The sequence below is a fragment of the Lotus japonicus genome, chromosome 3 (genome assembly GCF_012489685.1).
Source record: "Lotus japonicus ecotype B-129 chromosome 3, LjGifu_v1.2".
Taxonomy (NCBI): Eukaryota; Viridiplantae; Streptophyta; class Magnoliopsida; order Fabales; family Fabaceae; genus Lotus; species Lotus japonicus.
In genome coordinates this window covers 39,683,770-39,755,858 of record NC_080043.1, presented here as the reverse complement: position 1 = coordinate 39,755,858, position 72,089 = coordinate 39,683,770, and the positions used below count along the sequence as shown (strand labels likewise).

The window sequence follows — 72,089 nt, the reverse complement described above, 5'->3', positions numbered from 1 at the left end:
AAGGCTTGTCGACAAAATCACCCCGGGTGGGAGGCGAAAAAACTGGAGGCACCTCTATGGGTCTGCCAGGTTGGTTCGACTTGGGTGTCTCCTCTGACTCATAAAACGTTACAGAGATAACGGGAGTTCGTTCCCCAGAGGACGACGCAGCAGCCACAGAGTGCGGTCTCTTTGGGGAAGGGCAAGGAGCCTCCTCGCTGAGAGGCCTTTTTCCACTTACTTTTGACAAGGACGTTTTGTCGCCCTTCAAATTAATCTCTAGGGGGGGGAAACGAGACGTTCCCTGTCTTCTATAAGGCGGCCAGGAGGCCCTCATTGACCTGGCGTACTTTTCCTGAAACAAAGAGTGGCGAGGGTAAGCTAGAAGAAGACGGGACGGGCGAAGTAAATAAAAAAGGGGGTTTACCGATTACACGTGTGTAGTCTAAAACCGGGAGTCTGGCCAGGAAGCCGATAACAGCTTTGTCCTCAGGGGTTAAGGAATCCTCAGGTGGGTCAATTACTTGAAGCACCTCTTGGGTCCGGTTGAAGGGAAATCGGGCGGTGCCGTCCCTATGGGTGAAAAGCTCGGGATACTCATGAGACACCACGACCCTGAAAAACTTCCGCGCCAAATCAACGGAAATGTTAGACCAAAAAGGGTTGAAGCGCAGACGCCCTGGTCTAGCTTCCAGGGAAACCCAGTTACGTGGCGGAGATGGCTGGGTGGACACGCGATAGAAATAGAAGAAGTGGGAAGGTTCAGGCTCTTGCTGAATCATGTCGCAAAGGATTTCAAAGCATCGTAGGAAAGCCCAACTGTTCGGGTGAAGTTGGCTGGGTGCGACATTGATGCTATGAAGCACGGAGCAGATAAAGGGAGAAAAGGGAAACCTAATTCCCAAACTGGTGAACATGTATCCATACACATAGAAGAAGTGTGGAACGCCCACGTGGTTGTCTTGAGGATGAAGCCAAGGGCGCTCGGTGGTCGCGCACACGCCATAGTACGTAAGAGTGTCAAGGGGTTTCTCATGGCAAAACCTGCCAGTTTCCGTAGAAATTGCACAGATGGATGACCACTGGTCCAAGCTAGATATTTGGTTGGGCATCGTCCCGGCGAGCAGAGCCCTAGCGGCAGGAGCCAACAAGGATTCTCAGGTCCTCGTTTGGAAGGCAACGATGTATTTTTCTTCAAGCGGAGCTCCCTCGGGGGAAGGTAGATCAGCAGGAGGAACGCACTGTAGGGGGTGGCGACGGTGACGTTACGATTGGAGTTTCTAGTACGGCGTTTCGGCGACATCACGAAATGGGTATAAGAAGTAAGGGTTGCTTTAACGTTGTGGAGGTCCGCCAGAAGGAAGGACAGCGCGTGGGAAGTTATGAAAACGAAGACAGTGGTTTGCAGAGGGAGATACGCGCGTCGTAAAAGGATTAAGAGGTAGGGAAACATCTTTATAAGCAAAGGGTAATGGTTAAGGGCAGTTGTTGGGAAAGTGTGGAGGAAAGGTGGGAGATCGTGCCCCATAACAACGGGGAAATGATTGCAGATGCGGGTTTTCGGGATGTGGAAATGACTCAGTAAGTGGAAATTGCGAACGGTTAAAGATAATTGGCCCAGTATCTAAAACTGACAGGCTTTCGAGGATTCGAGGGGACGTTTCAGAGGAGCGGTTGAGATTTTGCAGACCTAGGCTGCCACATGCCATAGGCCCTGAGCGCATCAAGGTCTCGAGGTATGGGACACGTGCGTAGGCCACGACGGGGCGAGCAAATCAAACATCATCGCTACAAGCTTGCTTGTGGACTCAAGCCGCCAAGAGAGCGCGACAGGGCGCTCAAAATTTTAAATTTGTAGACTTTAAAAATTACCAAGCCATGTTTGCAATTTGTGAGACCCAAGTTTTTAAGCTTAGAATAAATTGGTAAAATTCCTATTCACTATTAAGTTTGATGTAACGTGAAGAAAGAAAACTGAACAAGAGTTCATCAAATGGAATAAATTTATGAAGGTGATAGTTCAGGAAAAGGTTAAGGATAATATTAGAATCGATGTAACTTATGACGCAAGAATCATTCGCTTATACCTAGGACAAGAGCATCAGTAAACGACTAATTTACCCTTAAAAGCGCGATAGAAACTAATTCCAAAAATCTTCAGAGGAATGTTAGAACTTCTCTTATTCCTTTCCATGACAAGAGTTTCGATACGAAACCCTGGGATATACGAACGTCCAATTCCAATTCTCGGAGGTTTGCCGAAACTATATCCCTAATAGCTCAAAAACCTTGAAATAAACCAACGATGAAGAATTTTTCTATTCGGAGTTTCTTGCCTGATCGTCGCACTGACAGTTGCTACGCGTAGACCTCGAGGTACATATGCTATTCCTTACTTCTGATCGTCAATTCAGTCGCTTTTCTCTATGTCTTTCTGTGCTCAAAGTTTTGAGCTTTTTGTAAAAGTGTTCAAATAACTTGATTTCAATATCTAAACTTATTGCCTACATGCCCAAGAGCATGAATATCCGGTTTTTTTCTGCTAAATCTCGCCGAATCATCGCAAAGCTTTAATTCTGTGAAAATTCCCATTTTCTGACCAAAACTTCGTTCTTTGGACCAAAAACTCTCAACTGAGCTTAGTGCCAATAGGATTAGTTGTCATAAACGTCGTTAGGGACACACTCATCAAATTTATTTTTCAAAATTCCGACTTTGAGTTTTCGGGCTAAAAACACTGACCAAAATACCCATGTGTTAGTTTTCGACCCGATAATTTTTCTAAGAGTTTCCCAGGCCTAGATATCGCCTAAGAATACCTAGGAATTAAATTAGATCGAAGAAAAAGTTCGGGAAATCCTATTTTGAGAGTGGCCGAAACCTATTTGGTATGGTACCGTGTCCAAAAATAATTTTTGGGTTTGTATGACCTGAGTTGTAGCGTAGCTCTCTCCGTTGTCGAAATTTTGGCTTTGGTTTCGTGTCATTCCGAGTTCCGTAGCTCGAGTTATGCACGTTTTAGCGAATAAAATGTTTTTGTACAAAACTTGAATCGTGTCAAAACTCATCCATTCGGGGAAAGCCCTTCCATTCGTGCCTAGATGTTGTACTCTGAAGCTTCTTAAACTTTGTCTAACATTAGTTAATATTGTTTTGATTGTACCGACTTATTTTGATTGATTTTTGCCTTGTTTGCTCTTAGGTTCGATTGTGGAAACCTTGGGCTTGACTGAGCAAGCTTGTGAGCGTGACTTACACCGTGATTCTGGAGGAACTAGAGTTGAGGGCAACTTACCTTGCTAGCTAATGTTTTAGGCGTCGATCAATTCGACTTAATTTATTGTTTATGCACTTGATTGTTGATTGTCTGGGAAATGTTTTCTGGAGGCTTCGGCCGAGTGAACTAATTGAGACGTGTGTCTCCATTTTCTGAGGCTTTGGCTGACATTGTCGATTGGGATTTACTTATCGTTTTGATTGTTGTTTATTTATTCACATGCTATGTGCTATATGGTTAATCATAGGATGTGTTGATATATGTGTTTATGATTTGACTGTTGTTATGTTTGAATATTGAACTGGGCTATATGCCATTATTTCTGTTGAGTTTACGATGTCTTGCATATGATCTATTGAATTGTACTGACTTGAGATAGTACATGATTATATGATTGCGGAGTGTGGGAAAACGTGATATTATGTATTGCTAATGACGAGGTTTGGGAAATGTTAGGCAGGCTTTAACCTGAGGTCTAAGCCATTGCCATTTTAGGATCGAGACCTTCTCGGGAATTATTTGGGTTTATTGGGATCTTTCGACTTATAGAGTTTTGAAACAAACGAAACCATGACTTGATTTGTAAATGAAATTCATAATACACTAATCAAAGATAGAACACTTTTAAATAATGATGATAACCTCTTGGAAAACACTTAGGATGTGAAAATGGTTTGGAAAACGGGAAGGGTCGACAATCTAAGTGTGAGGAAAACCTTGAGTGCGATAACACATTTTGCTCCTTTAGAATTTTACCTAGCCATCCAAAAGATGAGCCAGGGACGATTGGAAAGTCCCCAAGTGCGAGTGCACCATCCTTGTTCGTTGAACAGTCCATTTGGCCATCGAGCTGGTGAGCCAAAGTAACTTGAAAAGTCACTGAGTGCCAGATGCATTCTTTTGCTCGTTGAGCAGTTTGGTTGGCCATCGAGGCGGTGAGCCAAAGTGACTAGGAAAGTTACCAAGTGCGACTAGCACTCCTTTGCTAACTTTAGGGTATTGTAGAGACAATGTACTCTAGCTAGACCCGCGTACCTTGGTGAGGACGTTTCTTTGTTTGGCTAACCATATTGCATCAATGCATACATTTCTTGGAAAGTGTGCTGCTTTCCGAAGGACGATCTCAGATCGGACTTCACAGAAGTGTGCTGCTTCATAGGAGCGTGCTGCTTCACAGGAGCGTGCTGCTTCATAAAAGCGAGGTGCTTTAGCGGAGCTAGATGCTTGGCTTGTCTCATCCATCGAGATTGTGACATTTTATCCGGATCATCTTTTGAGCATGACATTGCATTGGCACGCCATGCACTTAACTATATTTGTTGATGTGTTGAACATCTTTGTGTTATTTGTTGATTAGCTGAGATGTTGAATATTGTGTTGTTATTACAAATTCGTTAACATGCCATGTATATACCTTAGGGTAGGCAACACAGAACATACATGTATATACACAACATATATATATATATACCCCCTTATTCTTCACATGTTGCTTGTATTATTTATCATATTCTGTGAGTTGACCCTCGCGCCTTGGCTTTGTGTGTATGTTCGTGTTTGGGCGGTCGGCCTGCTGCCAGACGCTCAACAGCTGTTTCGTGATGCTTCGTCGTTCGGGGAGAACCCGGAGCGAAATGACTACTACTGAGCCTTCGACGTGGACCCAGGCTTCATGCAGGATCGGATGAGGGTCGATGTTAGGGGTGTAGTTTATCGGGTGTCGTTGTCATAGCTCTGTTTGTCATTTCTTATTTTGGGTTAGGGTAGGTCCCCGACTATTAGCTTTTTGTGTGATTCCCTTCCATGAGGATCACAGGGAGTTTGTCGGACGTAGGAAGTCTTTTGGAGGCCGTTTTGGGCTGACTTACTTTCTTGGAGGACTGTATTTATAGAACTTATGACTCTACCTATGGGTCGCACTTATTTGGCTGCGGGCACTACTTTCAGTTACTTGGTGTTACTTTCCGTCACTTGAGGACACTCGTGACGATGTTTTTAGTTACAGCGAGGACTGTACTTATATTGTATATTAGTCGTTGTTAATCGCGATTGGGTTGAGTCTTTATTTCGACAAGTCATTTTATTTAAACAAAACGAAGAAAAAAAAACCTGCTTTTCTGCTTTATTTTATTTTTGAGTTACTAAAGTGACGCCACCGAAATCGGGGTGTTACATTGTGGTATCAGAGCTTGTCGAATCTTTCGGGAGTGTTTGGGGAATAGGTCTTCTATGCTAGGTCGTGTGACTCTGCAAAGAGTGAAAATTGGTTGTCTGCCGAGCGATTTTTCGCTTGAAATTGATTGAAGTTACTGCTTAATCATGTTGTATGGCTATGCTAGATGCTATCTTATGATGAGTACTAACTGTTTGTTTGACTTAACAGAACATGGTGAATTCTAACCAACTAGCTGAGATGATGATCACTATGGCCCAAGCTGTGACTGCACAGGCTAATGATAATGCTATGAGACGTGCGGCTGAGGAAGCACATGACCAACATCAGCGTCAGAGAGAAGTAACTCTGGACCAGAACAAGGGACTGAATGACTTTAGGAGAGAGGATCCTCCTAAGTTCACTGGTGGAACTGACCCTGATAAAGCAGACCTTTGGATCCAAGAGATTGAGAAGATTTTCGGTGTGCTGCAGACTGTTGAAGGTGCCAAGGTAGGCATGACAACTTATCTGCTGCTTGGTGATGCTGAGTACTGGTGGCGAGGCACCAGGGGAATTATGAAAGCCAATAACGAGGAGATCAACTGGAACTCCTTTCGAACTGCATTCCTGGAAAAGTATTTTCCAACTAGTGCTCGGGACGAGTTTGTTGGAACATGTTGCCTTGCATTTTGTCAAAACAACTGATTGTCGAAGCAGATGTCGTGCCATCTGACCTCGTGAGGCTAGGACATCAGTCCTCAGCTTGTGTTTCTGTTATGGGCCTTCTGAAGATTTGTTGAAGATATGTTTTGAGTTACTTGAGGAGCAAGTAACTATCTCAGAAGGGTTTTAGTTGTTGGGTTGTTATTTGTTGAAACAATCTTTGTTAAAAGATTGATTTCTATCTTTACTTGTGCAGTAAGAAACCGAATCTATCAAGATTGCGTTTTCAAATTGCTGTTATTGGAATCTGTTTCTTCAGCCCGTGCTAACCCTAAAGCCCATGCTACCGCTGCTGAAGTCTATAAAAGGATGAAGACCGATAACGTGAAGTGAACCGAAGCTGATAGAGAGAGATCGTGTGTTTTAGGATTTGTTAGTGTGCTTCGTTCTTTGTTATTTGTGAATCCTCTTTGCTCACTGATTCTATAAAGCAAAGAAGGGTTCTGTGTTGTTTGATTACATTCAAACTCTGATTGTTCATTGTGTTTACCAATCACTGTGGCAGTGATTGAGAGAAAGTGAGAGGGGCTCTCATACTTAGGTTGAGATTCTAAGTAGAAATACACTGGGTAGATTAGGAAGTGAACTATGAACTGAGGTGTTCATGAGTGTCTGTAATTCCTGAATCTTGAGATAGTGGATTTCCTTTCTTTGGGTGCAAACCCTCCAGACGTAGGTGAAAGTTTTCACTGAACTGGGTTAACAACTTCTGAGTGTTATTGTTTTGTTGTTAAGTTTTGTTTATTGTTAAGCGATTGTCGAACCTCTTGTCCCAGCATCGTGTAGGACAATCGTATCAGAGGGAACCTGAATTACAATTGGCATCAGAGCAGGCACCCTGTTCTGGTTGGGTGAGCTCCAGGGAGTTTATTCAAGTTCTCATGGATAACAAGGAGGGAGGATCAGTCAATAGGCCACCCATTCTGGATGGTACTAACTATGACTACTGGAAGGTTCGCATGACAGCCTTTCTCAAATCGATTGACAACAAGACTTGGAAAGCTATTGTCAAGGGTTGGAAGCACCCCACTAAGGCTGAGGTTGAAGGCACCTCTACTACTGTTGTTGAAAAACCTGAAGAAGGATGGACCAGTGTTGAAGATGAAGCTGCACTTGGAAATTCAAAGGCTCTGAATGCTATTTTTAATGGAGTTGACAAGAATATGTTTAGGCTGATCAATACGTGTACTGTGGCAAAGGATGCTTGGGAAATTCTGAAAACTGCACATGAAGGAACTACTCGAGTGAGGATGTCAAGGCTTCAGATGCTTACTACTCAATTTGAAAATCTGATGATGACTGAAGAAGAGACTATTTCAGAATTCCACATGCGTGTCCGTGACTTGTCTAATGCTTCATTTGCTTTGGGAGAACCTATGTCAGATGAGAAGCTTGTAAGGAAGATCCTGAGATCTCTTCCTCAGAAGTTTGCTATGAAAGTCACTGCAATTGAGGAGGCTCAAGACATTGAGAACATGAAGGTTGATGAACTTATTGGCTCTTTGCAGACATTTGAGTTGAAACTGAGTGGAAAATCTGAGAAGAAGAATAAGAGTATTGCTTTTGTGTCAAACACTGATGAAGGTGATGATGAAGATTGTGAGGGTGAAAATCTGACTGAGGCTCTGGCCATGCTAGCAAGAAAATTCAACAGAGCATTGAGAAAGATTGATAAAAGAACCAGGCCTAATGTCCAGGACATGAAGTTCGATAACAAACCCAAATTTACTAATTCACAGAGGAAGACCAAAGAAGACGAAAAATCTGGTCAGAATAAAGGAGTGCAGTGTCATGAATGTGAAGGATATGGTCACATCAGATCTGAATGCGCCACTTATCTAAAGAAGCAGAAGAAAGGTATGATGGTAACTTGGTCAGATGAAGACACTGAAGATGAGGAGGAGATATCTGCAAACAAAGTCAATGCTTTCTCTGGAACTGTCTATGAGTCTGATACAAGTGATGAGGACATTACAGATGAGGAACTGGCTGAGACTTACAAGCTGCTACACATCAAGTGGGAAGAAGCATGTAAACTTGTGAGAGAAAAGCAAAGTGAGATAGAACAACTTGTCTCTCAGAATGAAAGGCTGAAAGAGCTCAGCACAAAGCTGAAGGAAGATCTGGAGGAATGGCCAAGTAAGTTTAATAATGCTGATGTTATGGAAAAGGCTAATCTAGTGTTGATTAATGCAGGACTTCAAGAGGAAGTGGCAACTCTGACAAGAAAGCTTGAAGCTACTCACAAATCTGTTAGAATGTTGAACAGTGGTTCTGATATGCTTGATGAAATTCTGAAGGAAACTAGCAAGCAAGGAGGGAGTTTGAAGGGAATTGGCTTTGACTATAGAACTGCAAACAAAGAAAATCAGAAAGGTTCAAAGAAATTTGTGTCTGCTGCGAAACAAACTGAATTCAAGAAGCCTAGAAATTATCAGTTGTCAGATTCATTGCTCAGACATGTACCTCAACATGTGAAATCCCAGCTCAAGCTTGAGAAGATTGTACCTTGGAAGTGTCACTACTGTGGTAAGAATGGTCACATAAAGCCCTACTGTTACAGGTTATATGGTTATCCTCAGATGCACGATAAAAAACCTGTTCAGATGAGGAAGGAATGGAAGCCCAAGGGTGAAGTCAGATGTCAGGTAGCTTACACGTCCTTCAGAGCATCATCAAAGGAAGATTGGTATTTTGATAGTGGCTGCTCAAAGCACATGACAGGAAACAAGAGCTTCTTGCAAGATATCAGAAGTCACTCCACCAACTATGTCACTTTTGGAGATGGAGCTAAAGGAAAGATCAAGGGAGTAGGAAAGCTTGTTAGCACAGAATCTCCTAACTTGAACAATGTGTTACTTGTAAATGGCTTAACTGCCAACCTAATCAGCATAAGTCAACTGTGTGATCAAGGGTATGATGTGAAGTTCAATAAGATAGAATGTGTTGTGACCACTGACGATGAGAGAGTTGTGATGAGAGGAGTCAGATCAAAGGACAACTGTTACATGTGGACATCAGAAGAAAAAGCTCATGTTTCCAGATGTTTGTTAACTAAAGAAGATGAGGTGAATGTATGGCATCAAAGACTAGGACATCTCAACTACAGGAGCATGCAAAAGATCATTGCTGATGAAGCAATAAGGGGATTGCCCAATTTGAGCTTGGGAGAAGGAAAGCTATGTGGAGAATGTCAGATTGGTAAGCAATCCAAGGTGCCACACAAGATGCTCCAGCATCAGACCACGACGAAGGTTCTGGAATTGCTTCACATGGATCTCATGGGTCCCATGCAGGTTGAAAGCTTGGGAGGAAAAAGGTACGTGTTTGTCTGTGTAGATGATTTTTCAAGGTATACATGGGTTGAATTTATGAGAGAAAAATCAGAGACTTTTGAAATATGCAAGAATTTATGTTTGAGACTTCAGAATGAGAAGGACTGTGTGATTGTAAGAATCAGAAGTGATCATGGAAGAGAGTTTGAGAATTCAAAATTCTTGGAGTTCTGTGGAACTGAAGGTATTAGTCATGAATTTTCTGCCCCCATCACTCCACAGCAGAATGGAATTGTTGAAAGGAAAAATAGAACTCTCCAGGAATCAGCTAGAGTAATGTTACATGCTAAGAAGATTCCACACCAATTCTGGGCTGAAGCCATGAGTACTGCTTGTTACATACATAATAGAGTCACCATCAGGGCAGGGACATCCTCTACACAATATGAGCTATGGAAAGGTAGAAAGCCGTCTGTAAAATACTTTCACATATTTGGAAGTAAATGTTATACTCTTGCAGATCGTGATCCTAAGAGGAAGCTTGATCCTAGAAGTGATGAAGGAATTTTCATGGGGTATTCTATGAACAGCAAAGCTTATAGAGTTTTTAACTCTCGCACAAGGACCATGATGGAATCTGTGAATGTGACTGTGGATGATGAACCAAGCAAGAAGGAAGAAGCAGTTCTGAATGAAGATGATGATGGTACTGATGTTCCAGCTAATGCTCCAGCAACCGCCCTCGACAATGAGTCAGAAACAAGTGCTGATGAAAAGGAAGACAAAGATATCACAACAAACAAAGCTCCATCAATCAGGGTTCAGAAGAATCATCCTCAAGAAAACATTATTGGTAATCTTCAAGAAGGGGTGACTACCAGATCCAGAAGTATAATTGCTCACAGTTGTTTCATCTCTAAGATAGAACCCAAGAATGTTAATGAAGCTCTCACTGATGAATACTGGATAAATGCTATGCAAGAAGAGCTAGAGCAGTTCAGAAGAAATGAAGTGTGGGAGTTAGTGCCTAGACCTGAAGAAGTAAACATCATTGGCACTAAGTGGATCTTCAAGAACAAATCAGATGAAGCTGGAACAGTCACAAGGAATAAAGCAAGGCTTGTTGCTCAAGGATATACTCAGATAGAAGGAGTTGATTTTGATGAGACCTTTGCTCCAGTAGCTAGACTGGAATCTATAAGACTCTTGTTAGGTGTTGCTTGTCTTTTGAAGTTCAGACTTTATCAGATGGATGTGAAGAGTGCTTTTCTGAATGGTTATTTGAATGAAGAAGTCTATGTTGAACAACCTAAAGGATTTACAGATCCGCATCATCCAGATCATGTGTACAAGTTGAGGAAGGCCTTGTATGGTTTGAAGCAAGCACCTAGGGCTTGGTATGAAAGGTTAACTGAATTTCTTGTAAGCAATGGGTACAACAAGGGTGGAATTGATAAAACTCTGTTTGTGAAGAATGACAGAGGTAAGCTCATGATAGCACAGATTTATGTGGATGACATTGTCTTTGGAGGAATGTCAAACTCAATGGTGGAGCATTTCGTCCGACAAATGAAATCTGAATTTGAGATGAGCCTAGTTGGTGAATTGAACTATTTTCTAGGACTACAAGTCAAACAAATGGAGGATTTTATGTTCATATCTCAGAGTAAGTATGCTAAAGGCCTAGTCAAGAAATTTGGTCTTGAAAAGGCTGGTCACAAGAGAACTCCTGCTGCTACACACATCAAGATGTCCAAAGATGAGCAAGGAGAAGATGTTGATCAAAGTCTCTATAGAAGCATGATTGGAAGCTTGTTGTATCTCACTGCTAGCAGACCAGATATCACCTTTGCAGTTGGTGTATGTGCAAGATTTCAAGCAGCTCCTAAGGCTAGTCATCTGCTACAAGTCAAGAGAATTATCAAGTACATCAATGGTACGAGTGACTATGGTATTCTCTATACTCATGATACAAATTCTTCTTTAGTTGGTTTCTGTGATGCAGATTGGGCCGGTAGTGCAGATGATAGAAAGAGCACATCTGGTGGATGTTTCTTCCTAGGGAATAATTTGATTTCATGGTTTAGCAAGAAGCAGAACTGTGTCTCATTGTCTACAGCTGAAGCAGAGTATATTGCAGCCGGAAGTAGTTGTACTCAACTCATGTGGATGAAGCAAATGTTGAAAGAGTATGATGTTGAACAGGATGTCATGACATTGTACTGCGACAATCTCAGTGCAATCAATATTTCCAAGAATCCCATACAGCATAGCAGGACCAAGCATATTGATATTAGACATCATTTCATTAGAGACTTGGTGGAGGATAAAATTGTCAACTTGGAGCATGTGACAACTGACAAGCAGTTGGCTGATATTTTCACAAAACCCCTTGATGCTATCACTTTTGAAAAATTAAGAGGAAGTCTAGGGATTTGTCTTTCTGATGCATAGCAATTAGCGTGCCCTAGTGTGTCAACGGCTAGTTTATTCTTGGTCATCATTAACAGCCGTTGTGACATCAGCAGAGAGAAAGTTACTTCATGGTTCACATTTCCTATAACTACCTCCAACGGGCAAATTGTGTTCTCTCAACCGCTTGTGCATCTATCTTCTTCAAGACTCATCAACTCTGATTTGCAAATCTGTTTCATTGTTCTGTACTTTGCTTGTATTTCCTCTCGATTCGTCATGTCTCAAAGTTCAGGAAAGAAGGAATCTGTCAAGGCCAAGATTGAAAGAACTGCTAAAGGAGTCAAGTGTATGGGTTTGAAGAGTGATCCTTCTCAACCGTCTTCTGTGTCCAAGAAAGCCTCCAAGAAGATGCGATCAAGAAACCCAACGTGTAAGGTCTACAAATCACAGGTCAAGAATAGCAAAGCTCCGAATGTTCCTATCCTTGAGGATGTTCCTGACGAAAAAGAAATCAATGATGAAGATTCTCCAGTGAAATCGCCTCCTGATGTTGTGCCTGATGTTGTGGCTGATGTTGAGACAACTGGGTCTAAGGGAAGTTCTGCTCAAGAAACTCCTGGAAAGGATTCCACTTCTCATGAAAATTCAGGCGATGCTACCACGCCTAATATCTCTGTTTCATCCTCGTCGAAGGATGCTAATCCAGCCTCTGTTCAGAACATCTCTGATGATGCTTCTGATGATGTTCCTCTGACTGAGACTTTTGCAGATAGTGTTGCTGCGAGAATGAAGAAGAAAAGAAGGATTTCTTCTCCTGAGATCACACCTACTCCATCAAAGAAATCCAGACAGGCCAGTGTGAAGAGTAAGGGGAAGCAAAAGGAAGCAAAGGCTCCCACTGCGAAGAAGCAGAGGAAGATTTCAGTTGAAGTTGAAGACTCTGAGTCAGATGTTGAAGTCGGTGTTCAGGACATTCGATCTTCTGATAAAAAGAAGTTTTCTGGTAAGCGTGTTCCTCAGAATGTTCCTTCTGTCCCTATTGATAGAGTGTCCTTCCACTTAGAAGAGAATGTTCAGAAGTGGAAGTTTGTTTGCAAGAGAAGAATGGCCAAGGAAAGGGATGTTGGTTCTGATGTTCTTGAATGCAGAGATGTTATTGCACTTATTGAGAAAGCAGGTCTGATGAAGACTGTTCAGAATGTTGGAAGGTGCTATGAGAAGCTTGTGAGAGAGTTCCTGGTGAATCTCTCTGTTGATGTGGGACTTCCTGATAGTGCAGATTTCAGAAAAGTCTATGTACGGGCTGAATGTGTATTGTTTTCACCTGCTGTGATCAATCAAGCACTTGGAAGAAGTGCTATTGAATTTGTTGATGAAGAAGTGTCCATGGATGATGTTGCCAAGGAGCTTACTGCAGGTTATGTAAAGAAGTGGCCCAGCAAGAAGTTGTTGTCTACTGGAAATCTGAGTGTGAAGTATGCTATTCTGAACAGGATTGGTGCTGTGAACTGGGTTCCTACTCAACATACTTCTGGTGTTTCTGCCACGCTTGCCAAATTGATCTATAGGATTGGCAAGTCTATGGTTTTTGACTTTGGAACTTTTGTGTTTGAGCAGACATTGAAGCATGCTGATACTTGTGCTGTGAAGCTGCCTGTTTCATTTCCTTCGCTTCTGACTGAGATCATTCTGAAGCAACATCCTCAGATTCTCAGGGCTGATGATGTGGCTATGTCTTGTGGCGTTCCAATCACTTTGGATCAACGTTTGTTTATGGAGCCACATGTTCTAGACATTGCCTTACCAACTAGCATAACATCTGCTTCTCCTGTGACTGAATCTGGCACTCAGGCCATAATTGCTGAATTACAGGAAGTTTCCAAGGCTTTGCAGGAGACAATCAGGGTGAGCACTGCCAGGAAGCTCAAAGTTGATGCGTTGCTACTCAAGTTACAAGAAGAAGAACGTCGAGAAGGTGACCAAAGTGCTGCTGCTCCGAATGTGTGTAATGAAGAGGAGGAAGGATCTGAAGAGTGTGCAGAGGCAAGTGCAGAAGGATCGAGAAAGGACTGCAGTTCTGAAGGCTAGTTCGTTTTATTTTTGATGTATTCGTGCACCCTTTGCAAATTTGTGCTAAAAAGGGGGAGTAGTATGTGTTTTCAGTAGTAAGAGTTTAAGTGAAGATTTATGTTCAGATGTTCGGATAAGTTTGTGAACAGTGTTTTCAGATTGAAGTTTCAGAAGTTTGTGAACAGTGTTTTCAGATTGAAGTTTCAGATGTTTGTGAACAGTGTTTTTCTGATGTTTTGAAGTTTCAGAAGTTGTTTATGTTCAGAAGCTTGTGTTTCAGAAGTTGTTTATGTTCAGAAGCTTGTGTTTCAGAAGTTGTTTATGTTCAGAAGCTTGTGTTTCAGAAGTTGTTTATGTTCAGAAGTTAGTGGTTCAGAAGTTGGTTCTGTTCAGATGTTCGCAGATCAGAAGTTTGTTTTGGTTCAGATGTTTATGTTCTCAGAAGTTAGGTGAAGTTGCTTCTGTTTCTACTGTGCTATGTGTGTTCTGATAGTGTTAGCTCTGGTCTGAAGACAAGTTTCAAGACGATGGCTGTGTTTGTTTTCTGAAATGTTACTTCTGATGAGCAGTATTTTCTTCTGATGAGCAGTATTTCTGATGGTGCTTCTGATGAGCAGTATTTCTGTTAGTTGTTCTTCTGGGTATGTGCTTCCAGCTTCTGATGGTAGTATTTCTGATACGATGATGTTCAAGCTAATCTATTTTGGTGTCATCATGTGCTAAGGCTGATTGTACCTTTGGTTTTGTGTTTGTGCTGCTAAGTGGTTGTTCCGACTATGTCTTCTGAAGTATGGTAGTTGGTTGTGTAGATGCATCAGTTTGAGGGGGAGCTCTGACTAAGGGGGAGAATTGTCTCTCTAGTTTTTTATCCTCTCTGATTGTGAGTTGTTTTAGACAAAATTTGACAAAGGGGGAGATTGTTGGAACATGTTGCCTTGCATTTTGTCAAAACAACTGATTGTCGAAGCAGATGTCGTGGCATCTGACCTCGTGAGGCTAGGACATCAGTCCTCAGCTTGTGTTTCTGTTATGGGCCTTCTGAAGATTTGTTGAAGATATGTTTTGAGTTACTTGAGGAGCAAGTAACTATCTCAGAAGGGTTTTAGTTGTTGGGTTGTTATTTGTTGAAACAATCTTTGTTAAAAGATTGATTTCTATCTTTACTTGTGCAGTAAGAAACCGAATCTATCAAGATTGCGTTTTCAAATTGCTGTTATTGGAATCTGTTTCTTCAGCCCGTGCTAACCCTAAAGCCCATGCTACCGCTGCTGAAGTCTATAAAAGGATGAAGACCGATAACGTGAAGTGAACCGAAGCTGATAGAGAGAGATCGTGTGTTTTAGGATTTGTTAGTGTGCTTCGTTCTTTGTTATTTGTGAATCCTCTTTGCTCACTGATTCTATAAAGCAAAGAAGGGTTCTGTGTTGTTTGATTACATTCAAACTCTGATTGTTCATTGTGTTTACCAATCACTGTGGCAGTGATTGAGAGAAAGTGAGAGGGGCTCTCATACTTAGGTTGAGATTCTAAGTAGAAATACACTGGGTAGATTAGGAAGTGAACTATGAACTGAGGTGTTCATGAGTGTCTGTAATTCCTGAATCTTGAGATAGTGGATTTCCTTTCTTTGGGTGCAAACCCTCCAGACGTAGGTGAAAGTTTTCACTGAACTGGGTTAACAACTTCTGAGTGTTATTGTTTTGTTGTTAAGTTTTGTTTATTGTTAAGCGATTGTCGAACCTCTTGTCCCAGCATCGTGTAGGACAATCGTATCAGAGGGAACCTGAATTACAGAGTTGGAGGCACAGTTTCTGACACTCCGTCAAGGGGGTATGTCTGTACCTGAATTTGCTCCTAAGTTGGAGTCTCTGGCGAAACACTTCCAATTTTTCACCGACCATGTCGATGAGCGCTGCATGTGTAAGTGTTTCGTCAATGGACTAAGGCCAGATATCGAGGACTCTGTGAGGCCATTGGGAATTATGTGTTTCCAATCATTGGTTGAGAAGGCCATAGAGATTGAGCTGATGAAGAACAAGAGGTTGAATCGTGCTGGAACTGGAGGACCAGTAAGGTCAGGTCCTCAGAACTACCAAGAAAGAGGTAAATTCCAACATAGGAGGCCGTATCAGCATCCGGAGGGGAGAAGTTTTACCCCAAGATCTTATAAGCCTTCGACTACTACCACTCCAGGGGCAGGAAGCCAATCAGCACACCCAGAGGTGACATGTTTCAAGTGTGGAAAGAATGGACACTATGCTAATGCATGTCTGAACCAAGGGTCTCGATGTTTCAATTGCAACCAGCCAGGGCATTTGGCCGTCGATTGTAGAGCACCCAAGGTGGAGCCAACTATTAATGTTGTGAAAGGAAAGCGCTCAGCTACAAGGGGGAGAGTTTATGTCATGAAGGGCGAGGAAGCTGATGGGGATGATGGACTGATCGGGGGAGAGTACGAGATCGATGGTAACCTTATAACTATACCTTCTGATTTCTAGTATAACATACTTTATTACTCTCGTAGTGTGTGCAACGCACCTAACTTGCCTTTACCGTCGAGCTTTGACTTTATAGTTATTACACCTATTAGGACTTTACCTGACTGTTGCTCGTGTTTTAACTATAGAAGTTACACGAGGGTTAGAATAACACGCTAAGCTTAGTGAGTTGTTTTATACCGATGCGTTTAAGTGGAAGCTAGAACTAAAGAGTGAATCTTGTATAGATTCCTTATGGGTAATATATGGGTTATGCCGAGGGCGTGTAGTTCCGTAGCGGAATCTTTAAGGACTTAATATCAGGATATTTGTGACTACTGGACGATAGGAACACATTGACTGTTCCAGTGGGTTTTTCTAAATTTCCATCTTCGATGTATTAGGCCTGATCAACTTAATATTGAGGGGGTGATATTCGGAATCACAACTGGCTATGGACTTTGATAGAGGATTGGTAAGATTAACTTGATTGGATCAAGGATTAGTCGAGTTGGAAGGAAAAGATCGCGTTAAGTATTAGTTTTCTTGCGAAGGAGTTATAGTTTTAAGAAATGGATATTCATTTAAGAAGTATTGAAGAATTAAAGGACATTAGAGGTCCAAACTTGGTGAAAGTTTAGGTTTTAAGTCGATAAATTCTTATCTTAAGTGTGTAGGACTCAAAGTTTGTCAGGTTCTGATCGAGAGACTAAGTATTGGATCGAATGAAGGATGATCTAGTTACAGAAATAAAGTGTTAGTATTAAGATGAATACTTGAGGTTGTTATATGTGGACAAATTTCTTAGAGTTTAAGAGTGAATGAACCTTTAATATGGATTTCGGTAAAACGTGCTAAGGTGAGCAAGTGAATTTTACTAAGTTGAATGAGAATCCTAGGGTTAAGATTGACCTTGTGCGTTAAAAATCAGGTACGAATAAGAGATTTAGTGGTGTTACCGGTTACTATAGCAGTTAAATCTCAGAAGGTTAAAGGATCGGATGATAAAATGACTAGTTAAGTCCCTTGAGGTATAGTTATGATTTGATCTTCTAGGGGATGAGTCCTGATTTGTGTGAAGTGTTAAGGATTTCAGTAAGTGTAAATTGGTTTGAGTAAGGAAAGTTTTAAGGAAGGAAATGACAATGAAGGATTGTTAGATATTAAGATGATGATTAGCTTATCAGTTGTTTGTGAATTGATGTTAAAGGGAATAAGTCTAGAGATGAACAACGTGTTAAGACTCAAGTCAAGTTTTAGCGAAATTTTGGCTTTGGTTTCGTGTCATTCCGAGTTCTGTAGCTCGAGTTATGCACGTTTTAGCGAATAAAGTGTTTTTGTACAAAACTTGAATCGTGTCAAAACTCATCCATTTGGGGAAAGCCCTTCCATTCGTGCGTAGATGTTTTACTCTGAAGCTTCTTGAACTTTGTCTAACGTTAGTTAGTATTGTTTTGATTGTACCGACTTATTTTGATTGATTTTTGCCTTGTTTGCTCTAAGGTTCGGTTGTGGAAACCTTGGGCTTGACGGAGCAAGCTTGTGAGCGTGACTTACACCGTGATTCTGGAGGAACTAGAGGTGAGGGCAACTTACCTTGCTAGCTAATGTTTTAGGCGTCGATCAATTCGACTTAATTTATTGTTTATGCACTTGATTGTTGATTGTCTAGGAAATGTTTTATGGAGGCTTCGGCCGAGTGAACTAATTGAGACGTGTGTCTCCGTTTTCTGAGGCTTTGGCTGACATTGTCGATTGAGATTTACTTATCGTTTTGATTGTTGTTTATTGATTCACATGCTATGTTCTATATGTTTAATCATAGGATGTGTTGATATATGTGTTTATGATTTGACTGTTGTTATGTTTGAATATTGAACTGGGCTATATGCCATTATTTATGTTGAGTTTACGATGTCTTGCATATGATCTATTGAATTGTACTGACTTGAGATAGGACATGATTATATGATTGCGGAGTGTGGGAAAACGTGATGTTATGTATTGCTAATGACGAGGTTTGGGAAATGTTAGGCAGGCTCTAACCTGAGGTCTAAGCCATTGCCATTTTAGGATCGAGACCTTCTCGGGAATTATTTGGGTTTATTGGGATCTTTCGACTTATAGAGTTTTGAAACAAACGAAACCATAACTTGATTTGTAAATGAAATTCATAATACACTAATCAAAGATAGAACACTTTTAAATAATGATGATAACCTCTTGGAAAAGACTTAGGATGTGAAAATGGTTTGGAAAACGGGAAGGGTCGACAATCTAAGTGTGAGGAAAACCTTGAGTGCGATAACACATTTTGCTCCTTTAGCGATTTACCTAGCCATCCAAAAGATGAGCCAGTGACGATTGGAAAGTCCCCAAGTGCGAGTGCACCATCCTTGTTCGTTGAACAATCCATTTGGCCATCGAGCTGGTGAGCCAAAGTAACTTAAAAAGTCACTGAGTGCCAGATGCATTCTTTTGCTCATTGAGCAGTTTGGTTGGCCATCGAGGCGGTGAGCCAAAGTGACTAGAAAAGTTACCAAGAGCGACTAACACTCCTTTGCTAACTGTTTCGTGATGCTTCGTCATTCGGGGAGAACCCGGAGCGAAATGACTACTACTGAGCCTTCGACGTGGACCCGGGCTTTATTCTCACGCCTTATGTTCGGCACTAGCTAGTTTCTTACGTTCATCGCCTTGTTTCTTCTGTTTAAAAGACACACTCAGCTCTCATGCTTCGAGCTCGGTGTCTTGTGGACTTGTGGACTGGGCGAGACCCCAGGGTCCCTCGCCCAGGAGCACTGACCTAGGGCGATGAGCGAACCAGGGGCTTGGGCCTTCATCCTAGAGGCCCAACTGGCCCATTAGGATGATTTAGAGGCGCTAAGCCCAGCTCCCCCAACTATAAATAGGGGAGGGATACCAATTGTAAGGGACTCTTGGCTTATTTGAGAAACAACAAGCTTGAAATTCAGTTACTTTCTCTCTCTAAGAGGTTACGCTCTCACTCTCTCTAGGAATCTCACATCACGTTCCTTGCACCTTAGGTACTATACCTCATCTCAATGTTAATGATGGAACAATTATCGTGTCGCCACTACCTCCCATTATCGTGAATTCACAAAGTTGATAATTGTTGTGACTATTGTGGATTTATAAAGTTAACACCAAGTATTTTAAAAATCAAAACCACATAAAATAAGAACGGTATTTATGAAACTGAAAACTAGTTTTAGTTTTTAAAAATTTCAAAACATAAAACCGAAAACAACCCCGAACGGGGCCTAAGTTTTTAATTAACTTGACAAATTTTAATTGGTGAGCGATGAAATTAAGCTATTATAAGAACAAAAGATTGTGATCCTATTAGGACATCGCTCATATTATAAATGGACCGAAATATAGCACGGGGTTCCTACAAAACTTTGAGCAGAGTTCAGGTAGCAACATTATATATGGAGTTCCATACCGAAGACCACACTACAAATTCCTGCTTAATGCGATCAAACCCACGTAATTAACTCAGACAACCCTTAGTTCAGGTTAACCCTCATCGCCCCCCTAAGAATTTTGAAAATTTGACCGACTATAGGTATTTTTCCGAGTTAGAAAAAGAGAATATGTTGTTCCAACTGAGACATTACCATTCACATGTTTCCCGAGATCCTCATTTAGGAAAAATTTTCAGTTTATCCGAGTTTTACAATAAGTTAGTTGAAACTGGACAAACAATAATATTTCCACTTGTTTATAGATTGATACGTCTTGTTTTGACACTCCTTGTTTCAAAAGGATCAACAGAGTGATATTTTTCTGCAATGAAGTTGTTAGGACTCTACTTCGCAACAAAATTGAAGATGATCTTCTCATAAATTTAATAGTTGTATAAATCGAGAGAGAAATTGCTGAAAAAATCTTTGTTGATACAATAATAAATAAATTTAGTACTATGAAAGAACGAATTGTTGTATTTAAATAATTTTTAATTATTTAAAGTTTATATAATATTCAATGAAGATTATATTAGTCTTATATTTCAGCCCCAAATAAGAAAATCCTGAATACGCCCTTGTATGACAACTATCCTAAGAATCCTCCTTTCCTGATTCGTCTTATGATATTGCTGGCAGCTTAATTTCGATCATACAATCTTCCTTTCCTGATGGGATCACTTGACAAACCAGGTACTTGTTGTTGGCCTGAAATTTTATAGAGACGAAAAGCTAAAAGAAAGGTGAGCGTAGAGAAATAGCTATATCAATAGCTCAAGAAAAGCCAGGAAAGTGTTAAGGTTGTCAACAAGCACATGTCGACTGACATAGAAACCATTTCGACCACTAGAGGCGGCTTTTACGACAGGCTCAATTAGAAGAGAGAATTCGACCTACGGTTATCTGCATATCTTGCTCAACAAGAATTGATGGTATCGACAACTAGCTCCATGGGGAACGTGGGTAGTTGCGGAGTGAGCGGAAAATTCAAATTAGATCGTGTGTGGCTTCTAGAAGGCAAGCAGTTGAAGGAAAAGGGCCTATAAATAGAAGATCATACCTAGAAGAGGGTGTTCGCAATTTCCACACTCAAAACGATCTCATGTCCGAATCAAAGAGACTCAACGAGCCATTAGAGTTTGCCATTGAGTACGTGATTGTTTGAACCAGCTATGTTTTCGAATTTAGTTTCATCGCTTGTATTCAATGCTTTGTACTATTTACTTGAATCAATGAAGTTTCTTTCTCAGTTATTAACTTTCGTGTTCTTGCACTTTTGTTTGCAACGTTTTATTTAAGCAATTTTGTCCCTTAAATCTTGTTTTTCGTCTTTACTTTTACTTCTGATAGTATTTTCACAAAAAAAAAATCACAATCGCTTCTATTTTATTTGTTTACCAAAATCAACAGTAAACACTTGTATTATATTTGTTGCATCATTGTTGTTTAAGTTCTGGCCTTCTAAACAACGTAAATTATATCAGACTATATTTGGGCATGACTTTAAACTAGTGATAGAATTTGGTGGAATGTTTCATGCCGTGATTTTTAAAAAAGGGGTTGTTCGGTGTATTTCATTGAATGACATGGGATGTGCTATGATTGGCAGACCACTTAATTTGAAATAGACTAAAAAGCAATTTCTAGCTGCTTTAGTAGCCAAAAGTTGTCATTTTATTTATAAAAACAATTTGTGGCGGTTTCTAACATCACAAATTGTTTCATACATCGAGTAAATAGTGTCAGTCTTACCGACGCTAAAGTTGATAAATTAGCGTCGGTCGCACTACCGTTAAAAAAGGATACATTAGAATCGTCTTCCTTGTGAATTAAATAGCAGCGGACTAGCGTCAACTTCACTAACGCTAATTTTAGCATCGACACAGTAGCCCATGCGAGCAATTAGCTTCAACCCTTTGACGTCGACACCGGTGCGTGCTCGGGTGAAAGAAATTGAACACCCAATCATTCTGGATGCGCCAAATAGCCCAAAAAGATGTCGTAAAGAACCTGAGCCAGTCCACATCCAAAGCAGCCTCTGGTGCTCTAATGTATTCTCTCTAACCATTCTTGCCAATCCTTCTAGAAGAACGTCGGCGAGACCTCGTTCCCCACGAATGACTTTCAGGACGGAGAGACAAAACTGCAATCCCTGAAGAGATAAGGTAATCTTTCTGATAAGCAGCACAGAAAGGACACTCTGCAGATTCACTATATGTCGTTGTTGATGTTGGAAATTCGTCACGACTCCTTAGTCCAGACGCTGCCACAAGAACATCTGCACGCTTTGAGGACCCTTGATGAGCCAAACCGGCCTCCTTCCAGAGACTTCTCCCAATGCCAGTATTCGTGCGCTCCACTACAAGCCGAGAAGCTGACTTCGAGGAAAAGCTTGCAGAGGCTTCACCCGTGCGCCCAAAAACTTGATAATTTTGATACATTCAATTTTGTAGAGAAAGATTAATAGTGTTTTTAGTGTGCTTCTTTAGTTGCTGCAGTGTTCAATATCAAGGTATTTAGGAGGAAAACAACTAGACCAAAGTCGTTTCTTTTATTTTGTTTCTACTGCCTAAGATGTGGCAAAAATTAGAGATTGAGAAATTAAGTAGCATATAGAAATGGTTATAGGAGGAAAAACTGTTTTGAATGATCACAATTACTTCACTCCTCCACGCACCAAGTCTACCATGATTGACTGATATCTACAGAAGTTTGCTGGGGATATTTTTTAATACTTTCTCATTTTCATACCTTTCCTAGCTTCACTTTAAAAACCATATAACTTCTACAGAAGTTTTTTAGTTTTTGATTTTAATAAATAAAAGCCTGTGCTTCTCGAAGTAGCATGAGTTTGGTTTTTCAACTATATCATTTCCACTATATATTTTTCCCTTTTAATCACCCACTTCTACTTCTATTTATCATATTTCACATTTTATCTTTTTTTCCTTATATATATTTCTTAATGTGAGCTAAGTGTGAGGAAAATTTTATTATATTAGCATTACACATCCCTCCGATCCTATGTCCCTTAAAAGATTGGTCAGTGCACCCCAAATGATAACAGTCCCTGCCACTCATAGAAATGCAATGAGAGACCCACCAACGTAACAGCAAGGCCATTGATAATGCCTCACTTTGTTTGGCCAGTAACCTTTAACATCAAAGCTGGATAATCCACTCTGCATAATTAAATTTGCAACAAGCATGCTATCAAAAGTGCTTTTTAGCCTAGAAAAAATGAATTCTAATTTTATTTTGGAGAAGAAATATTAAGAGAAAACTTATACAATATTATCGATATATAAGATTATAAGCCATAAAAAAACTAACAGTTATAATACAAATTAATTTTTGAATTTTAGGAATGTAGGAATAAAAAATATTTTATTTGTTATTTTTTTAAAAATGTAACTTTATTAATACAAAGTACTATTACTAATAAGCAATAATTGTCAAAGTTCCACTTCCATAGTATCATGCTCCTTGTTAATTCTAAAATCCTTTTGAGAAATGTTAGTGCACCTTTATTTAAAACCTCTACAGTATTTTAGAAATAAAAAAATATTACTTTGGCAATATATGTGTCCCTGCAGCTTGTCTGCAATCATTCCACCTAATAACACCACAATGAAAAGATGAATCACACTTTCTTTTACTAAACCATATTTAGTCTTTTGATAAACGTGATTGTGATGGCATGCCCTAAACCAAAAAGATTCAGGTTACCACTTTTTTTTGGTGTAAACACGTACGTTTTTTTTTTGGCTAAGCGAAGTATATATATAAATGAATAAAAGGCACAAGAAGTGTTATAGTACAGATAGATAGCAATCCACAGAGGGATAAAGAAAAAGAAAACTAAGTGTAAACACGTACGTACCTAATAAATATAAGACAAGAAGGGAGAAAAGTAATATATGTAATGTGATGTAAAAAAAAAGAGATAGAGAAAAAAAGGATATACAAATTAAATGTTATTATTCTTATTATAATGTACATGATTGGAGATTGCATTATAAATTGACGCAAGTAAGGTCATGTTTCTACCAGAAAATTGAGCTAGTAGCATAGGTAGCAAAATTATGGAATTCTGTGGTGATGTTAATGCTACTAAACTATTTCAAGCTCAATCCCACGTATTCAATCACATTTTCAGTTTCATAAACTCTCTGTCCCTTAAATGTGCAATTGACTTGTGCATACCAGATATCATCCATAACTATGCTCAACCCATGCCACTTTCTAAACTCATTGCTTCTCTACCAATCCACCCCTCCAAAACCAACAGCATCCATCGCTTGATGCGAATTTTGACCCATTCTGGATTCTTCACTCAGCAGAATGTCACTGAAAATGAGCTTGAAGTGAGGTATGAGCTAACCGATGCATCTAGACTACTAATTAAGCAAAACCACCCCTTTAATATGACCTCTTACATGAATATTGTACTTGATCCAATTTTAGTTGAGCCATGGTATCAACTCTCTGCTTGGTTCAAAAATGAAGATCCTACACCTTTTTACACAAAACATGGGATGTCATTATGGGAATATGCTGTCCATAACCCCAAACTCGGTCACAGATTCAACGATGCCATGGCTAGTGAAACTGGATTGACTTCCAGTGCGATCATGGAGAAGTGTAAGGGGGTGTTCAAGGGATTGGAGTCATTGGTTGATGTTGGTGGAGGCATAGGGACTATGGCTAAGGCTATTGCCAAATCATTCCCACAACTTCAATGCATTGTATTTGATCTTCCACATGTTGTTGCTGACTTGCAAGGAAGTGAAAACATAAAATATGTTGGAGGGGACATGTTTGAGGCAATTCCTCCAACCGATTCCATTTTATTGAAGGTAAAACGTTGTTAATGGAACTTGATTTCTGTTTTGTGGTTTTCTGCATTTAAAAATAATTTTTAAAATTACTTATTACAAAAAATATATGTTTGAATGAGATATTTTACAATGCTAAAAAACTGTAATTTAAAATTTAAAAACAGAAAAAGAAAATTTCTCAGATGATCTGTGATTGTAGTTTCAAAATCCAAAATTAAGAATAGTTTTTAAAACGGTCTTTGAAAAATGGTAACCACAATGAAGTTTTTAAATTTTGAAGTTTTTAAAACATAAATCAATTTTTAAAAACTGTAAACAAATGAGATCTTAGAATCTGTTTGTTTTATCATTAGAAACTATAAAATCGAGAAAATAAAGACATCCTAATACATATGATGATAGTAACCAAACTTTGCTTCTTTGACGAAAAGTGCATTAGAAATGAGTTATTATTTGTTTTCATACTTCCTAACTATAAATCAAACATGCTCTTAATTATATATATCTTCTAAATTACCACCCTTATGTTCCCGAGCGTTACCTCAAGCGGTAAGAACTGGGGTACATAAGTGTTTGGGAGAATGAAGGGTGAAGGAATCAGGGTAATTCAAACCCTATAAATGAATTAATTTACTAACATTACTTACAACTAATATTTATCTATAAAAACATTACCCCTCAGTTAGCATAATTAATCATGCTTAGCAAAGATGACCTTGTTTTATAAAAAATGAAAGATGCTTAACAAAGATGACGTTAATGATTGTTCAAAAAGATTTGTGGACCACGCTACAATGATGGGACACAACGACAACTACCACGTACAAAACATGTTTTTCTTAAGTTTTCACTTTTTGGCGGGCTAAAGCTGTCACAAAATGAGTGTCTGGACACTAAAGTGTGGTCAATCAATCAGCGCTAAAGATGGTTTTATGATACAAAAAATTGCTAGTATTATTATTATTGACACTTCCCTTTCTCTTTCATCTAATTTGCACTCGCTTTTTCTACTTTTTCTATCACCTCACAAACATAACTCTTTTTTCTTCTTGATTCTATCTTGGGTTAGTTTGATTTGGAGTGTGAATAAAAATTAATTTATAATCTCCTTTTCCTTTGAACTGCATGAAGGGTGTATTACATGATTGGAACGATGAAGAATGCTTGAAAATACTGAAGAAATGCAAGGAGGCAATCTCAAGAAAAGGTAAAAAAGGAAAGGTGATCATCATCGATGTAGTGATCAGGAATGAGAAGGAAGATAGCGAGTCTTTTGAAACAAAGCTCTTCTATGATTTGGCAATGATGACATTAGTCGATGGGAAAGAGAGAAATGAGAAAGAATGGGCCAAACTTTTTTTCTCAGTAGGCTTCAGTGACTACAAGATAAGTCCAGCATTAGGCTTCAAATCTCTCATTGAGGTTTATCCGTAAGTATATATTCCGTGTTGACAAAGTGATGACAAGGGGCCACATTATCATTAAAATATCAATTAATGTGATTTGATAAAATCAATGGAGAAAGACACAAAGAAAAATACGGTCAAAATAAATTGTAAGAAAAGTGAAATGTGAAGATATCATCCCTCTAAAAAAATGGATCATAATGGGAGTGGTTAGCAACTAATATTTTCACGTTATTAATTATCTAAATTTTGCTTCAATTGATTTGCTTTGTGAGTTACTTATAAAGTAAAGGAGTTGTTTAACTGTTGTTAATTTTTTTTGAGTTAAATTATCGTAGTTTTAGATAGATCAATAATATTTAAGATTTAAGATTAGAAATTTCATTTATCTTAAATATATTAGTCTACCTAGGATTATGGTGATTTAATCTAGTTTTTTTAATCATTTAGACATGTCACTGTCAACTCACTCCCACTCCCACACCCAACCATAATCACATTACTTTGTGTTCTTTGAAGCTTTTCTTTTTGGGGTCTAATCTTAAGGCTAAATTTTTCTCTTTGGGTCTCTTCACACTTTTAGTGCCCCAAAAGTCCATTTTTTATTTGTTCTTTCTTCCAAAGCTTGCAAATGTATCAATTATATATGTGATTTGATCAACAGAAAAAAGGGTCCCATTAGACAATTATCTACTTTAATTTGCTCCAATTATTAAGGCAACACCTAGTGTTCATTGTGTAGTGGAAAGAATTATATAGTCAATCACAATCATCATTAAGAGGCTTAAGAAAAAAGAAGACTAAAAATTCAGTTGTTGGAGTTATACTGTGGCAGCTCCTTTTCTCTACAGTTGTACAGTTTAAATGGCATGATGTTTTGTTTTCTTGTTTTAGTTTTGCTTACAATTATCAAATGCAATCTCAATTTTCTTGCCGGCAACCAATTAGAATTGAGGACAGTGATATAATTCGTATTATAAAGATGGAAAACGGATGCGTTTGGGGGTTACTTACTTAGGCGGCTCATAACGCAGAAGAAAGTCAATATAATAATACAAGGCTGCTAAATAATTGCAATTACAAATTGTGAAGTTATTTACATAAGCAAATTACAATACTGGAAAATGGATTAACTTCTGAAATTCACATATTGTGACTTGCGGTACGTGCTATATTTTCAAGTAATCCTCATATATAACATTTTGTAGAAATGGTATGTGTGTCTACTGAGTCATTTACGTTAGTCCCTGTCAAAGTACTTCTCAAGTCCAATATGCGAAATGCTTAAGGGTTTGGGGTTATGTTACAAGACGTAAAGTAAAATGCTCAATAAAGTAAATAAAACGCAATTCATTGAAATATGATAATGTGGAATGATGGAATATGAATGAAGCGAATAACGAAATAAATTTATAGAAGGAATGTTGTAAAATCAATAGAAAAATATAAAATGACAACAATATATATCCTAAACCAAAAGTTACAATAGATTCACAATAATCTAAGACGACAACGAGACATTGTTTTCAAGGATATATTTTAATTAGTTAGGGTATGTTTGGTTTGCCTATTTTTTATTTTTATTTTTAAAGAAAATAGAAAATATAGCTGAAAAGACGTTTGGTTGATATTTAAAAAATGTTTTAATGAAAATATTTTTTATGACCAAAACAAAAAATTTGGTTTTCATTTTCACTACTACCACCACAATTAACCTTCATTGTTACCAGATTGTCTTTGTCGTCACCACCGTCGGTTCTGCCACACCACCACCACCATCACAATCACCTGACCACCACCATCATCGCCGACACCATCACCATAACCACCACCGTCATCGCCACCATTGCCACCAACGAGAATATTGTCATTTCCACCACCACCATCACTGTCATCGCGACCACCACCACCATCGAGGCCACGACCACTACCAGTGTCAACGCCACCACTATTCTACCACCATTGTCATTACTGTTGCCATTCTCGCCGGTAGACACTGCCACAACCGTTGCAACTAGCACCGTCGTCGCCACCACCACCGCCGCTGACTCCACCACCGCCACAACCAACTAGTGAGATAAAAAATGGTGATGGTGGAGGTTGGTTGTGGTTGCAATGTTTGTGGTAGTGGTGGTGACAATGGCAATGGAGGTGGAGGAGGTGGTGGGTGGGGAGGAGGTGAAGGTTGTTTTGGTGGTGGCGACGATGAAGTTGGTGCTGGTAGCAGCGATCAGTGGCAGGACTTGGAGGAAAAATTTTAAGGAGCCGAAATAAAATTCTAATACATAAATTAAAATATTTTTATCAATAATACATGTATATATGAAAACAAAGATTAATATTTAAAATTTATTAAAGGTTATGTTAATAATTTTAAAAGTTTACTTCACATTTTGAAAATTCTACACATTAACCTGTGAAACAGAAGAATAAAAATCGAAATATTGAAGGTCAGGGATTCGAACCGTGTATCTCAAAAAGTAATAAATGCTGTCTTTACACTAGGCCAGCGTGAAGTTTGTGTAGTATCCTACACATTATATTATATATAATAACTTAAGCAAAAAATTTATCATGAACATTATCTAAGATTTTTTAAAGAATTTTGGAGGAGCCATGGCTCCCTTGTGTCCACTCCAAGTTCCGCCCCTGGCAGCGATGGTGGTGGCCAGAGGCGGATGTACCGCCTGGCCACCTTGGGCCTGTGCCTGGGCTCTGGCCAATTTTTTTTTTCTTTAGCCCAAATTATATTTTGGGTCCCAAAAAAAAAGGGCAAATGTAAAGGTAAGGGAAAATTCAGGGACTACTTCATAAAAACAAAATTCTGAAACCCTAGTCTTCACCACTTCCTTCACGCACAGACGCACGACTTCACCTCGAGCGCTGGATATTCCACCCCAGGCATTAGAAATGCCACCCCACTTAAAAGTGAGAAAATACCATAATGTCCCTCCGTGTTTATTTTCGGAACAACCATATCCGAAGGTCTTCGGATTCCAGTATTCCTAAATGCTTCGGAAGAAACAGTTCCGAAGGCTGTTAGTATTAAAACAAAACACGGGTTCAGTTCCACTTCATTCTGAAACCCTTCTTGGACTCTCATTTCCGAAGCTGAGCGATTTCCCCCTCCAAACCTTTAGAGCATTCATCATCTTCGTCAACTGGAACGGTAGAGGTAAGAGCATTCATCTTCTTCATCATCTTGTTGTATTCATTTCAATTCGTATATTAGGGTTTCAAATTCAAAGAGTTGGGTGCGGTTTGGGGATGGGGTTGTTATTTGGGGTTTTAGGGATTTGGGGATTGTGGGGTGCGGTTTGGTTTGGTCTGCTGAGATACCATTCCATCTTAACTCTTGGGGATTGTGGGGTGCGATGAGCACTGTTATGATGAGGAAGAAATTTTGTGGATTGTGGTGTGCGATGAGCAATCTTGGGGATTGAGGGGGGATTGTGGGGTGCAATGAGCACTGCTATGATGATGGGGTGCGATGAGCACTGACTTTGTGGCTTTAGGAGGGGTTTAGGCATATATGATGAGGAAGAAATTTTGAGGAGAGCCATTATATCATAAGTTTGTTGTTTCTTTAATTAAAAAAAAAAGATGAGTTAATTCTTTAGTTAGGCTTTCATATTTGAGATTATCCAAGTAGCATATGTGAAATGTTGATCTTTAGCAAATTCATATGTGATATGTTCCATGCTGATGAAGGTTTTTATAATTTGTCATTGCATATCAAGATAGGTGCACTGTGATGTGGGATTAAGATCATGTTTGGATGCAAACTAAGAGTACTTATTGTATGTAGCATTGTAGCTTATTTAGTGTATGTAGCATTGTATAATCTGGTTTGGGATTGTTATGTGGGTGTTCCCCTCTCGTCTATAATTTGTATGGGTCCTGTGCCTGTATTAACAATTATTAGTACTGTAGCCATGTTTCAAACTGTTCCCTCAAGTTCAAATATCAGTTCAAACCTGTGCCTTTATGGTATTACACTAGAGGACATATATCACTCATTGACTTTGTTCTCCATGATAACTTTGTTGTTTATAGATTGGCCTTAAGAGTAATACTTACAGGGCAGTTTTTTTTTAAAATATGCCAGACATGCTTATATTCAGTTTATAATCTGTCTTGGTACATATCTCTTGTTGATTGCATGAATATCCAGTTATAAAGCTCATATCAATTAGACAATTATAGAGCATGATGATGTAGAGTTCAATTTGAACCCATTTTTGTTTATATCTTTTCTAGTTCTCTTTCAATTGACACTTTTGCAATTATTTGATGAGTATTATTTTTTAATAGATGGCTAAGAGGAAGAACCAAGGGCGCAGGAAATCCCATGTTGCCTGGAGCTCCCATGATGCCCCAGAGGATGTTGATGATCGCCACACAGCCCCGGAGGATGTTGAGGATCGCCACTCACGCCTGCATGCTTCTAATTGTAATCATAGAGTCAAAGGCAAATTTGGTGAGGACCAGGATATTGGTGGGACGTCAGATGAGGATGATCGCCACACTCGTGAGATGACTCCTGAGCCTTCTCGTCAGACGACCCCTGAGTCTTCTCGTCAGGTGACTCTTGAGATTCCTCAGAGTTTGGCAGAGAGTGAGCATGTGTAGGACCATCCCTTCCAGGGTGTAGGAGAGCCTGAGGTTGATGTGGAGCTTGAAGGTGATGTGGAGCTTGAGGATGATGTGGAGCATGAGGGTGATGTGGAGCTTGAGGTTGATGTGGAGCTTGAGGGACCACGACGGGATGAGGTGCCGGTCTAGACAGAGGCACTATTTCCCAGGGGACCTGATGATCTGTCACTTTCGGTCCATTACCCACATCACGTTGTGCCGTGTCTGTGGCATCATATTATAGGCACCGACGTGCATTACCCCGATTGACGTTAGTTGAAGTTTGCCAGCGCTGGGACGAAGCTGGCAAAGATGTCATGTGAGGGCGAGGAAGACAATATGCGCGTTGTTCGTCAGCTTGTGGAGGGGACCGGACTCTATCCGCTCTTCAAGTGCACCTATTCGGAGATAGACACACTCATTCTATCTACCCTTGTCGAGAAATGGCATGAGGAGACCAACAGCTTCCACATGTCGTTCAGGGAGATGACTATCACCCTGGATGACGTGTCAGCCCTCCTTTATCTGCCGATGAGTGATAGGTTTTATACTTCCGCACAAGCCAGCAGAGAACAGGCAGCGAGACCTGTGTTTCGTGTCATTCCGAGTTCTGTAGCTCGAGTTATGCACGTTTTAGCGAATAAAGTGTTTTTGTACAAAACTTGAATCGTGTCAAAACTCATCCATTTGGGGAAAGCCCTTCCATTCGTGCGTAGATGTTGTACTCTGAAGCTTCTTGAACTTTGTCTAACGTTAGTTAGTATTGTTTTGATTGTACCGACTTATTTTGATTGATTTTTGCCTTGTTTGCTCTAAGGTTCGGTTGTGGAAACCTTGGGCTTGACGGAGCAAGCTTGTGAGCGTGACTTACACCGTGATTCTGGAGGAACTAGAGGTGAGGGCAACTTACCTTGCTAGCTAATGTTTTAGGCGTCGATCAATTCGACTTAATTTATTCTTTATGCACTTGATTGTTGATTGTCTAGGAAATGTTTTATGGAGGCTTCGGCCGAGTGAACTAATTGAGACGTGTGTCTCCGTTTTCTGAGGCTTTGGCTGACATTGTCGATTGAGATTTACTTATCGTTTTGATTGTTGTTTATTGATTCACATGCTATGTTCTATATGTTTAATCATAGGATGTGTTGATATATGTGTTTATGATTTGACTGTTGTTATGTTTGAATATTGAACTGGGCTATATGCCATTATTTCTGTTGAGTTTACGATGTCTTGCATATGATCTATTGAATTGTACTGACTTGAGATAGGACATGATTATATGATTGCGGAGTGTGGGAAAATGTGATGTTATGTATTGCTAATGACGAGGTTTGGGAAATGTTAGGCAGGCTCTAACCTGAGGTCTAAGCCATTGCCATTTTAGGATCGAGACCTTCTCGGGAATTATTTGGGTTTATTGGGATCTTTTGACTTATAGAGTTTTGAAACAAACGAAACCATAACTTGATTTGTAAATGAAATTCATAATACACTAATCAAAGATAGAACACTTTTAAATAATGATGATATCCTCTTGGAAAAGACTTAGGATGTGAAAATGGTTTGGAAAACGGGAAGGGTCGACAATCTAAGTGTGAGGAAAACCTTGAGTGCGATAACACATTTTGCTCCTTTAGAGATTTACCTAGCCATCCAAAAGATGAGCCAGTGACGATTGGAAAGTCCCCAAGTGCGAGTGCACCATCCTTGTTCGTTGAACAATCCATTTGGCCATCGAGCTGGTGAGCCAAAGTAACTTGAAAAGTCACTGAGTGCCAGATGCATTCTTTTTCTCATTGAGCAGTTTGGTTGGCCATCGAGGCGGTGAGCCAAAGTGACTAGAAAAGTTACCAAGAGCGACTAATACTCCTTTGCTAACTGTTTCGTGATGCTTCGTCGTTCGGGGAGAACCCGGAGCGAAATGACTACTACTGAGCCTTCGACGTGGACCCGGGCTTTATTCTCACGCCTTATGTTCGGCACTAGCTAGTTTCTTACGTTCATCGCCTTGTTTCTTCTGTTTAAAAGACACACTCAGCTCTCATGCTTCGAGCTCGGTGTCTTGTGGACTTGTGGACTGGGCGAGACCCCAGGGTCCCTCGCCCAGGAGCACTGACCTAGGGCGATGAGCGAACCAGGGGCTTGGGCCTTCATCCTAGAGGCCCAACTGGCCCATTAGGATGATTTAGAGGCGCTAAGCCCAGTTCCCCCAACTATAAATAGGGGAGGGATACCAATTGTAAGGGACTCTTGGCTTATTTGAGAAACAACAAGCTTGAAATTCAGTTACTTTCTCTCTCTAAGAGGTTACGCTCTCACTCTCTCTAGGAATCTCACATCACGTTCCTTGCACCTTAGGTACTATACCTCATCTCAATGTTAATGATGGAACAATTATCGTGTCGCCACTACCTCCCATTATCGTGAATTCACAAAGTTGATAATTGTTGTGACTATTGTGGATTTATAAAGTTAACACCAAGTATTTTAAAAATCAAAACCACATAAAATAAGAACGGTATTTATGAAACTGAAAACTAGTTTTAGTTTTTAAAAATTTCAAAACATAAAACCGAAAACAACCCCGAACGGGGCCTAAGTTTTTAATTAACTTGACAAATTTTAATTGGTGAGCGATGAAATTAAGCTATTATAAGAACAAAAGATTGTGATCCTATTAGGACATCGCTCATATTATAAATGGACCGAAATATAGCACGGGGTTCCTACAAAACTTTGAGCAGAGTTCAGGTAGCAACATTATATATGGAGTTCCATACCGAAGACCACACTACAAATTCCTGCTTAATGCGATCAAACCCACGTAATTAACTCAGACAACCCTTAGTTCAGGTTAACCCTCATCGCCCCCCTAAGAATTTTGAAAATTTGACCGACTATAGGTATTTTTCCGAGTTAGAAAAAGAGAATATGTTGTTCCAACTGAGACATTACCATTCACATGTTTCCCGAGATCCTCATTTAGGAAAAGTTTTCAGTTTATCCGAGTTTTACAATAAGTTAGTTGAAACTGGACAAACAATAATATTTCCACTTGTTTATAGATTGATACGTCTTGTTTTGACACTCCTTGTTTCAAAAGGATCAACAGAGTGATATTTTTCTGCAATGAAGTTGTTAGGACTCTACTTCGCAACAAAATTGAAGATGATCTTCTCATAAATTTAATAGTTGTATAAATCGAGAGAGAAATTGCTGAAAAAATCTTTGTTGATACAATAATAAATAAATTTAGTACTATGAAAGAACGAATTGTTGTATTTAAATAATTTTTAATTATTTAAAGTTTATATAATATTCAATGAAGATTATATTAGTCTTATATTTCACCCCCAAATAAGAAAATCCTGAATACGCCCTTGTATGACAACTATCCTAAGAATACTCCTTTCCTGATTCGTCTTATGATATTGCTGGCAGCTTAATTTCGATCATACAATCTTCCTTTCCTGATGGGATCACTTGACAAACCAGGTACTTGTTGTTGGCCTGAAATTTTATAGAGACGAAAAGCTAAAAGAAAGGTGAGCGTAGAGAAATAGCTATATCAATAGCTCAAGAAAAGCCAGGAAAGTGTTAAGGTTGTCAACAAGCACATGTCGACTGACATAGAAACCATTTCGACCACTAGAGGCGGCTTTTACGACAGGCTCAATTAGAAGAGAGAATTCGACCTACGGTTATCTGCATATCTTGCTCAACAAGAATTGATGGTATCGACAACTAGCTCCATGGGGAACGTGGGTAGTTGCGGAGTGAGCGGAAAATTCAAATTAGATCGTGTGTGGCTTCTAGAAGGCAAGCAGTTGAAGGAAAAGGGCCTATAAATAGAAGATCATACCTAGAAGAGGGTGTTCGCAATTTCCACACTCAAAACGATCTCATGTCCGAATCAAAGAGACTCAACGAGCCATTAGAGTTTGCCACTGAGTACGTGATTGTTTGAACCAGCTATGTTTTCGAATTTAGTTTCATCGCTTGTATTCAATGATTTGTACTATTTACTTGAATCAATGAAGTTTCTTTCTCAGTTATTAACTTTCGTGTTCTTGCACTTTTGTTTGCAACGTTTTATTTAAGCAATTTTGTCCCTTAAATCTTGTTTTTCGTCTTTACTTTTACTTCTGATAGTGTTTTCACAAAAAAAAAATCACAATCGCTTCTATTTTATTTGTTTACCAAAATCAACAGTAAACACTTGTATTATATTTGTTGCATCATTGTTGTTTAAGTTCTGGCCTTCTAAACAACGTAAATTATATCAGACTATATTTGGGCATGACTTTAAACTAGTGATAGAATTTGGTGGAATGTTTCATGCCGTGATTTTTAAAAAAGGGGTTGTTCGGTGTATTTCATTGAATGACATGGGATGTGCTATGATTGGCAGACCACTTAATTTGAAATAGACTAAAAAGCAATTTCTAGCTGCTTTAGTAGCCAAAAGTTGTCATTTTATTTATAAAAACAATTTGTGGCGGTTTCTAACATCACAAATTGTTTCATACATCGAGTAAATAGTGTCAGTCTTACCGACGCTAAAGTTGATAAATTAGCGTCGGTCGCACTACCGTTAAAAAAGGATACATTAGAATCGTCTTCCTTGTGAATTAAATAGCAGCGGACTAGCGTCAACTTCACTAACGCTAATTTTAGCATCGACACAGTAGCCCATGCGAGCAATTAGCTTCAACCCTTTGACGTCGACACCGGTGCGTGCTCGGGTGAAAGAAATTGAACACCCAATCATTCTGGATGCGCCAAATAGCCCAAAAAGATGTCGTAAAGAACCTGAGCCAGTCCACATCCAAAGCAGCCTCTGGTGCTCTAATGTATTCTCTCTAACCATTCTTGCCAATCCTTCTAGAAGAACGTCGGCGAGACCTCGTTCCCCACGAATGACTTTCAGGACGGAGAGACAAAACTGCAATCCCTGAAGAGATAAGGTAATCTTTCTGATAAGCAGCACAGAAAGGACACTCTGCAGATTCACTATATGTCGTTGTTGATGTTGGAAATTCGTCACGACTCCTTAGTCCAGACGCTGCCACAAGAACATCTGCACGCTTTGAGGACCCTTGATGAGCCAAACCGGCCTCCTTCCAGAGACTTCTCCCAATGCCAGTATTCGTGCGCTCCACTACAAGCCGAGAAGCTGACTTCGAGGAAAAGATTGCAGAGGCTTCACCCGCGCGCCCAAAAACTTGATAATTTTGATACATTCAATTTTGTAGAGAAAGATTAATAGTGTTTTTAGTGTGCTTCTTTAGTTGCTGCAGTGTTCAATATCAAGGTATTTAGGAGGAAAACAACTAGACCAAAGTCGTTTCTTTTATTTTGTTTCTACTGCCTAAGATGTGGCAAAAATTAGAGATTGAGAAATTAAGTAGCATATAGAAATGGTTATAGGAGGAAAAACTGTTTTGAATGATCACAATTACTTCACTCCTCCACGCACCAAGTCTACCATGATTGACTGATATCTACAGAAGTTTGCTGGGGATATTTTTTAATACTTTCTCATTTTCATACCTTTCCTAGCTTCACTTTAAAAACCATATAACTTCTACAGAAGTTTTTTAGTTTTTGATTTTAATAAATAAAAGCCTGTGCTTCTCGAAGTAGCATGAGTTTGGTTTTTCAACTATATCATTTCCACTATATATTTTTCCCTTTTAATCACCCACTTCTACTTCTATTTATCATATTTCACATTTTATCTTTTTTTCCCTATATATATTTCTTAATGTGAGCTAAGTGTGAGGAAAATTTTATTATATTAGCATTACACATCCCTCCGATCCTATGTCCCTTAAAAGATTGGTCAGTGCACCCCAAATGATAACAGTCCCTGCCACTCATAGAAATGCAATGAGAGACCCACCAACGTAACAGCAAGGCCATTGATAATGCCTCACTTTGTTTGGCCAGTAACCTTTAACATCAAAGCTGGATAATCCACTCTGCATAATTAAATTTGCAACAAGCATGCTATCAAAAGTGCTTTTTAGCCTAGAAAAAATGAATTCTAATTTTATTTTGGAGAAGAAACATTAAGAGAAAACTTATACAATATTATCGATATATAAGATTATAAGCCATAAAAAAACTAACAGTTATAATACAAATTAATTTTTGAATTTTAGGAATGTAGGAATAAAAAATATTTTATTTGTTATTTTTTTAAAAATGTAACTTTATTAATACAAAGTACTATTACTAATAAGCAATAATTGTCAAAGTTCCACTTCCATAGTATCATGCTCCTTGTTAATTCTAAAATCCTTTTGAGAAATGTTAGTGCACCTTTATTTAAAACCTCTACAGTATTTTAGAAATAAAAAAATATTACTTTGGCAATATATGTGTCCCTGCAGCTTGTCTGCAATCATTCCACCTAATAACACCACAATGAAAAGATGAATCACACTTTCTTTTACTAAACCATATTTAGTCTTTTGATAAACGTGATTGTGATGGCATGCCCTAAACCAAAAAGATTCAGGTTACCACTTTTTTTTGGTGTAAACACGTACGTTTTTTTTTTGGCTAAGCGAAGTATATATATAAATGAATAAAAGGCACAAGAAGTGTTATAGTACAGATAGATAGCAATCCACAGAGGGATAAAGAAAAAGAAAACTAAGTGTAAACACGTACGTACCTAATAAATATAAGACAAGAAGGGAGAAAAGTAATATATGTAATGTGATGTAAAAAAAAAGAGATAGAGAAAAAAAGGATATACAAATTAAATGTTATTATTCTTATTATAATGTACATGATTGGAGATTGCATTATAAATTGACGCAAGTAAGGTCATGTTTCTACCAGAAAATTGAGCTAGTAGCATAGGTAGCAAAATTATGGAATTCTGTGGTGATGTTAATGCTACTAAACTATTTCAAGCTCAATCCCACGTATTCAATCACATTTTCAGTTTCATAAACTCTCTGTCCCTTAAATGTGCAATTGACTTGTGCATACCAGATATCATCCATAACTATGCTCAACCCATGCCACTTTCTAAACTCATTGCTTCTCTACCAATCCACCCCTCCAAAACCAACAGCATCCATCGCTTGATGCGAATTTTGACCCATTCTGGATTCTTCACTCAGCAGAATGTCACTGAAAATGAGCTTGAAGTGAGGTATGAGCTAACCGATGCATCTAGACTACTAATTAAGCAAAACCACCCCTTTAATATGACCTCTTACATGAATATTGTACTTGATCCAATTTTAGTTGAGCCATGGTATCAACTCTCTGCTTGGTTCAAAAATGAAGATCCTACACCTTTTTACACAAAACATGGGATGTCATTATGGGAATATGCTGTCCATAACCCCAAACTCGGTCACAGATTCAACGATGCCATGGCTAGTGAAACTGGATTGACTTCCAGTGCGATCATGGAGAAGTGTAAGGGGGTGTTCAAGGGATTGGAGTCATTGGTTGATGTTGGTGGAGGCATAGGGACTATGGCTAAGGCTATTGCCAAATCATTCCCACAACTTCAATGCATTGTATTTGATCTTCCACATGTTGTTGCTGACTTGCAAGGAAGTGAAAACATAAAATATGTTGGAGGGGACATGTTTGAGGCAATTCCTCCAACCGATTCCATTTTATTGAAGGTAAAACGTTGTTAATGGAACTTGATTTCTGTTTTGTGGTTTTCTGCATTTAAAAATAATTTTTAAAATTACTTATTACAAAAAATATATGTTTGAATGAGATATTTTACAATGCTAAAAAACTGTAATTTAAAATTTAAAAACAGAAAAAGAAAATTTCTCAGATGATCTGTGATTGTAGTTTCAAAATCCAAAATTAAGAATAGTTTTTAAAACGGTCTTTGAAAAATGGTAACCACAATGAAGTTTTTAAATTTTGAAGTTTTTAAAACATAAATCAATTTTTAAAAACTGTAAACAAATGAGATCTTAGAATCTGTTTGTTTTATCATTAGAAACTATAAAATCGAGAAAATAAAGACATCCTAATACATATGATGATAGTAACCAAACTTTGCTACTTTGACGAAAAGTGCATTAGAAATGAGTTATTATTTGTTTTCATACTTCCTAACTATAAATCAAACATGCTCTTAATTATATATATCTTCTAAATTACCACCCTTATGTTCCCGAGCGTTACCTCAAGCGGTAAGAACTGGGGTACATAAGTGTTTGGGAGAATGAAGGGTGAAGGAATCAGGGTAATTCAAACCCTATAAATGAATTAATTTACTAACATTACTTACAACTAATATTTATCTATAAAAACATTACCCCTCAGTTAGCATAATTAATCATGCTTAGCAAAGATGACCTTGTTTTATAAAAAATGAAAGATGCTTCACAAAGATGACGTTAATGATTGTTCAAAAAGATTTGTGGACCACGCTACAATGATGGGACACAACGACAACTACCACGTACAAAACATGTTTTTCTTAAGTTTTCACTTTTTGGCGGGCTAAAGCTGTCACAAAATGAGTGTCTGGACACTAAAGTGTGGTCAATCAATCAGCGCTAAAGATGGTTTTATGATACAAAAAATTGCTAGTATTATTATTATTGACACTTCCCTTTCTCTTTCATCTAATTTGCACTCGCTTTTTCTACTTTTTCTATCACCTCACAAACATAACTCTTTTTTCTTCTTGATTCTCTCTTGGGTTAGTTTGATTTGGAGTGTGAATAAAAATTAATTTATAATCTCCTTTTCCTTTGAACTGCATGAAGGGTGTATTACATGATTGGAACGATGAAGAATGCTTGAAAATACTGAAGAAATGCAAGGAGGCAATCTCAAGAAAAGGTAAAAAAGGAAAGGTGATCATCATCGATGTAGTGATCAGGAATGAGAAGGAAGATAGTGAGTCTTTTGAAACAAAGCTCTTCTATGATTTGGCAATGATGACATTAGTCGATGGGAAAGAGAGAAATGAGAAAGAATGGGCCAAACTTTTTTTCTCAGTAGGCTTCAGTGACTACAAGATAAGTCCAGCATTAGGCTTCAAATCTCTCATTGAGGTTTATCCGTAAGTATATATTCCGTGTTGACAAAGTGATGACAAGGGGCCACATTATCATTAAAATATCAATTAATGTGATTTGATAAAATCAATGGAGAAAGACACAAAGAAAAATACGGTCAAAATAAATTGTAAGAAAAGTGATTTGTGAAGATATCATCCCTCTAAAAAAATGGATCATAATGGGAGTGGTTAGCAACTAATATTTTCACGTTATTAATTATCTAAGTTTTGCTTCAATTGATTTGCTTTGTGAGTTACTTATAAAGTAAAGGAGTTGTTTAACTGTTGTTAATTTTTTTTGAGTTAAGTTATCGTAGTTTTAGATAGATCAATAATATTTAAGATTTAAGATTAGAAATTTCATTTATCTTAAATATATTAGTCTACCTAGGATTATGGTGATTTAATCTAATTTTTTTAATCATTTAGACATGTCACTGTCAACTCACTCCCACTCCCACACCCAACCATAATCACATTACTTTGTGTTCTTTGAAGCTTTTCTTTTTGGGGTCTAATCTTAAGGCTAAATTTTTCTCTTTGGGTCTCTTCACACTTTTAGTGCCCCAAAAGTCCATTTTTTATTTGTTCTTTCTTCCAAAGCTTGCAAATGTATCAATTATATATGTGATTTGATCAACAGAAAAAAGGGTCCCATTAGACAATTATCTACTTTAATTTGCTCCAATTATTAAGGCAACACCTAGTGTTCATTGTGTAGTGGAAAGAATTATATAGTCAATCACAATCATCATTAAGAGGCTTAAGAAAAAAGAAGACTAAAAATTCAGTTGTTGGAGTTATACTGTGGCAGCTCCTTTTCTCTACAGTTGTACAGTTTAAATGGCATGATGTTTTGTTTTCTTGTTTTAGTTTTGCTTACAATTATCAAATGCAATCTCAATTTTCTTGCCGGCAACCAATTAGAATTGAGGACAGTGATATAATTCGTATTATAAAGATGGAAAACGGATGCGTTTGGGGGTTACTTACTTAGGCGGCTCATAACGCAGAAGAAAGTCAATATAATAATACAAGGCTGCTAAATAATTGCAATTACAAATTGTGAAGTTATTTACATAAGCAAATTACAATACTGGAAAATGGATTAACTTCTGAAATTCACATATTGTGACTTGCGGTACGTGCTATATTTTCAAGTAATCCTCATATATAACATTTTGTAGAAATGGTATGTGTGTCTACTGAGTCATTTACGTTAGTCCCTGTCAGAGTACTTCTCAAGTCCAATAAGCGAAATGCTTAAGGGTTTGGGGTTATGTTACAAGACGTAAAGTAAAATGCTCAATAAAGTAAATAAAACGCAATTCATTGAAATATGATAATGTGGAATGATGGAATATGAATGAAGCGAATAACGAAATAAATTTATAGAAGGAATGTTGTAAAATCAATAGAAAAATATAAAATGACAACAATATATATTCTAAACCAAAAGTTACAATAGATTCACAATAATCTAAGACGACAACGAGACATTGTTTTCAAGGATATATTTTAATTAGTTAGGGTATGTTTGGTTTGCCTATTTTTTATTTTTATTTTTAAAGAAAATAGAAAATATAGCTGAAAAGACGTTTGGTTGATATTTAAAAAATGTTTTAATGAAAATATTTTTTATGACCAAAACAAAAAATTTGGTTTTCATTTTCACTACTACCACCACAATTAACCTTCATTGTTACCAGATTGTCTTTGTCGTCACCACCGTCGGTTCTGCCACACCACCACCACCATCACAATCACCTGACCACCACCATCATCGCCGACACCATCACCATAACCACCACCGTCATCGCCACCATTGCCACCAACGAGAATATTGTCATTTCCACCACCACCATCACTGTCATCGCGACCACCACCACCATCGAGGCCACGACCACTACCAGTGTCAACGCCACCACTATTCTACCACCATTGTCATTACTGTTGCCATTCTCGCCGGTAGACACTGCCACAACCGTTGCAACTAGCACCGTCGTCGCCACCACCACCGCCGCTGACTCCACCACCGCCACAACCAACTAGTGAGATAAAAAATGGTGATGGTGGAGGTTGGTTGTGGTTGCAATGTTTGTGGTAGTGGTGGTGACAATGGCAATGGAGGCGGAGGAGGTGGTGGGTGGGGAGGAGGTGAAGGTTGTTTTGGTGGTGGCGACGATGAAGTTGGTGCTGGTAGCAGCGATCAGTGGCGGGACTTGGAGGAAAAATTTTAAGGAGCCGAAATAAAATTCTAATACATAAATTAAAATATTTTTATCAATAATACATGTATATATGAAAACAAAGATTAATATTTAAAATTTATTAAAGGTTATGTTAATAATTTTAAAAGTTTACTTCACATTTTGAAAATTCTACACATTAACCTGTGAAACAGAAGAATAAAAATCGAAATATTGAAGGTCGAACCGTGTATCTCAAAAAGTAATAAATGCTGTCTTTACACTAGGCCAGCGTGAAGTTTGTGTAGTATCCTACACATTATATTATATATAATAACTTAAGCAAAAAATTTATCATGAACATTATCTAAGATTTTTTAAAGAATTTTGGAGGAGCCATGGCTCCCTTGTGTCCACTCCAAGTTCCGCCCCTGGCAGCGATGGTGGTGGCCAGAGGCGGATGTACCGCCTGGCCACCTTGGGCCTGTGCCTGGGCTCTGGCCAAATTTTTTTTTCTTTAGCCCAAATTATATTTTGGGTCCCAAAAAAAAAGGCAAATGTAAAGGTAAGGGAAAATTCAGGGACTACTTCATAAAAACAAAATTCTGAAACCCTAGTCTTCACCACTTCCTTCACGCACAGACGCACGACTTCACCTCGAGCGCTGGATATTCCACCCCAGGCATTAGAAATGCCACCCCACTTAAAAGTGAGAAAATACCATAATGTCCCTCCGTGTTTATTTTCGGAACAACCATATCCGAAGGTCTTCGGATTCCAGTATTCCTAAATGCTTCGGAAGAAACAGTTCCGAAGGCTGTTAGTATTAAAACAAAACACGGGTTCAGTTCCACTTCATTCTGAAACCCTTCTTGGACTCTCATTTCCGAAGCTGAGCGATTTCCCCCTCCAAACCTTTAGAGCATTCATCATCTTCGTCAACTGGAACGGTAGAGGTAAGAGCATTCATCTTCTTCATCATCTTGTTGTATTCATTTCAATTCGTATATTAGGGTTTCAAATTCAAAGAGTTGGGTGCGGTTTGGGGATGGGGTTGTTATTTGGGGTTTTAGGGATTTGGGGATTGTGGGGTGCGGTTTGGTTTGGTCTGCTGAGATACCATTCCATCTTAACTCTTGGGGATTGTGGGGTGCGATGAGCACTGTTATGATGAGGAAGAAATTTTGTGGATTGTGGTGTGCGATGAGCAATCTTGGGGATTGAGGGGGGATTGTGGGGTGCAATGAGCACTGCTATGATGATGGGGTGCGATGAGCACTGACTTTGTGGCTTTAGGAGGGGTTTAGGCATATATGATGAGGAAGAAATTTTGAGGAGAGCCATTATATCATAAGTTTGTTGTTTCTTTAATTAAAAAAAAAAAGATGAGTTAATTCTTTAGTTAGGCTTTCATATTTGAGATTATCCAAGTAGCATATGTGAAATGTTGATCTTTAGCAAATTCATATGTGATATGTTCCATGCTGATGAAGGTTTTTATAATTTGTCATTGCATATCAAGATAGGTGCACTGTGATGTGGGATTAAGATCATGTTTGGATGCAAACTAAGAGTACTTATTGTATGTAGCATTGTAGCTTATTTAGTGTATGTAGCATTGTATAATCTGGTTTGGGATTGTTATGTGGGTGTTCCCCTCTCGTCTATAATTTGTATGGGTCCTGTGCCTGTATTAACAAGTATTAGTACTGTAGCCATGTTTCAAACTGTTCCCTCAAGTTCAAATATCAGTTCAAACCTGTGCCTTTATGGTATTACACTAGAGGACATATATCACTCATTGACTTTGTTCTCCATGATAACTTTGTTGTTTATAGATTGGCCTTAAGAGTAATACTTACAGGGCAGTTTTTTTTTAAAATATGCCAGACATGCTTATATTCAGTTTATAATCTGTCTTGGTACATATCTCTTGTTGATTGCATGAATATCCAGTTATAAAGCTCATATCAATTAGACAATTATAGAGCATGATGATGTAGAGTTCAATTTGAACCCATTTTTGTTTATATCTTTTCTAGTTCTCTTTCAATTGACACTTTTGCAATTATTTGATGAGTATTATTTTTTAATAGATGGCTAAGAGGAAGAACCAAGGGCGCAGGAAATCCCATGTTGCCTGGAGCTCCCATGATGCCCCAGAGGATGTTGATGATCGCCACACAGCCCCGGAGGATGTTGAGGATTGCCACTCACGCCTGCATGCTTCTAATTGTAATCATAGAGTCAAAGGCAAATTTGGTGAGGACCAGGATATTGGTGGGACGTCAAATGAGGATGATCGCCACACTCGTGAGATGACTCCTGAGCCTTCTCGTCAGACGACCCCTGAGTCTTCTCGTCAGGTGACTCTTGAGATTCCTCAGAGTTTGGCAGAGAGTGAGCATGTGTAGGACCATCCCTTCCAGGGTGTAGGAGAGCCTGAGGTTGATGTGGAGCTTGAAGGTGATGTGGAGCTTGAGGATGATGTGGAGCATGAGGGTGATGTGGAGCTTGAGGTTGATGTGGAGCTTGAGGGACCACGACGGGATGAGGTGCCGGTCTAGACAGAGGCACTATTTCCCAGGGGACCTGATGATCTGTCACTTTCGGTCCATTACCCACATCACGTTGTGCCGTGTCTGTGGCATCATATTATAGGCACCGACGTGCATTACCCCGATTGACGTTAGTTGAAGTTTGCCAGCGCTGGGACGAAGCTGGCAAAGATGTCATGTGAGGGCGAGGAAGACAATATGCGCGTTGTTCGTCAGCTTGTGGAGGGGCCCGGACTCTATCCGCTCTTCAAGTGCACCTATTCGGAGATAGACACACTCATTCTATCTACCCTTGTCGAGAAATGGCATGAGGAGACCAACAGCTTCCACATGCCGTTCAGGGAGATGACTATCACCCTGGATGACGTGTCAGCCCTCCTTTATCTGCCGATGAGTGATAGGTTTTATACTTCCGGACAAGCCAGCAGAGAACAGGCAGCGAGACCTGTGTTTTGCTCTTAGGAGGGATGGCCACTCACTAAATCATGGAGTTTAACGGGGTGAAGACTATCGACTTGCGGTTCGAGTTCTTGCAAGCTCTCTATACTAAAGCTCTTGCTGGTTAGTTATATTATATATTTAATTCATTTGCAATTATTATATGTGAATTAAATGATTAATGGTTTCTTTATTGTAATGTAGAGCATCGGCATGACCATGCAACACAGATGTGGATACTTCACCTTGTCGGCTAGACCTTGTTTGCTAACAAGAGTGAAGGAAACTACACTTCCATCCATTGGATCGGCATGCTACAGCACCTTGATCGGGTGTCAAAGTATGAGTGGGGCGCCATTGCGCTAGCTACACTGTATGATGCACTTCGTCATGCCTCACGGAGGAAGACTAATCAGATGAGCGGTTGCTCTTCCCTCCTGCTTGCTTGGGTGTTCGAGCATTTCCCAGCCACCATTATTCAGCGGATGGAGGTCCCCGAGTACAAGGAGGACCAGCCCAGAGCGTGCAAGTGGATGGAGTCACGGGTTGGGCATGCAGGACTGATGGAGAGGCGAGTTCTGTTCGATGAGATGGCGGCAGAGGACGTCATATGGACACCGTATGAGGAGCACAGGAGTCACAGACAGCAGGATGTCTGGGCTTTATACTCAGGCTACATCAGGACTCCCATCCGGGCGGCCGTGCGACCCCATCTTCCTGAGCAGTTTGGGTACGTGCAGCCTATCCCGCGGCACCCTTCTGTCGTGATGTCCAAGAGTTCTGCTGCAGAGGTCGTTGATGCAGCATACCTTGATTATGGGCTGCACCTGATTCTAGAGGGGGTCCCTACTATAGTGGATGGAGTGGCAGTAGATGATTACTTGCAGTGGTACACCGGTATATCTCACCGGTTCATCATCCCGGAATAGAGGAGGCACGATCTCAGGGCTGTGGTAAGTGTGAAATTAATTTTCTTTATGCATTTGTTGTTTTGTGTATGCGATTTACTAACATGTATATTGATTTATTTTCAGGCTTCTTTGCGTCGGGCCGTGGATTTGTTAGAGCAGGGACTTGAGGTGAGCGATGCTCCCTCTACAAATACACGGTCCCGCAGTTTATTTGAGAATTGCCTCACCGTTATCAGAGATTTGAGCAGGACCCAGGGGGTCGCTTTCGTTGGTGGTACACGAGGAGGCAGAGGTCGTGGCAGAGGAGGAGGCGGAGGTGGAGATAGAGGAGGAGTTCGAGCAGTCGATAGGGGAGGTCGTAGGGGTAGGGTGGGTCGTAGGGGCAGGGGACATTGAGATTATTAGTATTTGTACTTTATGAGATTATCGGTCTGTACTTTTTTCGCATTATTAGTTTGTAATTTATGAGTTTGGGTTTCACATTATCACTCTTTACTTGATTTGATTACATTTTTTATCTCTTTTTTAATCAAGTAAAATAACAAACAAAATCCAATGGGAAGTAAAATAACGTACATAATCCAAATGAAGCAAAATAACGTACATAATCCAAGGGAAGCAACATAGCCTACATAATCCAAGTCAAGCATTTTTAAAAGTTACAAATAATTCAGAATTAGCCAAATAGCATTTATCAATCTTCTGTTTATGTCGGTGAATGTTCCTGACGGAGGTCCACAGTCACTTGAGAATACCTGTGAATATTCACATAAATGAATTTTGAGAACACAAGTGTGAAAATGATTGAAACTTTTAATTGTATATGTGTAAAAAAGATTTTCATACCTTAACTATATTGGGCAATGTTATGTTCAGATAACAAGTAGAGTTTCTAGGAGAAAACACAACTACCTGCAAGCAAAAAGGAAGAAATAATATTCAACTTGTCCAAAGAAGTAGAAACAACGGTCAAGTCGGCTAGAAATAATAAACCTTCTAGATAAGCATAACAGATCCAACATTTATGTCCTTCGCAAATTCGAACTCATATGACATGACAGAAGACATTTAAATAGGATGTCATTGATGAAAAAGAAGGCGGAAGAAGGAAATACCTTCAGTGTAACTGACACATCGATGAATCAGTTTGGAGTACATGATTTAATGACTGCGACGACGAGATCGACCCTTTTTAGATGGTGGGTGATGGAGCCTAGAGGAGTTGCAGATCCGCCTAATTACATGGCTGAAAGCCAAACATTGGAGTGAAAATCGGGATCAATGTCGTGACCGTCTTCGAGGACGTGCCTAACGAATTGTTGGGTTGGAGTGAGGTGTCCGTCGGTGGTGGAGCTGTGTTGAATCATGGCGTCCTGGACGACACCAGCAGAGCCGGGAATGAGAGGACGAGAGCTGCCAGAAGAGTTGCCTCGGAGTTTGCAAGGGCGGATGAAGGTAGGCAAATCTTGTTCCATTTTGATTTTGGGGGTATCGTTGAAACAAGGAAAGGAGAAGATGAGTAACAGAAGAAGCAAAGCAAGCAGATTTATGGAGGAAGGAGTAATGGGGTTGGTTGTGGTTGGTGGTGGAGATTAATGGGGTTGGTTGTGGTTGGTTGAGAGTAATGATGGAGAGATTTAAAATTAAAATGAGAAATAAAAAATAGTTATTAAAGAGGAAAAATTAAATTAGCTTTCGGATCCACAAGCCCCTTCTCTTCCTTTGTTAGTCGACCAACGTAGGGGTGGCCAACTAGCGATTTAGCTAGTTCATGGTTGTGTTTACCTTCCATCACTTTCAGCCGCCACATTCTATCACCCTCCGTAGGTCGTCCTTTGAGTCTAAACCGACAATTGGTCTTTTGTGTTGCAGTCTTTTTGTACTTGAATGTTTTCGGGTCCTTGTATGGCTTATAAACACCATACTTCGCACACTGAATAGTAATAAATACATTTCCTCCATTTATATCCCAGTCAGACCTTGATATCACCAGCACATAACCATTCGCCTTTCCAACATTCTTAGCCCATTCTTCAAGCTCATCACGAGTATCAAATATATGTTCAATGATAACATATCGCTTTAGAAATAAAACATCCTATCAACCATCACTAATTATTCAATGATCATCACATCATTTTCCAAATACATAGTAGTATGTTCCAAATACATAGTAGTATGTTCCAACAATAATTATTCAATGTATACCTGATCAGTTGTAAATAAATGTGTGGCGTCCACACTTATACAAGGGGGCCACAGAGTGATATTGCTAGGCTCAACATTTCCAGAACCACATGCGGCATGAACCAGTAAATCTTCGTCATTTAGGTACGGTTTTGTCATTCAGCCTGCATACAACAAACTGCCACTGGTTAAACATTTTGCAACTTTGGATTCCGAAATACTTTGGATACAGCCATTCCGAAACACTACGACCGTAACATTTCCGTAACATGCTCGACAACATCAGCATACAAGCATACAATGGTGGTGCAAAAAGGGCTTCCAACAACAATGAAATGTAACTACAATGATAAGTAAAGCAGGATATGAAGGGGGGGAGAAATGAAACTTACAAGAAGGAACTTGGTGGCAAGGTGGAACTTGGAAGAAGATGGTGGTTGAAGGTGGTGCAAGATGGAACTACTTGGAAGGAGATGGTAGTGGGGGGGGGGAGGAAAAGAAGGTTTTCCTCGATTGAGGGTAGACCTTGATTGCCATGTCTTTGGCTTCCGGTTCCCCAAAAGTTAAGCCCAAATCGAGCTTTTCAGCAATGTCCACCATGCAGATGTGGAGTGGTTCCACATAATTGGTTTCAGCTTTCTGTGGGGGATCAGGATCACTCTTCATCTGGCCTTTAGCTTTTTCGCCGTACTTGAGTCTTCTTGAATCCAGTGCTCCCTGAACAAGGTCCCTGAAACGAACACATTGTGAGGTCCAATGACCAAAAAGTTGTGATATTTACAATACTTTTTCCCATTTCTCTATTCAGGAGAAGGAAGTTTTTGGTCTTTAGGGACCACAATAAAACCATCAAACACAAGTATAAGGCTTTAATGCTTGGCAAACATAAGGATCTACTGGCTGAAGCCAGATTGATATCATTAATATCGATATCAGGAGAAATCTCATGACAAGCATGCGGGTTTTGACAAACTGATTCAGTATCTATGTAAGTTATTTTCTCCTTCTTGGGCCATTTGTGGGTAGCCTTGGCCCTTTCATCAGTCTTCTCCGCTTTCAATAACTCGACATGTCTCATCCTATCTGCAAGCTACGCTATATCTCGAATGTACTGCGTATCGAGTTTTTCCTGATCGAATACTCCAGACCACCTGCGGCCAAGATGACCAACTCATGTTCTGGGACGTGAGTGAAACATCGAGATTTCAGCATCCTGAACCTGTTTAGATAATCATCTATGGATTCATCCGTTTTTCTCTTGACACTAGTCAGATCCTTCAAGCACACTTTGCATTCTCCCCTAAAGAATTGCTCGTGGAAAATTCTTTCCAATTGGGTCCAAGTATGGACAGACCTTGGGGCAAGGGTTGTGAACCATGTGAACGCGTTCTTAGTCAAAGAACTAGGGAAATACTTCATCTTCAGGTTTTCATTAACGACCAAGTCTTCTCCTTCGATTTGATACCTAGCTATATGCTCCACAGTGGACTCTCTAGAGTCTCCTGAGAACTTGGTGAATTTTGGGACTTTCCATCCTCGAGGAAGCTCTGTTTCGAGAACTTCTTCAGTAAAGGCTGAAACGAAATGGGGTCTGTTCGCAAAACCCCCATGAAAACCATGTTGGTTTAGTAATTGCTCGACAACAGCAGCCACATTTTGCTGCCCCTCAGCGTTCTGGTGTCGAATTCTTTCTAACACTCCATCAGCGTGCTCATTCCTGTTCACCATGTACAGGTTCTGGGGTGGATGTGGCACTCCGTCATTTTCTCCAAATAAAGGGTTTTGCACCATGTGTGGAGGCGGTGGCGCTGGACCACGCGCAGGAATCGCGACAGGCGGGATCGGGTCAATCCCTAGTAAAGGCGCAATCTCGACTTGGGCCCCTAGCACCGTAGCCAAACGTCCCATTTATTGGGCTAACTGCTTGTTATTGGCGTCTGTATTTTGGATCAGAGGATTAATAATTTCTCTCATCTGTCGAGATAGCATGTTAACCATCTCGTGGTTGCTATCATCGACTTGTTGCCTGATGGCTTGAAGTGAACCTGAGTTCATGCCTCTAGGCAGGTTAGTCTGTGAACTAGGCCCCGTAGTAAAGCCAAGAGGGCTTACACGACTTCCTAAGTTCAGCATTGTCCCATTTGCCCCATAAGGGGGTACCCCAAAGGGAAGGACATTTTCAGAAAACGTTGAATAATTGCCTTGTAGACCCTGCATCAAGGATGTGGGCATGCCAAAAGGCATGTCTTGCGTGGGCAGAGAGACATTTGGCATGAACAAGGTTTGAGGCGCGTTGGGCACTCCTCTCGTCACCATTGGGGGTGCCACCGCCTGAACTGACATTGAAATGGGAATTTCTGCCACGGAAGAAACTGCTATGCTCTGAGTTGGCATAGTAGTGCCAAAACTCATTCTAGAAGGTATTTCCTCATTATTGTTACCGCTGCTTCCACCAGAACTACCTTGGTTGACTACGTTAGATCCCTGGGGGGAGGTTCTGCCTCGATTGCTTGCCATACTTACAGTCTTACCACTTCTCAAGTGCATGTAAGAAACAAATCACACAAGCAAGTAACGAGTAACAAGTAATAAGTAACATGCAATAAACAAAACACACAAAACACTTCTGTAAAACTTAATTTTCACAAAAATGGTCTCACTGGGCATGCCAATTTGTTTACGGTGATCTTTGGTAAATAAACATTCTCCGAATTCGATTGGAAAAAGTTTAAGATTAAGGGGTTCTTTTGGGAAAACGTCTTGCCAAAGTGTTGTGTGTGGAACGCGATTTTCGACAAACAAGTATCAAGGGTTGAGTTTGTAACTTAAACAAATATTCAAGAGTGCTAGAAACTAGATTTCATTAAACAAAGGGAAAAGTACAAAGAAAGTCGAAAAACCGGAAATTACATCAAGTAAAGAAAATCGACAGGAATTCAAATGAACGAAATAACAATTTTGGAAGCATTAAACGCAGTAATGGTAAATGGCTGGTTCTGCAACATACTCCTTCATGATCACGTTAGGCTCCTGGAGTCTCTTTGATGCGGACATATGAGTTTTTTAGTGAGTTTTTTGGAGTTGAGTTGGGAACCTCTTCTTCTGAATGATCTTCTCCTATTTATAACACTTCATTGTCTCATATGTCCTTGGCGGTTTTCTTTTCTGCTGGATGAGTTAGTGGGCTTGGTGATCCACGATCTCTTACTTGCTCCAGAAGCTTCTTGCATCGTGGGGGAGGGGTGTACCTCAACCTCCTGCCTGCATCGTGGGTGGCCATCGTGGGTGAAGGCACACGCTTTCAACCGTTTCTGTTGCAACGTGGATATGCATGTGCTAGTAACTGCCCGCTTTTCACGTAACTGCTTCAAGCATCATGTTTGTCGAGTTCTGTCATCAACTTAACTTATATTTTCCTGGTTCCCCCGGAGCCAAATTTCGACAAGCTTGTGTCGATAAACCTTAAGCCCAATTTTGGGTTAACAGCTACGTTAAAAAATAAAGGTTAAATATGTTTTAATTCCCTAACTTTATTTATAAGAGTAATCAAGTTAGGTTCCTAAGTATCAACCATGAATGCATGTGATCCCTGAGAAATTTTATTTATCAAATGAAGGACAAAATCCATTTTGCTGCCCATGTGTTGTTGATCTCCATCACAGCCACACTCACTCTTCCTCTTGCCTTATCTTCTAACTATCTATGTTTCCTCTCATATGATGTTTGAATGTTTGTTTGTTTTGGGTTAATGTTGCTGGTGTTTTGGAGTAAGGTTGGGGATGAGAAGTTTGTGGTGGTGGAGTGTGGCGCGGATTCCAGAAAGATTGAGAGTTAGGGAAGAGGAGGAGTACGAGAAAAGGAGCTAAGGCTTTTAGGGAAGAAGGGTTGAATTCTTGGGTTTGAGGAGAGAATGAATGGATGAATTTTTGGATGGCTGATTTTTGGATGGTCGAATTTTTTAGTTTGAGTTATGGAGGTAGAAGGAGAGAGAGGAAGATGAAGGTGTTGAAAATTTGTGAGTATTTCAAAAGTTCTAACAAATTTTACATGTGCTTACCGTCCACAATAAATTCCACCATCTAACGTAGATTATTTCACCTTTATTTATTAGTGTTGCCACCCATTTTTTAGTCCTCCCGTCCAACTTTTATCTTCCCACTATCTTGTTATTCACAAAGTCTTTGACTATGGCTCCATTCGGAATAACAGCTTAGTTAAGCGCTATGGTCATAAGCGCTTATGAAATATTCATAAGCGCTTATTCATAAGCTATTTTAAAAAATTTATTGAAATAAATTAATAATAAGCTGTATATAAGCATAAGCTGTTTTTCATAAGCTATCTTGAGTAGCTTATGAAAATAAGCTGAAAATAGCTTATGGCAGGCCATAAGCTGTTTGCATAAGCCCTCCCAAACACTGGCATAAGAGTTTATGCTGTCAGATAAGCTCAAATAAGCTCTTCCAAACTGAGCCTATATAAATGTTAAGCTTATCTCTCATGAGATAACACATATAGCAACAAAATAGTTATTCCTCTCCTGTTTAAATTGAATCTTTGGTACATTGATTCAGTTTATCTCGCTAGTTTTGTCACTCGATTTACCATAATGGGTTGTTTAATTCTGGGGGAGCGTTTGGCATAGTACCCGAATCAAAGTCTCAAGGACACTGAAACTAATTAATTCACAGCTCAGTCTTCAATCCTCTACTTATCGCGACTATATCATAAATTGTTCGTGTTCACGTTGTTCATTCTCAACTTATCCAACAGAAGGAGGGGAAACAGAGAAGGACCGAAAGTGAATAAAATATTTTAGAGGAATCAAAATTGATGCTAAAAGCCCGCGTGGTCAATTCTAAGCTGACTATGCTCGTAATGTGGACAGTTGACCGATCAAAATTGATGACACATAAACAATTTAACTTAGTTTGAATTTTTTTTTTCTCGAGGGATAACATTCAAATGATTTGAAGGTTAGGAATTCAATTTAATTCATCTTACAAAGTTTGTGGTGGTTTAAATTGTCACAAATGTAGTTGCTGTTATGTTAGGTAGTTGCCATTGATCAGTGTCAGTGCTCTAAATGCTCCAAAATTGGTAGTTGTAATGCCTATATAATCTTTATCAATTGAGTGTTCAAATGCTCCAAAATTGGTAGTTGTAATGCCTATATAATCATGCAAAACAAAAGTATATTGTAGATAATGAGAAAATGAGATCTTATGAAACCCTTTTTTTTAAATATCAGGCAGTTTGGGCTTTTTGCCCCGACCATTATAAAAAAAATTATAAAAAAAAATCAGACAGTTTCCCGTAAAAACTTTTAATTCAAATATTAGTCATTAATTGACCAAAAAAATAATATATATTAGTCATTAGTTATTGATTGGACTTAGTTAGTTAGATTAATTTTTCATAGTTTCTTTACAACATAATAGTGAGAGAAGCTGTTAGCTAGTGTGATAATCTATAAATAAAGTTTTGTACCTACTAATATAGAGGGATGTGATTGAATGATGGTGTAAAACTTATTTACATCGTTGGTACATATAAATTAATCTCTTCTCATAATAGTCTTTCTCAATACTAATGAAGATAATGAATGAGTCATAAATCATTAAATATGCTGTTTTTCTAGGTTTCTGTATCATTTTTTTTTTATAAGCAATGAATATTAATGTTCTTATTGGTGAGGTGCTTTTTTCTTTATGCTCTAGTATCGCTGAATCTACCTTCCATCTATTTTTTTCTTGTGCATGTTGTTTGCAGGTCTGGTCCCTCGTGTTGAAGTGGCTGGGTTTTAATTTTGTCTTCCCTGGCTCTTCGCTGGATCATTTCAATCAATTCGTGGGTGCTATGTGCTGCTCAAATAAAACAGGTCTTGCATTAATCTGGCTGCCAGTGATTTACCAGATTTGGAATGGAAGAAATGGTGCAATTTTCAGGGGAGTTCTCTTTGATTCTACTGTTGTCTTTGATCTGATTCAACATAAGGCTTGGGAATGGTTAAGAGCTTAAAATAGGATGCTCCTTCATGCCTATTCAGAGTGGCTCTTGGAGCCTTTGGCTTGTCTTTCTGATATGTAACTACTTGATTTGGGCTGCTGGTTTTGAGTTTGTGGTTGCTGATATTGTATTTTGATTGAGGAGCTGGATAGGGTGCTGCGTTGATTTTTGAGGGAAATTTCTTTAGGTGCTGGAGTTTTGACTTTTTTCGACTATCTCTGTTGGTTATCTTTGTCCACAGCTTGGTCTTGGTGCTCTTGTTTTGGGTGGGTTTCTTGTATTTGCTCTTCATGGAATTCTGTTTGATCTTAAAAAATAGTACTCTTTTTCCTTCATTAGGTTTTCCAAGGGAGTTTTTCCTAGTAAGGTTTTAATGAGGCTATTTTCTTTGATCTTTTCCATGAAGTTGCAGGGGTGGGTCTATGTGTGTGACTTGAGGCTTTGTAGGCACTGTTTTGTCTCTACAATTTGCTAGTTTTCTCCTCTTCTTCCTCTGTATCATTTTGTTTACTTTGGGTTTAAAAATCTCTTACTTCTTATTAATACATTTGACTTTTCTATAAAATAAATTATTTGCTAGGACAACCATAAATGAGTTGTTCGTCTATACACCCTCCGGTCACTATTATAAGTAAAAAATAAGTTTTAAATTAATTCAATAAATAATGTATCTAGTCTATAATAATGACTAGATACATCATTTATTCAATTAATCTAAAATATTGTTTTTTACTTATAATAGAGGGTGTATTCAATTCTGCAAACTTCACAATTCAGATAATTAACCAGTAATGTTATGGAATATATATTAAGGTTACATATTAAATTGAGATATGTGTAAAGTAATGTTCATAAAGAGCACAACAATACTCACACCTTGATTAGCTTTCGGGGTTAGGCCACCCCGAAATCCAAGACTTTCCCCATTTCAGTCCTAATCATTAATCAAACATAATATCCATACTTATCATATTGCATTTTGTTTTTTCTTTTGTCAAAGTTGAAATATGTTTCATTAAAAAACGGGCTCAGCCCACAAGGATACATCAAGTTGGATCATAAAATCCAAGAAAATACAAAGCTAAGCACATGGTCAGCCAACTAGTCTAAAACAAAACAGAGAAGGGACAAAGCATTCCATGTAACCAAGGGGACCACGTGAGGAAAGCAAACAACCACGGATATATAGATTTTGGACACAATTTTTGGTGTCGACGAGAACGCCAAGCTCCTCCGCGTAAGGTATCTTGTGTTGCAGGTCGTAGCATCATGCAACGTCATCATTGGAAGGAACACACTCAATCGCCTCTGCGCGGTGATTTCGACAGCTCACCTGGCGGTGAAATATCCGCTGATGTGCGGAAGAGTGGGAAAGATTGTGGTTGATCAGAGGAGGGCGAGAGAGTGTTATAACAACTGTCTCAGTCTGTATGGAAAAAAAGGGAGCTCGCGAGGGACACAAGTGTCATGAGGCTGAGGTCATTCATGGTAATCAAGACAGACAGGGGAAATTGAAGCAGATGGTTGCAGGAGGATAACAAGGTCAGGGAGCAGCCAAGGACAGGTTAGGATAGATGGCAGGACGGGCAAGGATGGACAGTTCACGGACGCTCATGCAGAAGAGCGTTGGGCAGGTGTGATCGCGGATTTAGAGGCGTATAAATTCAGCACAGAGGGGTGCTGGCGATCGAGCCCAGGCTAGCGGTCAGCCAAGAGAGGCGCCTGGAGAAGCTAGTAGAGGACAAATTTGACCACTTTAGCTGGAGTCCAAAGGACCCAACGCTTTGGGGATTGCCAATGTTTAGGAAGCCGAATCTCTTGAATCCAGGGCGAGATGAACAAAAGAGAAAAGGAGTGGCAATTCAAGGAATGGATAAGCGAATCATCCAGCAGGGCAGCGACGGGAAAAGCGGTAACAGGGCGCGCGAACGGTCTAAAGACAAGAAGAAGGCGAGGAGAGGGGGCCTAGTTAGTCGCCGCCCAGGTAAAGGAAAAAGAGAGGCAAGATATTGGAAGCCGGTGGGTTCGGTAGCTTTCAAGCCAGAGACATCCAAGCGCGACAAGCAGAAAGACAAGATAGGAGAAGTCCCTCATTACCACGAGGCGGGCGGGGAAAGAAACCAACCCCGCAATAACAATGAGTGGGTGGCGAGCATGTCGGGCTCGAAAGATGAGGTGATAGGAGTGATACTTTGACCTGATGGGTTGGAAGCGGAAGCATGTAGGAAGCAGGACCGAGGACGCAGCAAAGGAACCAAAAAATTAGGACCAAAAATAAAGATGCACTATTTTTCTCCGACACATGAGTTTTTTAACGAGGCATCCCTCGTTGTAAAATCTTTCACAAATTAAATACAAAAGCATATTCTCAAGCAATACTCCCAGTTCGACTATAATACGACGGTCGCCCGGTGGGAAAAATTCCCTGAAGGTGGCGTTCCCAACACGACCTTGATGTCTGGGGATCGCTCCGGAAAAGTCCGGCGCGAACCGCTGCTACCCCGATAGAAACTCAACTAACATGTCACGTTCACCCGGTGGGAAAAATTCCCTGAAGGTGGCAATATCAACACGACCTTGATGTCTGGGGATTGCTCCAGAAAGTCTGACGCGAATCGTTGACTTCTCATTCGCGATGTGTGCGGATAAGCTACTTATCCCAAAAGTTCGCCCCGAAATATGGGCGCGAATAAAACTAGGCATAAGTCTGGGTAAACCTATATGGCCATTGGGTCCCTAGCAACTCTAAGTCCTCGCCGGAACAAAACCGGCAAGGCCACACCTGCTCTTATGGGAAATATCGATGTGAAGAAAAGCCTCAGTCCCAGACTGAGCAAAAGTCCTAGTTTCCACCGGCACACATTCAAAATCGCTACACGAGCACAAAATACAAAGCTTAAAGGCACAAGGGCAAGCACGGAGAGAAAAATGGATAAGCCAAATCGCGACAAACTTTCATTAAATAACATGGAGCAATGTTAATTACAAAAGGTAAGAGAAAATCAATACAAAATACTCAAACTGCATTAACGTTTTCTGTTTCCCTTGCATTTTCAGCAGCAGCAAAATACTCAGCAGTGAAGCCTGAGGGGTCATCAGGGATGACCAATTCGTGGGGGGGTAGCCCTCTTGAAGGCTCTCGTTCCGTCGAGGTTGATTCCTTCATAAAGATACTGGACATGGGCTTTGGCGAAGAAAAAACCACGGCCACGCTCTTTCACAACCTCAGCAGCAGCCCCGGCCACTAACCTTTCTCGGAGAGTTCTGATCTCTGAGTCTGCACAGGTTTCCGCATCAACAACAACTTTGGCCTTTGTCTCTAGTTGAGGCCTCACCTCGGAGAGAGACTCGTTTGAAGGTATGAAAAACGGTAGAAAGGGGGGGGGGGTTTGAATAACGTTTTCAAATAAAAACTTCCACCTTAAAGATTTTGACAAATCTTTTCGAGAACTAAGTGCTAAAGGTAAGAGATAGAAAAGCACACAAGGATTTTTATCCTGGTTCACTTGATAAATCCCTCAAGCTAATCCAGTCCACCCGTCAAGGTGATTTCTTCCTTCTTAGAATGAAGGCAATCCACTAATCAGGTAAAGTGTTACAACTGCACTTGAAACCTACAAGTGACTAACAATTACACTGACTTAGCTCACACTAAGATTCACTCTCTTAGTCTTCTCTAGGATCCGATCAACCTTGATCTCCTAAAGGAACTAAACAAACTGTTTAATCAAGGAATGTTTACAAGAGATTTGCTTCTGAAAAGCTAATAGTAAACACAATGAAATTCAAGATGAAAGAATGCTTGAAGGTTTTTGAATATAGCTTGCGCGTGTGTAATTCTTCCAACCGCATCTTTCAAACTTCAGCCTCTATTTATACTCCAAGGAATAGGGTTTGAACGCGGCATGGAAATGCTATCGTTGGAGGGCAGTTCTGGAAATTCCAGCTTCTGCTGTGGTTGAGAACGTTAGGTAGGTCGTCAGGATAGTACATATGCTTTTGTACTTGGATAGCGACTTGACCTTTAAACCTAGGAGACTTCTGATCAGGGGAATGCTTCATGTTGGAACTTGTGAAGCCAGTTGATCAGAGTCAGAGGGAAAGCACAGATCCTCTGACCGTTGTATCTTCTGATTCTGAACTCAGAGGGAAGTACATGGTCTTCAGAGTTTCTTGCTTCTGGACATCAGAGTTTCGGTGAAGTCTACGGTGTCACCAATAAAATGGGGTGCACCGGTGTCCCCTGTAATTTAGTAGTAAAATTACAAATCTATCCTTCAAGCATTTCTGGAGTTCGGTGTCTGGCATTCAGAAATTTCCTCTTCTTCCTTTCTCTTCGTCTGTGTGTGGTTCTTTCTTTTCTTCTCCCTAACATTATGTCGATCCAACCCTTCCTCTCATATAGGTTCATCTGAATCAAAAATTAAAACTCAACAATATCAATTTAAGATAACTACATGGAGCAGTGATTGGAATTTGGAACCAAAACCACCAATTGAAAAATGAAAATCAACAAAAATAAAGCCCAGTTATTGATATTGTTTTGCTGATGACACACTGATTCATCAAATTAGGAAGCAACTTCTAAAAACCCATATTTTTCTCGCTGTGATCAATGGTTGCGTTTTTTGCTTCATGGTTCTCAAATGGGGCCTTAAACAGGAACCAAGATCAAAGAATAACAGAAGAAAAGTACCAAAGTGCTTTTGTATTGTGGGGGGTTGATGTATTGTGTTTTAGAAACCTGCCAAATAGAAAAAGACATAAACTTTATAGCAATGGTACAAGGTCGCCATTGATGAACCTAAGAATTGACCCACTTGCGAAAATTCACAAAGGTGAGAACTTTGGTGCTTCTTTTGAAATTGCGAAGTGGCAATTGTGAAATCATTCTTTTCTTTGTTCTTTGTGAGTGGGAAACGAATATAGCCGAATCCAGATTTGCCACCCAAAAACGAAAAAGACACGAACTGAACAGATACGATGACAGAATTGTGAAATCACTCTCTTCTTTGTTCTCATGTGTTAAATTAAATTTATGTTGAAGCGGAGAAGTTGGGTTGCCGGTGCGAAAACGGGAGGGAGGTGGAAAGATGACGGCAAACCAGAACCATGAAGAAGGGGACTTTTTTTTTTTGAATGAATGGTAGGGCAATTTAGTAAATCCACAGCTTTAATCTAAACCGTTTAATTATTTAATTAATATATCTGCGGTGTAAAATTCGTATACATACAATGTCCCCTTTTTATGAAAGTGTTTTTATAGGGGGCACCGGTGCATCCCATTTTATGGGTGACACCATAGACTCCACCCAGAGTTTCCACTATTCAGCTTCTGGATATTCAGAGTCTTCTACACCATAAGAACATCTGAACCTTCAGAGTTTCTTGGTTGTCAGATCTTCTGGATCATCAGAGCTTCAAGTGAGCTGAGTCCTTATCAGAGCTTGATTTACTTCAGATCTTCTGAAGCTTTTCCACTGTTCAGACTGAACATGGATGTTGCGAAAGCGTTGCTTGGGTCACTCTTTATGCACAATGCTTCTGATTTGTGTGAGATTGAATAGAGGTCAGAGCCTGTAAATTGCACACTCAGAAAAACACGTTAGAGTACCATAATTGTTCATATCAAAAGGTTAACTTGTAATCATCAAAACATAGAGTTGTACTACTAGATCAAAACTTGATCTTAGAATCTCCCCCTTTTTGATGATGACAAAACTAAGATTTTTGATGAACAATTCTTAAACAATAAACTGAATTCACTCAGAGTTTAGGGATATAAAGTAAGACTTATCCTGATGTGAGTAGTTTATCCTGCTCATTCTGAAATCAAGTCACTGCTTGATTCTGAGCTTAGCTCCCCCTGAATCTAATACTTGATGAAAACGTTAGTAAAAGTCTAGATTCTGAGCTAAATAATATAAGAGTTCAGAGTGAAAAACTTATGACATAGATGAATTAGAATAATCAGAGCGCATAAGTATTCAGAGTCAATGGACAAGGTATCAGAGTCTTGGGAATCAGAGTCAAACTAAAATCACTTCAGAAGAAGTGAAATGTATTTCTTGTATTTGCCCAGTGACACATCTATGGTCATAAAGGTGGAAGTCTTAAATTCTCCAAAAGAAAAATAAGTCGCACTAACACAGCTTACACATCAAAAACCGGGTGTACTCCCCCTTTTTGTCATAAGCAAAAAGCATGGGGTGTGAAAAACTTAGTTTGAAGTACAAGGTACTCCCCCTTAGAGAAGGTCTAAGTTTAAGAAAATGGAGAAATAAACGATGCATGAATGAGAGTTACGCGAAGTAAAGAATGGAGTTAATGCAGGTGAAGAGCGTTTACCACCGACCATGGGAGTAAAGAGAACTGCAGTTACCAAGGACTTAACCTCGAGAAACTGTAGGAGCAATAACTTCCAAGGAAAAAATGAAGCTTATAAAAGGCGAGTTAGAGGAGGGTAAGCTTCACAACTCGATCAATACCAAAAAAAATGGCATCAAACATGAGAGCACTTGAAGAGCTCAGAAGGAAAGCCTTCGAAGAAGACTTGTTCTTGAACATAAGGCATCCAGAGGGTACAGAGACTATTCCAGAGCTGACGAGGACACTGCTTGAGGAGGACCTTCGTCCAGAGCTGAAGAACGACTTGAAGGAATTTCTTGCCTTCGTGGAAGAAGTTCTAGAACTCAGCCAGCTTGAGCTGAGGCTACTGGAAGAGAATGACACGATAGAAAAGAAGCTCAAGGCAACAGAAGAGATTCTGGAGAGGAATGAGCTGATCGTCAATCTCAACAACATTCAGTATTCACTGGATCGTCTGGAGAGGGAGAGGTCAAAGCAGCGCCAAGAATGCAGAAGAATGAGGAGGGATCCTCCATTCTAGAGTTTAGAAAAAGAATTGTATGATGTGAACACATGATGATTATGAATAAAGAAAATTTTTGCAAACGCATGTGACAAATATATATATATATATATATATATATATATATATATATATATATATATATGCATAGATAAGCACAAACGAACAAAGCAGAAAAACTAAAGTAACTTAAAGAAAATAAACAGAGATTAAGATAAAATGAAGTTAAGAAGGAAAAACGAAGAGATCCTAAGACTAGGGTTTATCAGATCGACGCAGAAGTTCCATCATCATTTTCTTCATGTCCATTAGCAGAGACTCATGAGTATCAAGACGTTGTTCCATGATGTCGAGTCTGGACGAGCTAGTCTGTGTAGAGCTAGAAGGAACATTCTGAGCAGCTTGATGAGCTGGAATGGAAGCAGAAGCAACAGGAGTAAAAACCACTGGTGCAAGTGCTTGGCATCTAAGGGCTTCAGCTTCAGCTTCAAGTCTCTCTGCCTCTAATCTTGCTTGTTCAGCTTGAGCTGCTGCTTGACGTGCAGCTTCTTCTGCTTGCTCTTGCTTTCTTCTGGCCTCTTCAACAGCTTCAAGAAGCTTATGTCTCTGTTTTTGTTCATGAAGAGCCACTCTTCTTGCAAACCTCTGCTTTGCAGCCTCAATCCTCTGATCCCTTTCTGCAGTCAGATGCTGCATCATGATTTGAACCTGAGCTACTAGCCAACTACTCAGACTATTCCACTCTTCAGCCACAGAATCAGCATTCTCACTCAGGTCAGTGTGACCTTGCACGTTGCGGAGCATCAAAGAAGCTTCATGATTAAAAACATTGATGCACTCAGAGAGAGATGTGGGTCTGAGGTAAGTGTAGGGAACTATGGAGAGGTTGGTTTCTGGAGAGGTTGGGTGATTGCTACTGTTAGCTTTAGAGGCACCTTGAGGAGAGCCAATGTCAAAGGTTTGAACATGTGGTTCAGAGGCTCCAAGGTGTGGTTCAGAAGTTTCAACCAGAGGATGGGGTGACCTAACCGAAGAGTGGTTAGACACAGAGTGTTCTGGTTCTGGACAGGGTCAGGTTGAGCTTGTTGAGCCAAAGGATCTGCCTCATGGAGAGGGTTAGCCAAGATAGGTTCATCTGGGTCAACTAGACGTTCAGGTCTAGGTCCAGGATATCGCCTAGGGCTTGGACAGGTGAGGTAATACTCTGGGATGGCAGATACTTTTTTTTTTCTGACCTCCATGAACTTACGAATTGATTTAGAGTTATTGGAAGGGGAGGAGTCAGCAACATTGGTTGGGAATGATACAGGAGTATAGACACTGGAAGAGTCTGTATCAGTGGTTCTGGCAGCTTGACGTGCTGATGTTCTGGGGACAGAGGGATCAGACGTTCTGGGTTCAGGTTCTATTTGGTTAAGCTCTGGTTGTTCGGGAATGATGGGTTCAGAGGTTAGTGGGTTGTACTGGATGGTAATGGGAGAGGTTGGTTCATCTTGTCTAGAAGGTTGGTTCTGAAGCATGTTCCAGAGAGGTGCTTCATTTGGAGAAGGTTGGAAAAATGAAGACCTTGGTGAATTGGGTGGAGAAGTGGTTTGTGTAGCTGGTTGAGACTCAGGAATAGGAGTGAGTGGGTTTGAAGATCGTTTGAGCATAGCAGAGATGGGGAGTGCATCAAATGAATTCAAATCATCATCAGAAGCAACAACAGACTTACTTGATTATTGCGCTGATGACCTAGTCACTCTGGAAGGAGTTTCAATCCTTCTGATCACTTGAGCAGCTGGTTCCACCCGGGTAGGCTTCACCATGATTCTGACTTGCTTCTTCTTCTTTGGTGGAGGGGGACCACCATCATTATCACCATCATCACCATCATCTGGCTTGGTGGTTTCAGCATGTTTCCTCTTAGGCTAGTCAGCCTTCTTCGTCCTCTTCAGAGGGACATCAGATTCCTCAGAGGATCCTTCTAAGACCATCTTCCTCTGAACTTTCCTCTTGGGAGGAGAGTCAAACTCTTGAGCTGGTGGCAGTCTTCTGAAGAATTCATCAACATCAATCTCAAAGCCTTGTGCTCTTAGATCTTCTACATAGCACCTGATAGCTTCTGGATTGTCTGCCTGGGTCCACAAAGGATAGTCGTTCAGAGGCACCCTTCTCTGTCTGATTTCAGCATATGTATCTTCATGAGCTGGGGCAATTTTCTTCTTGACCAGACCCATCTTCTTCAAAGAATTGGCAGTGAAGTCATCACTAACGATGGTGGTCAGATCCTCTGTGCATCCTGCTTGGATCAGATCTTGCACAAAGTTGCTCTCAATGAAGAGATCTGATAGCAATCTCCCAAAGGGAATAAACTTGATGGCAGATTTGATGGAGGCAGTTGTTCTTGACTTCCTGATACATTCCTTCAGGTATGAGAACAAGAAGAAAGGGAGGCAGATCTTCTTCTTGTCTTGGATGAAGAATAACATTGCCTTCTGGCAGAAGTTGATGTAGTCCGGAGAACTGCCCTTTGGCCTCTGATTAATGCAGTGCAGCAGAATCTTGTGCCAGATTCTGAGCTTGGGATGAAGATCCACAACCTTGTAGTCAATCTTGCCCGGTTTGTATGTGGTGTACAGAGCCTTGTTGGTCTCATCCTTCGTTTTGGGTTTCAGCTTCGATTCAGTCAGTTGAAATCGATACCCATGAGCAGTGTCTGCACCCAGCAGATTCACAATCGACTTCTCAGTGATTATGATTCTCCTTCCAGCAATGTGGGAGACCACCTGAGTGTCATCACAGTTAGCATGCTTCCAAAATTCCTTGACCAATTTGTCATAAATCGGTCCTCTGAGCCTGTTGAACTACTCTTCCCATCCCTGAGCTTGAACTTCAGGACGCAAGTCATACCCATTTGCAACAAGGTTGTCGAGGTCGAATCTCCATTCTGCAAGTACCTGGAGTTCTTCAGGAGCATATACGCAGTGAACGGCACAGTCCCGTTCTGCAATTGGGATCATCTTCTCCGACGCTTGACCTTGATTCGGATTCTCAGGACCCATTTGGCCTGTAACTTGACCTACTACCATGTAAGGGAACCTGGGTGCTTCAGCGCCTTCAGTTCTGGTTTATCTCACCATTTTGAGCGGTTGAAGGTTTGGGTTGAAGATGAAGATGAAGGATGAATAAAGAGCGAGAGAGAGATCGTGGGAAAACGGTTTTTGAAGATACTGAAAAGAGAGAGAGAGAAAAAAAAAAACCGAAAGTGTAGGAGATCGTGTGTGTATAGTGGGTTTTGACAAATAACCGTTGTTGATTCAAAAAGCAATTTAAAATCAACAGTTAAAAATTAAAGACATGATAGTAACAGTAAATACACATATCACACGCAGGAGAGAAGCACATCAACACTCATTACGACAGACTGTCACACGGGCACAAGGAACTATGCATCAGAGAAACTGACACACGTTTACTGTCTCAGCTTCAGAGTCAGCACCAATGGGTTCGTACACTCTGATAGAGTTACCTTCTGGACTAGACATCTTCTGATAAAGAAGTATCATAGTCAGAGGTTCTGATCCATCTTCATGCTGGACAAAAGTCCATATTCGGATTTTTCAGAATGAAATTAAATCTATCCTCTGCTAAGGGCTTTGTAAAGATATCTGCCCATTGATGGTCAGTAACAACAAACTTCAGAAGAAGTACGCCCTTCTGTACATAATCTCTAATAAAGTGATACTTTACCTCAATGTGTTTTTCCCTTGAATGTAAGATAGGATTCTTACTCAATGAAATTGCAGCAGTGTTATCACAATAGATTGGGATATTGCTCTCAAGGATTTGATAATCCTCCAGCTGATGTTTCATCCAGAGCATCTGAGTGCTGCATATTGCTGCTGAGATATATTCTGCCTCTGCAGTTGATAGTGCAATGGTTGATTGCCTCTTGCTTGCCCATGAGACTAAGTTGCTTCCCAGAAATTGACAATTTCCAGAAGTGCTTTTTCTCTCTGTTCTATCTCCAGCATAATCAGCATCACAATAACCTGAAAGCTTATACTCTGATGTTTTCTTATACATCAAGCCAAGGTTAGTGGTACCTTTCAGATACCTTAGGATCCTCTTAACAGCAGTTAAGTGGGTTTCCCTTGGATCTGATTGGAAACGAGCACATAAGTGAACACTAAACAATATATCTGGCCTAGATGCAGTTAAGTATAGAAGTGAACCTATCATACCACGATAGAGCTTCTGACAAACTTTACCACTTGCATCTTCTTTCTCCAGAATGCATGTAGGAAGCATTGGAGTTTTGGCCACTGTTGAATCCAGCATATTGAACTTCTTCAGAAGTTCTTTAGTGTACTTGCTCTGATGGATATATGTTCCTTCTGGTGTTTGATCAACTTGTATTCCCAGAAAGTACTTGAGTTCTCCCATCATACTCATCTCAAATTCTGCCTGCATCATCTCAGAAAATTCTTTGCATAGAGATTGATTAGCAGAACTAAATATAATATCATCAACATAAATTTGCACAATTAAAATATCATCTTTGTAAGTTTTGCAAAAGAGAGTTGTATCTACTTTACCCCTTACAAACTTATTCTCCAGAAGGAATGAGCTGAGTCTCTCATACCATGCTCTGGGAGCTTGCTTCAGACCATAGAGTGACTTCTTCAATTTGAACACATGGTCTGGGTTCTTCTCATCCTCAAAACTTGGGGGTTGATGAACGTAGACTTCCTCTGATATGTATCCATTTAGGAAGGCACTCTTAACATCCATCTGATGTAGAATTATGTTGTGATTTACTGAGAAAGAGATCAACAGTCTGATTGCTTCTAGTCTTGCTACTAGAGCAAATGTTTCTGTGTAGTCTATTCCTTGCTGCTGGCTATAGCCTTGAGCAACTAGCCTTGCCTTGTTTCGGACTACATCTCCTTTCTCATTCAACTTGTTTCTGAACACCCATTTTGTTCCAATTACATGGACACTCTCAGGCTTCCACTAAGCTCCAAACATCGTTCTTAGAAAATTGATTCAATTCTTCTTCCATGGCCAGAATCCAGTCCTTGTCCTAAAGAGCTTCATCAATTTACTTGGGTTCAATTAAGGACACCAATCCTTTCAGACAAAGCAGGGTCTCTTCAGAGGGTCTGAAGGCTGATCTGGTTCTTACTGGTTCGTCTTTGCTGCCCAGAATCAATTCCTTAGGATGAGCTGCAGTGATTCTGCTCTTCTTCAGAGTTTGTGAATCAAAGGGACCAGCTTCTTCTTCTGGTTCATCTTCCTCTGGCTCAGCTTCCTCTGGAGCTTTGCCTTTGTCAGAAACAATAATGCTTAAATCTGCAAACTTCTCAACTAGCTTTGACTGGTCAGAGTCAAGCTTATCGTCAAATCTAACATGAATAGATTCTTCAATAGTTTTAGCATCAGTATTATAAAATCTAAAGCCTTTAGATCTCTCAGAGTAACCAAGTAATAGACATTTAGAAGACTTAGCATCAAATTTATGCAATCTATCCTTAGTATTAAGAACATAACAAACACAACCAAAAGGATGAAAGTAAGAAATGTTGGGTTTTATGTTCTTCCACAATTCATAGGGAGTCTTATTCAGAATTGGTCTCACAGAGATTCTGTTCTGAATGTAACACGCTGTGTTTACTGCCTTTGCCAAAAAGTGCTTAGCCATGCCAGTTTCTTGGAGCATGGTTTAGCCATCTCCTGAAGAGTTCTGTTCTTCCTCTCAACAACACCATTTTGTTGAGGAGTTCTGGGACAAGGGAAATCATGTGCAATGTAAGACCTGAATTTTCAGAACAAGCTAGTTTCCGACTCACGCGTAGGATCAGTGTAAGCGTGACAGGAGTTTGATATTTGAGGAAGATTAATGAAGAAGAAAGTTCAGGAATTGCTTGAGGAATGTTGCGTAGTCGTTTTCGGAGTTAGTGCGAGTCGTCTGCACACTTGCCTTAGGGCGAGCGTGTCCAGAATAGGCTATTTCGCTCTTAAAGTAACGTTTTGAGTGAGATTTCGAACTCTCGGAAAATTTAAAGATTCTCTTTATTTTTCCATCGACTAGCGTTTCATTTCGGAACTCTGGACTATACGCACGATAGGTTTCACTTTTCGGATGTCCGCCGACGCTAATTTCTTTGCTTCGAAACCCTATTTTAGAGCAATGGATGAAGACTTTTTCTATTCGGGACTTCTAACGAAGATTCCGTTCGCATTGCCAGACTTGTTTCGACATTTCCAATCTTTCTTCTGTTGGAAGTTTTGTCGTCTGAGCATCACAGCAAAAAGTAGTTTTTCGGGGCTGATTAACCGACACCGCTTTTGAGTTTTTCGATATCGTTTTTCCCAAATCCTAGATATTTGTTTTGAGTTCTGGATTTCTGACGCCAGAATCTCTCTTAGAATTCCTTGGTGATCGTGCTGCAAAAATCGGAATCGCGAAATTTTCATTTTCCCGCGATTTCGCCCGCCTATAAATAGCGCGAAAAAGCAAATATCCTCTTCATTTTCACCATTTTGGCCGAGAATTGTAGAGAGAGAGGGAGAGGAGAGATTTTCGTGAAATCTTGACCAATCTTCGTGCAGTTCGTCCCTACTTCTAGGTATCAAGGTAACTAACACGATTCCTACCTCTGATTGTTGTTTCTGTTGCGTTTCTGAAGTCGTTTCTGTGCTCTAAGTTTTGAGCTTTTTCTAAAATTGTCCGATTTCTCTGATTTCTCGCTTGGGTTATGTTCCTTATGTTCCCCTGAGTCTAAAACCTCTGTCAGTAAACTCTGATTGCGATTCAGTTGTCCAGGATCTGAAAAATTGACTCAAAACTCTTTTTGTCTCACATTTCGAAACTTTATTGTCGTAAAGCCATAATCTGACTTCGTGCCTTTAGGATTTGTTGTCACGGATGTCATGAGGATCGTTGCTGTCAAATTTGTTTTCAGAACTGATAACTTTGAAGTTTTGAGCCTTTATTTTGGACCAAAATGCCCCTGCGTAGTCGTATTTCGACCCGATTGTCCGAAAATTGTTCCGACAGTTTCTTTGCCTTAGTTTTACCCTAAAACTACCTTGTAAACTGATTTGATCGAAGAAAAAGAGCCGAAGCCCTTTTCTCCTTATGGCCGTGGGTTATTTCCTAAGGGGGGGGAGTTTTTCGTTTTCGAAAACTTGTCCTTTCGTACCCGATTGTCGTATTCTGAAGCTTTAATGCTTTTTCTATCGTTTATGTATTGTTTTGCGATCGAACTAATCGATTTTGTTTGGATTCTGCTTTGTTTTTCTCCGAGGTTCAGTTGAAGGAACTTTGGAATATTCAGAGCAACTGTTTGAGGACAACCTTGATTTCGAAGCTGGAACAGCTCGAGGTTAGGGCAACTTACTATATATTAGCTATGAATGCATGATAGGCGTCGATCAATTCGACTTATGCTTTACTTTGGTGTTGTTTATGTTGATGAACTGATGTTGTGATGTTGTGCTTTGTTGGATTGTGCGTTTTGACGCGACTTCGGAGTGGAGATTCATTGATCTGGTGATCTTTGATGTTTCGGGTTGGATGAGCAACCCTAGGCAAGTTCAAACGAGGGGTTTGGGACTTAGCCATTTATTGGGATTCGATGGTTTACTTAGACTTTCCCCGAGAAACTTCTTTTGGGTGGTTGGTTTTCGGAAAACCTAGAATGAATAGAATTTTATAAACTAGAGACTTTGGGAGACTTAGACTTTGAGAAATAAACTCATAACCTGACTAATTCAATTCGAAACGTTTTTACTAAATGAATAGTTATAGGAGAACTAAAGGGGAAAACATTTACGAAAGACGGGGAAAAGTCGACCTTTGTTGTGGGTTGGGAGAGTTATCGGAATTGGGGAAAGCCACTAAGGTGAGCTATGGTGATGATCGAAGTCATCGAGTACTTTAGTACTCTTGGGGAGTGTTGTGGAGCCGTGTTGTATTGACCGACACCTAGTGCTCTTGTTGTTTGGGCTGTGTTGTATTGACCGACACTAGACCCTTGTGTTTTCTTGTTGGAGTTGTGTTGTATTGACCGACACTTACTCCGAGTTGTGTTGTATTGACCGACACTAACTCATTGGGTTTGGTTGAGATTGGGTTGTGAGCTAGACACTTTCGTGGTAAGGACGATTCGTTGTTTGGCTAACCACGTTGCATTCAATCGGGTGAATAACGGGAATGGTTCACCTGTGCATATCATGGTGAATAACGGGAATGGTTCACCTTGCATAAATGATGAATAACGGGAATGGTTCATCATTCGGTGAATAACGGGAATGGTTCACCAAGGATGAATAACGGGAATGGTTCATCCAGGATGGATTTCATCCAGGATGGATAACGGGAATGGTCCATCCATAGTGAAAATGCTTCACTTGTGGCGAACGGGAACGCGTCACAAATCCGGATTCATATTGTGCATTTCACGCATACATTCATGCTGACTGAGACTGTGTGCTGTTTGTCTATTGAAGCAATGTTAGAGCCATAACATGCTAGGATTTTTTATATGCCTAAATAACAACTTATATATCTATACCCCATATCACATGTTGAGTGTATATGTACTTATTGCTGTGAGTTGACCCTAGCGCCTTGGCTTTGTTTGTATGTTTGTCTTTGGGCGGTCGGCCTGCTGCCAGATGTCGATGGCCGACTGGTTCTCGACGGTCTCTCCCTCGGGAGGGATCAGATATGAGCTGCTGGATAGGGATGCCCCCACCGCTTGGGTGATCGATGTAGCTGGTCACCGGGCGACGTATAGGGGAAGGGTCATGGAGGACCAGACGGATGAGCGAGGACGCCTGACGAGCGGAGTGCTACGGCGTATGGAGCTGAGTTTTGACTTGCCGCCCTCAGTTCATTGTGGACCAGGCACTGGACATGCACCACCTGCACCACCTCCGACTTCACCTTCTGTTGAGGAGGACCCAGAGGAGATCGAGCCTGCTACTGCTGCTATATCTGTTGTGCCACCTCCGGCTACTGCCATCGCTTCTACCGACGTGGCGTCGTCCTCTAGGCTCGTACAGCCGAGGAGGGAGTCTGTTGTCCCATCTGCCTCACGTCTCTTATCTTTCTCTTCACCGCACGGCTACCGTGTGGACCCCTTGATGAGGGTGGAGGAGGAGGATGTTCTCACAGGAGAGGTGGATGTGGAGACCGGCTCGACTAGGGCGGTGCGCAGGACAGTGAGGAGGGAGGTTATGGATTTGGACACCGAGATGATTACGGTGGATTCCGACTCTGACTCCGAGAGCAGTGGGGAGAGCTACTCGCCGAGCAGCGATGAGGAGGAGGATGATTGGTGAGCTGATCTGGGAGGGTAGGTTAGGATTAGTGACATTTTTTTGTGTAGAGCTCTGATCGTCAGTTTCTTTTTGGGACAGGGTAGGTTCCGATGTGTGGCTTTTTGTGTGGTTCTTTTGAGGAGGATCACAGAGAGTCTGTCGGAGTATAGGGGTCTTCCTTTCAGGCCATTTTTGAGTGCCGACTTTCTCTTGGATAACTGTATTTTGATACTTTTACTCACAGTTCTGGTTTGTATATTTGCCAGCGGGCGTACTACTTTGGAGTCACTGCGGCTTCGCGTGACATGGAGTGCAGCTGAGGCTGTACAGATGTATATATTTGTATATCGGTTAGTTTAGTTGTTGGGTGTTGTCTTTACTTCCTTATCGTTTTGATTTAAAGGAAAGAAACAAAAAAAAAATTAATTACCTGTTTTCCGCGTAAAGTTTATTTTTGGTTACTAAAGTGACACCTGGAAATCGGGGTGTTACATGCAATTCCAAAGGAATCAAACAGACTCTCAAACTTGTCATTCTCAAACTCTCCACCATGGTCACTTCTGACACGTACAATCCTACAAGCCTTCTCGTTTTGCACTTGGGCTATGAAGGTAGAGAACACAGAATGAGACTCATCCTTGCGGGTTAGAAACTTTACCCATGTCCAGCGGCTATAGTCGTCAACAATGACCATCCCATATCTCTTGCCACCTATAGACTCAGTTTTCACTGGTCCAAAAAGGTCGATATGCAGAAGTTCCAACGGCCTTGAGGTTGAGACAACATTCTTTGCCTTGAAAGGGACTTTTGTGAATTTGCCTTTCTGACATGCTTCACAAAGATCGTCTGAAGCGAACTTCAGAGAGGGCAAGCCCTTGACAAGGTTTAGCTTGCTCAGCTGAGAAATCTTTCTCATACTGGCATGCCCTAACCGTCTATGCCATAACCATTGCTCTTCATTAACAGACAGAAGGCACTTCACATTCTGAGCCTCCAACTCAGATAATATGATCTTATATATGTTGTTCTTCCTCTTGCTGTTAAACAGAACAGAGCCATCGATCTGACTTACAGCCCGGCAGGACTTTTGATTAAAGATAACATCATAACCCTTGTCAGCTAATTGACTTATAGACAATAAGTTATGAGTTAAGCCGTCTACCAATAACACATTATCAATGCATGGACTACTATCTACACAAATAGTACCAGTACCAACAATTTTACCCTTTTCGTTGCCACCAAAGCCAACTTCACCTCCAGGCTTAAGTTTTAGCTCTTGGAACATACGCCTTTCTCCCGTCATGTGACGCGAGCATCCATTGTCCAGATACCATGACTGGTGTTTCAGTGGAGCTATCAAGGATATCTGCAACATAGATAATCTTATCCTTAGGTACCCACTTTCTGGGTCCTCTCTTGTTAGTTACCCCAGAGGTTCTGATCACCTTGGGTTTCTCAACATGATAATGTAAAGGAATTTTTGCATGATATTTAGACATAGAGAAAGATCCTTTTTTAAGAGGAGGTTTAGCAACTTCAGCAGGTAAAGGATCAGGCAATATGGTACCAGAGGGAACAAAGCATTCATACAAAGATTTAGCTTCAGGCACAGAAGGCTCATTTCTAATTGGTTTAGAATAGCCAATGCCATGCATTCCATTTCTGCTCACGCCATAGATCAATGAAGCCATCAAGCTTCTATCTACGCTTTTAGCCAGGAATCTTTGAAAAGACTTTTCATACTTAGACTCATGCTTACTATCAGAGGCATCGTAGGCAATAACTTCTTCT

General features: G+C 40.1%; 2 protein-coding genes and 1 long non-coding RNA gene across 3 annotated transcripts; all 3 read left to right on the top strand.

The window, feature by feature from the left end:
• The first annotated feature begins 23,896 nt into the window (after nt 1-23,896).
• On the top strand, nt 23,897-27,049 carry LOC130742581 (probable O-methyltransferase 3). The gene is made up of 2 exons (XM_057594674.1): nt 23,897-24,721; nt 25,835-27,049. Exons 1-2 carry the CDS (start codon nt 23,948-23,950, stop codon nt 26,135-26,137), a joined length of 1,077 nt encoding a protein of 358 aa, XP_057450657.1. The 5' UTR covers nt 23,897-23,947; the 3' UTR covers nt 26,138-27,049.
• A 10,539-nt stretch (nt 27,050-37,588) lies between these two features.
• On the top strand, nt 37,589-40,482 carry LOC130742578 (probable O-methyltransferase 3). Its single transcript, XM_057594672.1, has 2 exons — nt 37,589-38,408; nt 39,522-40,482. Exons 1-2 carry the CDS (start codon nt 37,635-37,637, stop codon nt 39,822-39,824), a joined length of 1,077 nt encoding a protein of 358 aa, XP_057450655.1. The 5' UTR covers nt 37,589-37,634; the 3' UTR covers nt 39,825-40,482.
• A 3,157-nt stretch (nt 40,483-43,639) lies between these two features.
• LOC130748879 (uncharacterized) lies at nt 43,640-46,253 on the top strand. The gene is made up of 3 exons (XR_009022796.1): nt 43,640-45,125; nt 45,207-45,955; nt 46,037-46,253. It is a non-coding gene; the product is annotated as an uncharacterized LOC130748879 (long non-coding RNA).
• The last annotated feature ends 25,836 nt before the right edge of the window (nt 46,254-72,089 follow it).

Bases quoted from the DNA above. Each gene is read 5' to 3' on its own strand.
- LOC130742581 (XM_057594674.1), top strand. From the start codon at position 23,948: ATGGAATTCTGTGGTGATGTTAATGCTACTAAACTATTTCAAGCTCAA. The intron at 24,722-25,834 runs GTAAAACGTTGT...AACTGCATGAAG, and splicing joins CCGATTCCATTTTATTGAAG to GGTGTATTACATGATTGGAA.
- LOC130742578 (XM_057594672.1), top strand. From the start codon at position 37,635: ATGGAATTCTGTGGTGATGTTAATGCTACTAAACTATTTCAAGCTCAA. The intron at 38,409-39,521 runs GTAAAACGTTGT...AACTGCATGAAG, and splicing joins CCGATTCCATTTTATTGAAG to GGTGTATTACATGATTGGAA.